Genomic DNA, 60,948 nt, shown 5'->3' on the forward strand with positions numbered 1-60,948 from the left:
CAGCTTAAGTAGAAAACAAACCGTGGCTTACTATATGAACCCAGGTCTGACTGTCTCTGACCGCGGTCCTCCCCTTTTCAGACATCAACGAGTGTACCACGGTGCCCGACGCCTGCAAGGGTGGCATGAGGTGCATCAACCATTTCGGAGGCTACTTCTGCCTGCCCCAGAATGCCCAGATCATCATCAGTAACGGTGACGACGAGCCCACCGTGGCCCCTCGGGTGGAGGCACAGCCTCCTCTGGTACCCGCCCCTGCTCTGCCTGTCCGACGGGTCATCCAGAGCTCCTTCCAAAGCCCGGGCACCATGCAGTGTGCCGCGGGGTTCGTGGTGGACGAGCTCAACTACTGCCGAGGTAAGAGTAAGCCCACGCAACTTGCTGGGGCATGTTTATTAGGATTAGGGCTCACTGTAGTCAAATGTTTAAAAAAACATTTTGAAACTGAAAATGGGTGTTTCTTATTGGACAAATATCCTGATTCGTTATGGAAGTGTCCAGCATCATTTTAATCCTACGTACAAAGATCCCATCAGTCCCTGACTAATGTAATTTGAAGTAAATAGGAATGGATCTGCCAAACAGTTTTTGACCAGAGGTTGATTCTTATAAGCGGACTGTGGTGCAGTGCAGTGCAGTTATACAAACTCAGCATTGCAGGGGCCCTAGTTTGAATGAGCAATCCCAGCAGGCAGATTTCCCTCTGGAATACTACCGATGCTAGCTTAGGAACAACTATTGAGGAAAAAGATAGCCATCTCAGATTGTCATTCAGTCACATTCAGGAATCATTCCAATTGGAATTCATTCAAATTGATTGCAGTCCCTTTAGAACATTTTGTATGAAAACAGTTCAAGTGAAATTCCTTACTGGCACTGAATATCTTACACTACACCTAGTCCTATTTTGTTAAGCCAATAACACAGTATATAAACGATGCAATTAACTGGACCGTTTGAACAGTTGATGCGCTGTCTGCAGGTTATGAAGATGCATTGTATTTGATCTGTAAAGTGGGGAACCACTTAACTTCCATTTACCCCTTTGCTCTCTTTCTTTGGATGATGCATTTGCAGCCGTCATTAAAGAATGTCCTCATTTGTCTCTGTGTATGTATGCATGCGTGTGCATGCATGTGTGTGTAGTGTGTGTGTGTGTGTGTGTGTGTGTGTGTGTGTGTGTGTGTGTGTGTGTGTGTGTATGTGTGTGTACGTGCGTGTGGGTGCGTCCTCCAATCTCCTGTTGGCAAACGGCGCAAGATTTTAGTCAAGTTGCAACATGCCAAATCCTGGCGGTAGAGGCAAACAATTGCTGTTACATAAACCATTCAATCAACATGGGGCGACGGCCAAGCTGAGCTCAGGGAAGGAAGGAGATGGTAGCCAACAACACATTCCTGAAACATATTTTTTTCTCATTTAATCATATTGTTTCTTTCATCAGAGGGACTGTCCTTAAGTTGGAGTGATGCACAAACTAAAGGCAGACAGATTTGTGGTATTATGATATGTACTGTATAGTATTATACAGTGTCAGATACATGATCAAAATGGTGCTACATCTCCGAAAGAAATGGCATTAGTGATCTGCATTAATACTTTTCCAGTTTGTCATCACAGTCAAAACCTACACTGTTACCAAGGAAGATTATTGCAGTGTCTGTCCAATCCATTATAGTATTTTTGTTTTCTGTAGTTTGAGCTATTTAACATGTTCCTGAACTGTTGAATGGTCCTCTCTTGCTGTCTAGCAGCTTCTTGTTCTTACAACTGGTAAACATTTGCCACATGCTGATTGCGAGTCTGGTAACTAATGCTAATAAGACCATGGTACTTGGCCATTAATAAAAGTTCACAGGGTGGGATTCAAGTGCAACACTCCAGCCGTAATTCTTCAATGTTTACAGATCTGGAAAGGTTTACGCAGTGTAGTGGTATAGCTTCATCATATTGCTTCCACCTTCCAGATCGGCAAACATTGAAGTGTTAGGGCCAAGAGGAAGGGATAGGGAGGGAATTGGGACCAGAGGCCGTGCTATTATTATGTTGAACTGCTGACCAAAGCAGGGCTGTGTTCATTAGGACATACAGTAGCAAAAACGTTTTGCAATGGAAAACGATAACAAGTGTTTCTTATTGGATAAGTTCAGATAGTATCTCTCCGTTTCACTCTGTTTCTGAACGTTTTTTTCCACTACTTGCCTACTGAACACAGCCTAGGGATTCCTTTTCCGGGAAATGTGGGCGTAAATAAACACTTTTGAATTGATCTCGGCATATTATCTGTGGTAGCAACAAACACATGAGTCATCTAAAAATGAGTGGCTGCTTCCAGTAAAATTGCTTTAGGTAACATTATCCCTAAGTCAATTGTGACAATGTTAGATGCATGTTTGTTTTTGACAAGTTAGCTCTTCTTCGTCTTCATTTTCGGCTCAAAAGCCTGGAGAGGTTTGAGCCCCCTTTGTGTTAGAAGTGGACTAGGTAAACCCTTAGGAACTGTGATCACTCATTTGTAACTAAAAAGAGTGAAGGCAAGGTTTCCACACTATTGCTTTCACCAATCCAACCTGGTCAGATTAGTGATTTGAACATTTCTCCCCAAGGAAGGAAGGACATATTTCTAAAGTATTGGAACAGAGCCGGAGTATTCTACTACAATACATTGACTGTAAGGTTCAATAGCAACTGGTTATTGAAGCACTACAAAGAGACAACCAGCAGACACTGATTATAGCTAGAGAGGACTTTGGTGGTGGTGCATCCTTTCATCGCACATCTCATCCACCTCAGACATGGACAGATAGATAGGTCCACCAAAACAGTAGTCACGACATCACTGCATGTGCTTACCTATGGGCTTTAGTCTTCAGCATTTGATTTGGTCTGCGGCATATTCTTTCAGAAGCTTAGTTCCCTTGTTTACCCTCTTTCATCCTTCTGAGAGTCCACTGAACACAAAGCAAGAGCAGTTGCCCTTCTCAAAACAGTAGTTTCTCATCCTGGATGTTGACATATTTGAAGGGGGGGGCGGGGGGGGGGGCTTCTCACAGTAGTCCCCTTGCGATGAAACAGTTTTAACCTGACACCTTGATGGAATCAGAATATATAGGGGTGCTTGGCACACCATTCTTGCTAAGACACAGGGATCTTTGTAAACCAAGTTTGTATTTAATGTGCTCGTTTTGGAAGCTGGGGGTGGGTGGTGGATAATGTGTATATACACTCTGGAGTGTGGTAGTATTTCAACGTTGTAATTCTGGCAAATCCTGGCAAGAAGTACTATATTTGAAGGTGTCCTGTTCTTTGCATTCTTATTTTTGGCACAGTGTGTTAATTACACTCTATTATGCTACATAAAACTAAAGTTTGATTGCAGGATTGGTTCACCTCTGTCAGCATGTCACCTTGTCACTGGTCTTAATTCATCTCTAGGAAAAAAAGGTTGTAGGGCGACAGTATCGTCACTTTTTCCCCGCATACATGCTGAGTGGAGGCCAGCTTTGATCATTAGGGCAATTCACCTCCCAATCCCGCTGCCACCAGCCAAAAGCAGGGTCAGCTGGGCTTTGTTAACTGGAAGTGTGTATGAGTGTGTGCCTGTGTGTGTGTATAGTTGAAAGGGGAACTTGTTTACACAGACTTCCAGCCTCCAGGATGACATAATTCTCACATTGTGTCCATCACTGTCGTCACCAAATGAATTACATCAGCAGGGTAGCCTGGTCCCAGATCTGTTTGTGCTGTCAATGACCATAGCATTTGGTAATACAGCACAAACATATCTGGGACCAGGCTAGGGTATGAGGGGATTGGATGCTTTGTGCCTTTGAGCTTTCTGAACAGACTTGGTGTTCTCTCCCACACGTGTAACACCTCCGACTCCCTGTATATGAATCCCCTATTTTTAGCAAGTTGTATATAGAGACCACCCAGGAGTGGGGTTGCAAGGGAACGTTGTCTGTGTTCCATTCAGAAAATTGCTTTTGTTGAACCAGGAAATTGAATATCAGAATGTGTGGATAGGCATATTAGGGGTCCAGACTGCAGAGTGTGTTTTGGAGCAACTTGTCCCATGAAATTTGGCCCATGCTCTTTTTTAGATAACAAAAATAAATGGTAAAACATGTAACTAGCAGTTGGATATTTTTATAGGAGTTGGTTTGAATTAGGTGTGCCCAGGGGTGAATAATGAATAATAGTACCAAGGAAACAGAAAGTGCAACCAAATCAGGTGAATTCAGTTGAAGTCTGTTTTTGTTGCATGAAGGACTTTATATCCAGCCTGTTATTATGTCAAATCAAATCCAATCAAGCTTTATTTATACAGCACATTTTAGACATGGAAGCAACACAATGTTCTTTACAGGAAAACAAAACAAGAAAACAATGGAAAAAAAAAATATTTACTACATAACAAACATAAGAGGATAATAATAATAATAATATGCCATTTAGCAGACGCTTTTATCCAAAGCGACTTACAGTCATTTGTGCATACATTTTTTTTTTTGTGTATGGGTGGTCCCGGGGATCGAACCCACTACCTTAGCGTTACAAGCGCCGTGCTCTACCAGCTGAGCTACAGAGGACCACAAAAATAAAAAATAATAACAATAAAAACTGAATGACTGAAAAGCACCCTAAGGAAATGCAAAGCTAAAAAGGTGTGTTTGAAGTAATTTTTTTAAATGGCCAGTTTCAGCCCCCCACAGGTTCTCTTGCAGGCTATTCCAGAGGCTGGGGGCATAGTAACTAAAGGCTGCCTCTCCATGCCTCTTGGTCCTAGGCTTTGGGATAGTTAAAAGGCCAGTGCCAGAGGACCTGAGGGACCTACTAGGTACATAACTTGTGTTGTGTTGGGGTGCACAATCGTGGATTGATATAAAAACCAATAGAATAATCTTTAAATGTATTCTAAAACTCACAGGCAACCAGTGCAGACCTTAAAACCGGGGTAGAAGCTGTTTAGAAGACTCTTGGACCTAGACTTGGCGCTCCAGTACCGCTTGCCGGTAGCAGAGAGAACAGTCTATGACTAGGGTGGCTGGAGTCTTTGACCATTTTTAGGGCCTTCCTCTGACACTGCCTGGTATAGAGGTCCTGGATGGCAGGAAGCTTGGCCCCAGTGATGTACTGGGCCATACGCACTACCCACTGTAGTGCCTTGCGGTCGGAAGCCGAGCAGTTGCCATACCAGGCAGTGATGCAACCAGTCAGGATGCTCTCGATGGTGCAGCTGTAGAACCTTTTGATGCAGCATTCTGTATGTTTTGCAGTTGACCAATGGCTTTCTTGGGTAGACCAGACAGGAGAGCATTACAGTAGTCAAGCCTGCTTGTAATAAAAGCATGGATATCTCTCTGTATCAGCCTGAGAGAGAAACGGACGCACCTTAGCAATGTTCCTCAGGTGGTAAAAAGCTATTTTGGTCACATTACTAATGTGTGATTCGAAATTGAGTTCAGAATCTAAAATGACACCTAGGTTTTTTATTTGGTGTTTTATCTTTATTGCCCATGAATTAAAATGTTTGGCCAGATTCTCTCTCTGTGCTTTGGCTCCAACAATAAGTACCTCTGTCTTTTCTTGATTTAGCTGGAGGAAGTTGTGAGCCATCCAAGTATTTAAATCACTAATACAGTCTAATAATTTATCTGTGGATCTAAAATCCTCTGGTGACACAGAAATGTAGTTGTGTATCGTCTGCAAAGCAGTGAAAATCAATGCTGTGCTTTCTGATAACGCTGCCAAAGGGTAACATATATAAACTGAACAGTACCGGACCCAAAATGTAACCTTGTGGAACGCCACATGTGAAATGTATTTTCTCTGAGTTATGTTCACCAAGGGTGACAAAAAACTCTCAACCAGTTAAATAGGTCCTAAACCAATTTAGAACTGGACCGGAGAGGCCAACCCACCTCTCCAGTCTGTCCAGAAGGACTTCATGGTCAACAATGTCGAATGAGGCACTTACATTTAAGAGTACAAGGACAGAGAGCTGTTTGGCATCAGTGTTGGCTCTAAGATAATTTACCACTTTAACTAAGGCTGTCTCTGTGCTGTGGTGGGCCCGAAAACCAGATTGGAATTTTTCAAAAATACAATTTTTCAAAAACCAATTTCTCCAGAATTTTACTTAAGAATGGAAGGTTGGAGATTGGCCGTAAATTGCTAAGAGCTGAAGAATCTAGATTACTTTTCTTCAGAAGGGGTTTCACCATAGCAGTTTTTAGTGCAGTGGGAAAAGTGCCAGTGAACAGGGAGTGATTAACAATAGCTTGCACTTCTTCAGATTTGGAATAAAACATTTTTTGAAGAAGGTGGTGGAGGGATAGGATCGAGAAGGCAGGTAGAAGACTTAAGTTGTGATATCACTTTCCTGAGCATGTCTGTGTCAACCAGGGAAAATAACTCCATAGTGCCTTTGCGTGGTAGGCTAGGGCACATATCATCAAACTTCTCATCAGGTATTGCTTGACTGATACCCAGCCTAATGTTTGTCATCTTATCTCTGAAATATGCCGCAAACTCATCACATTTAGATGTGGAGGAAAGTTCATATAGGTTGTGGGGGTAGGATTTATCAGGCCATCAATGGATGAGAAGAGCACTCTCTAATTATTCTGATTATTAGTGATGAAGTTAGAAAAATGAGCCCGTCTGGCATTTCTAATTGCCTTGTTAAATATGCCAAGTTACTCTCTTAGAATATAATAATGGACCTGCAACTTTGACTTCCTTCACTTCCGCTCTGCCTTTCTGCAATTTCTCTTTAATATATTAGCCCGACCTTGTTTTGCAGATGTGAACGAGTGTGAGGGGAGCAACCCCTGTCAGCACCAGTGCTACAACATCATGGGCTCCTTCATCTGCCAGTGTGAGCAGGGTTATGAGCTAGCCTCCAACCAAGCCTCCTGCCAAGGTACTGCACACACTGTTTGAGTGAGTGAGTGTGTGTGTGTGTGTGTGTGTGTGTGTGTGTGTGTGTGTGTGTGTGTGTGTGTGTGTGTGTGTGTGTGTGTGTGTGTGTGTGTGTGTGTGTGTGTGTGTGTGTGTGTGGGGATGGAGGGCTGGTTGTGCATCCCCTCATCGAACAAAGCTAACACTGACATGCATCTTGCTATCTTAATGGGAACATGCATTTACTATCCAATGAATTTTTGCCAATATACACTGAGTATACAAAACATTAAGAACACCTGGACTGGCCAAGTGAATCCAGGTGAAAGTTATGATCCCTTATTGATGTCACTTGTTAACTCCACTTCAATCAGTGTAGATGAAGGGGCGGAGACAGGTTAAAGAAGGATTTTGAAGCCTTCAGACATGGATTGTGTATGTGTTCCATTCAGAGGGTGAATGGGCAAGACAAAGGATTTAACAGCCTTTGAACGGGGTATGGTAGTAGGTGCCAGGCGTACAGGTTTATGTCAAGAACTGCAACGCTGCTGGGTTTTTTCCGCATGTATCAAGAATGGTCCATCACCCAAAGGACATCCAGCCAACTTGACACAACTGTAGGAAGCATTGGCGTCAACATGGGCCAGCATCCCTGTGGAACGCTTTCGACACCTTTCGACACCATGATGAAATTAACTCCAGAGTGGCGCAGTGGTCTAGCTGTGCCACTAGAGATCCTGGTTCGAATCCAGGCTCTGTCGTAGCCGGCCGCGACCGGGAGACCCATGGGGCGGCACACAATTGGCCCAGGGTAGGGGAGGGAATGGCCGGCAGGGATGTAGCTCAGTTGATAGAGCATGGCGTTTGCAACGCCAGGGTTGTGGGTTCGATTCCCACGGGGGGCCAGTATGAAAAAAAAAAAACATGTATTCACTCTGGATAAGAGCATCTGCTAAATGACAACAAAAAAAAAAGACAAAAAAAATAGAAGTGAAGCTGTTCTGAGGAGGGGGTGTGTGCAACTCAATATTAGGAAGGTGTTCCTAATGTTTGGTATACTCAGTGTATATTTATCAGTACCTTAATGTATACTGATACAATTTCACAATCCCTCCCACTCACACCTAATATTTTATTTCCTGAGAAGTTTCTGTCAGCCTCCTCCCCTTTAAGGGTTGACTGTATAATATTTATCTATTTGTAGATATCGACGAATGCGCCTTCTCGAGTTACATGTGCCAGTGGCAGTGCGTGAATCAGCCCGGAGGGTATGTCTGTGCCTGTCCCGAGGGGTACCAGCTCCAAGACAACCGAATGTGCCAAGGTAAATAGGCCTGTTTCTACTAGTAGAATATCTCTCTTACACCAGCAGCAAGTCGTACGTCATAACGCTGAATCTCAATACCTTTTACCTGAATTCCCAATGATAACTCATTGGCTTTAGGCCTAGATTTTTACTTGGTATAAAGTCAGTATTGACACTTGATTGATTAACTAACAGTCCACGAGATAGACAATTATAGTTTTAAATTTAGTTTTAAGCTACGCATTGTTTGTTTACAAAGACTACAAGACAGTTGTACTAAGCTCATAAGCTATTTTAAGTTATTTTCTTATTGAAATGACCATTGACTACATTTTCTCTCAGTAACTACATTTCCTCTCCATGAACAGACATAGATGAGTGTGAAACAGGAAACAACTGCCGCGAGGACGAGATGTGTTGGAACTACTTTGGCGGTTTCCGCTGCTACCCCAGGAACCCTTGCCACGAGCCCTACGTGAAGACAGGAGAGGGGTGAGTATGGTCCAGTGAAATGCATGATGATAATCACATGATGAGTAACCTTGACTGGGACCTGAAGTCTTAGCGGGCTAACACAGTCTTGTGGGGTGCAGGAGACCCAGGTTCAAATCCAGTTGGTTACATAGTATACATAGTATGGGTCCTTAAATGACCACGTAGACAGAACGGAGTGGCTGCATGACCTTTGTTTGCTGACGGCACGGCGATGGTAGGCCCATGGGAAGATGTTTTGGGGTGGGGGTGCTGTCAACGGAGGGGGAGGGTGGGGTGTTTTTCTCCACTCTGCTGACAGGTATTTTTCCACGCTCATACAGGAGTAATAAAGGCCTAGTGCACTAATTTGGTGGCTAAAATGTTATTATTAGGCCCTCATATCCTCAAAATGTTCTACAGCTGCACCATTGAGAGCATCTTGAAGGGTTTCATCGCTGCTTGATATAGCAACTGCTTGGCATCCGACCGCATGGCGCTATAGAGGGTAGTGCATACGGCTCAGTACATCACTGGGGCCGAGCTCCCTGCCATCCAGGACCTCTATACCAGGCGGTGTCAGAGGAAGGCCCTAAAAATGGTCAAAGAATCCAGCCACCCAAGTCATAGAATGTTCTCTCTGCTACCGCACGGCATGCGGTACGGATGCACAAAGTCTGGAACCAACAGGACCCTGAACAGCTTCTACCCGAAGCTATAAGACTGCTAAATAGTTAGTTAAATAGTTAACCAAATAGCTACCTGGATTATCTGCATTGACCCTTTTTGCACTAACTCTTTTGACTCATCACATACAGTGTCTTCAGAAAGTATTCACACCGCTTGACTTTTTCCACATTTTCTTGTGTATCAACCTGAATTTAAAATGGATTCAATTGAGATTTTTTGGTCAATGGCCTACACACAATACCCCATAATATCAAAGTGGAATTATGTTTTTCTAAATTTTTGCAAATTAATTACTAATAAAAAACTGAAATGTCTTGAGTCAATAATTATTCAATGCCTTTGTTATGGCAAGCCTAAATACTGAATGTTCAGGAGTAAAAATGTGCAGGCCACATAATACATTGCATGGACTCACTCTGTATGCAATAATAGTGTTTAGCATGATTTTTGAATGTCTACCTCATCTCTGTATACCACACATACAATTATCTGTAATGTCCCTCAGTCGAGCAGTGAATTTGAAACACAGATTCAACCACAAAGACCAGGGAGGTTTTCCTATTTGTAGATGGGTAACATTTTTAAAAAGCAGACATTGAATGTCCCTTTGAGCATGGTGAAGTTATTAATTACACTTTGGATGGTGTATCAATACACCCAGTCACTACAAAGATACAGGCGTCCTTCCTAACTTAGTTGCCGTAGAGGAAGGAAACCGCTCAGGGATTTCACCATGAGGCCAATAGTGACTTTAAAACAGTTAGTTTAATGGCTGTGATAGGAGAAAACGGAGGATGGATCAACAACATTGTAGTTACTCCATAATAATAACCTAATTGACAGAGTGAAAAGAAGGAAACCTGTACACAATAAAAATATTACAAAACATGAATACAAAGTGTAATGTTTGGGGCAAATCCAATACAACACATTACTGAGTACCTCTGTCCATATTTTCAAGCATAGTGGTGGCTGCATCATGTTATGGGTATGTTTGTAATCGTTAAGGACTGGAGAGTTTCAAGGTAAAAAAATTAATGGATTGGAGCTAAGCACAGGCAAAATCTTAGAGGAAAACCTGGTTCAGTCTGCTTTCCACCAGACACTGGGAGATTAATTCACCTTCCAGCAGGAAAATAACCTAAACAAAAGGCCAAATCTACACTGAAGTTGCTTACCAAGAAGACAGTGAATGTTCCTGAGTGGCCGAGTTACAGTTTTGACTATGGCAAGACCTGAAAATGGTTGTCTAGCAACGATAAACAACCAATTTGACAGAGCTTCAAGAATTTTGAAAATAATAATGGGAAAAGGGTGCAGAATCCGGGTGTGGAAAGCTCTTGGAGACTTACCCAGAAAGACTCACAGCTGTAATTGCTGCCAAAGGTGCTTTTACAAAGCATTGACTCTGGGGTGTGAATAGTTGTGTAAATGAGATATTTCTGTATTTCATTTTCAATACATTTGCAAACATTTCTAAAAACATGTTTTCACTGTCATTATGGGGTATTGGGTGTCGATTGGTGAGAAAAAAAATCAATTTAATCCATTTTGAATTCAGGCTGTAAAACAACAAAATGTGGAATAAGTCAATGTGTATGAATACTTTCTGAAGGCACTGTACGCTGCTGCTAATGTTTATTATTTATCCTGATGCCTTGTCACATTATTCCTAGTTATATGTACATATCTACCTCAGATACCTCGTACCCCAGCACATCGACTCGGTACTGGTACCCCGTGTATATAGCCAAGTTATCCTTAGTCATTGTGTATTTATTATAACTTTTATTATGACTTGTTATTACTTTTCTATTATTTCTCTATTTTCTTTCTCTCTGCATTGTTGGGACGTAAGCATTTCACTGTTAGTCTACACCTGTTGTTTACGAAGCATGTGACGAATAACATTTGATTTGATTTTGAGGATACTTTTGCCCGTGCACTAAACAACCTTACGCATGTGTTACTTTACGCAAAAAAAAACTTTACGCAGCTGCTGCTCCTCCGCTGCTCCCTCACTCAACCTTCCAGTTCATTCTCACTTAGCCTATACCTCCGAGGGATGAAACATCCCCCAAAAATAGGAGGACATGATCGACATGATGTATAAACTCATTTGTCTGTTGTAACTGTAAGGTTAAGATTACATCATTGCAAACGTAAGCAGGAGGCAGCCAGGCAGTGTACGTAGTGTTATTTTTTTCTGCTTTTCAGTCAGTATCTAGGCAACAACATTAGTGGGGGGTTACAGACAGCATGGACCACATGGATAAAAGTGTCAGCTAAAATGACCTCATAGCTAAAATGTATTAAAGTGCTAAAATGACCATTTACACAAAACCACATGGACCACATCAATAAAAGTGCTAGCTAAAAAAAAACACATACTGTAGACAAAACCACAAGTGTCTGCTAAAATGACCACATAGCTAAAACCACATAGGCCACATATATAAAAATATCTGCTAACATGACCACATCCAATGGTTTTCTCTATCTCTGCATGTCCGTAGGCGTTGCAGCTGCCAGTCGCCCACAACGTGCCGAGGCCTGCCGCCGTCCATTGTCTACAAGTACATGAGCATCTCGTCGGAGCGATCCGTCCCAGCCGACATCTTCCAGATCCAGGCCACGAGCGTCTACCCTAACATGCACAACACCTTCAGGGTCAAGTCTGGCAACGAGGGAGGGGAGTTCTTCCTCAGGGTGAGCCCGGAGATGTTTCAGTCACTCACCAGGCATTAATATTACTGTCATGTCAGATGGTGTCAGCATTTGTCCCTTGCTTTTCTACCTACGTGGTAGCATAATTGAATAAGCTCTCATCTACCGTGTCATTTAAACACTTATTTGAGGTAGGGGTTGGTTTCAGATGTTTTGGCTGCCATTTTCTATTTAGGGAATATTGTGTGTGATTGCATTTTGAGTGGACCGTCCCTTTAATGAAATAATATTTTGACTTCCACTCATTGCTATCCCTTCCCCTTAAATGGATAGCTCACACACATTTCCCACTTACATCATTATTATTGGATACCTAAAAAGTAGTTTATAGGTAGGTTTGAAGCTAATATTCTAATATTCGCACCAGAAATCATGGACATTTTACTGGCAGTGGTGTGTTTTCATCAAACTGACTTCTTGCGACTAAAAAGCTGTGCGTAATGACGTAGTACACGTAAAAGGGTACTTTGTCGTGTAACTTTTAATTTACCAAAAGAAAAATAGTTATATGCGTTTCCATCCCACTTTTAACTAGTTTTGGCACAAAAAGTCTGCGATAAACAGCAAATGTGGTGTTCTTGTTCCAGCCAACAGCTCGTAGATACTGTACATAATGCAGAGGATACATGATGAGATTATAGCTAAGCGTGAGATCATTTTTATTTGACAATTGGCAGCCAAGCACCGATCATCATGTCACCAGCATACAAATTAAGACCCTCGATATTTATTGGAAAGGAGCATCAAGCTCATCACTGTGAACTTTCACCACTCTGTAAAATGTATCATTTCTTATTTAATATGTAGCCTCATAAACAGTGCATGTTTTTCCAAGTTGTAGTCGAAGGACCATACAACATAGCATCTTGTGACTGTTAGTTTACTGCGACAAATGCGCAAAAAAAAAAGTGTTTTCACTGCAATTTGTTGCATTATCTATTTCACCGACAAAATAAGGGTAGTGGGTTCGATCCCCGGGACCACCGGGGAATGTATGCACGCATGACTGTAAGTCGCTTTGGATAAAAGCGTCTGCTAAATGGCATATTATATTATATTATTATATAATTATCCACCCCAGTCTAGCGTATTTTGTTCTATCAACATTTTAGGAATGTTTATCGACAATTGCTGTTTCCATCAGTGCATTGTTTTATCCAACAGGTACTTTACTCGCATAAAGATGGTTGGATGGAGACATGGTTTGTGGACCCGGAGGGTCAGCGACCCCAGATTTGGACATTAGCATTAACATCAATGAGTGTAAAATAATGGTAGTGGTAGGACCCTTGTTAGCATCCTCAGAACATGCTAACCTAAATAATCCCTTTAACCTACCAGCGCTCCAGTAACGTCAGTGCCATGCTGGTGATGACCAAGCCGCTGACCGGACCGCGGGAGCACGTGATCGACCTGGAGATGGTCACCCACAACAATGTCCTCAACTACCGCTCCAGCTCTCTGCTCCGACTCACCATCATCGTGGGACCCTATGCCTTTTAAGTTCCATTTACAAATTGCTCTTAGGCACAGATCTTAGATCAGTTTACCCATCCCCATATCTCATATTATCCATTAGAAGATAAAATGCAAAACTGGCCTTAGATCAGTGCCTAGGGGCACTTTCATCCTACTCAGCCCTCTTACTCCCTGCCAGACACTCACAAGGCCTAACACTCTGTACTGCTTAGATCTAATAGAGATATCCACATACTCCCTGCAAGGGTTTCCCATTCCTGGTCCTTGTCCTGTGTTGGCTAGTTTCCATTCAAATTGATGGCTGTATAAATTGGGATTGAATGTATATTGTCTGATCTGCTGGTTGAGCACTGGACTGGGCGAAATTGTTTTGTTTTAGCTCAAAGTGTGTAGTCCTTTCTTGGAAAAGGAAGATTGGATAATTTGCAGTGAAAACCAACACACACACACAGAGCACATACTGGAAGAGCAGGAGTGTGAAATAGCCAGGCCACAATATAGTCACTTTATGCATCACTGGCTAATGATAACATTCTAAGAGCATAACGTGACTTAAATTGAACACAACTCCTTCTTATTCATCCCTTGCTAAACATACGTATTGCACTATAGTAGGAGAATGAGTTCTCGTTACATTGAAATCTTTGTGAAATCTCTCAACCTTAGTCTAGTCAAGATGTGTTTTCCTGCAGAGAAATGACCAGTGTTTGAAATCACACTTGCCCTTTTTATCTTTTACCATAGTTGCCAAGTGAGGTTGTTCACAATCACATCATATCCCCTTTAGGATCACAGATTTATTTTCAGTTTGGAGAGCTTTTCATTTATGTAGTTGAAAAGAAACGTGCAGTAATGCAATGTGATGTTGAAAAGAGACATATGTTTCAGTTTTCTTGAAGAGAGATCATCTCTGTTGGATGGACTACGAGCTTCTGACCAAATTACGTGAGATTTTAGTTCTTGGTTAACTGAGATTAGAATAGAGACAAATGCACCTAAAACAGTCAAGTTTATAGGTAAAGTGTGATTTATTGGGTTACAAGAGTAATGATTTGGCGAGGGCTGTGATGGAACAGTTTGCAATGTGTTGTAATCTAATGGCATCCTTAACGAATGGAAATGTATGATCACGTCAACCCCCATCGGAGAGTTGCTCAGCAACCTCTGTCCAATGGGAATAAAGCAATAACGCTTTTGGACACAAAAGTGATATTTTCAGGAAATCATTGGCAGTGTTGTTTGGTCATATAGGCAGGGGAATTGTTGCTTAACGTGTCTTTATGTGTGCCAGAGTGCCTTTTGATCCTGCACAGAATTTCCAGTCAACAATCTGCAACAAACAGTTAGTCAGGTCATTTCGACACAGTGTGCCTTTCATAAGGAGTCATTGTATCACAATTTGAGATAACTCTGGTCTTTAAGTACATGATTTGACTCCTTGAGACTTTTTGAAATAAATGTCATGCTTGATAATAAGGGAAGCTCAATTGAATCAAAAGGTTCCCACTTCGAATAACATGCCATTTCAACTGTGTATGTACTGTATATAGGTAGGTACAGTGTAATTACAGTATTGCATATCTATATGGTTTTAACAGTCAACTTGAGCAAATGTCTGTTCAAAAATACGTTTGAGAGGTAACAGTTGTAACAGTTGTAGACCATAAATAACAATGTGTACCTACACTGTGGTTGCAATGTACCTGCCTATATAATATAGCTATATAATTACCATGTAGATACATAGTTCTGGCATAGTTCTACATTCCAATATGAAAATGATTTTTTGGGGTGATAATAAAATGTAATTAAAGACTGAAAATTGCCAATATAAATGTATGTCTTATTTGATAGGAAGGAAGTCCATGTGTAGCTCTAATATATAAAACATTCATGCGATTTAACATTTTTCTATATATTTCCACCAAGCACAAGTTTGTCACAGCTTTTGAGAATATTTACTTCTTTTTTTTTATAAATAAAAGATACATTTTACTTTGTCTTCGTCATGTACTGTTATTTATTAAAATCTAGATCTAGTAAGCATACTTGAAGAAATTAGATTAGATTTCTTTTTTTTTTATTGAAATGTTTTTGGGTACATCTTCCCAGTCTAAATCAAATGATATGGTAGCTTAAGAACTTTAAATGATTGTTACCATTATAATAACATTGTGCCACCAGTAGGAGTAGGTAACATGAATGAAATGGAGGCCACAAATGCTCAAATCTAAGGACCTCAATCCTTTACAAAAATAATTTACTAAGGTGATATGATTAATCATTTTGCTCACAATGTTATTTCCATTCATTTAAATTGAGTAACACTAAGTGACACTTTGGATTTAGACACAAGTTGCTGGATATTGATGGGAATTGGAACACGCTGTCGTACATGTCGATCCAGAGCATCCCAAACATGCTCAATGGGTGACATGTCTGGTGAGTGTGCAGGCCATGGAAGAACTGGGACATTTTCAGATTCCAGGAAATGTGTACAGATCCTTGCAACATTGGGCCGTGCATTATCATGCTGAAACATGAGGTGATGGCGGCGGATGAATGGCATGACAATGGGCCTCAGGATTTGCCATTGATAAAATGTAATTGTGTTCATTGTCCGTAGCTTATGCCTGCCCATACCATAACCCCACCATGGGTCACTCTGTTCACAACGTTTACATCAGCAAACCGCTCGCCCACATGACGCCATACTGCCTAGTACAGTTGAAACCGGGATTCATCCGTGAAGAGCACACTTCTCCAGCATGCCAGTGGTCATCGAAGGTGAGCATTTACCCACTGAAGTCGGTTACGACACCAAACTGCAGTCAGATCAAGACCCTGGTGAGGATGACGAGCACGCAGATTAACTATTTTTACGTTGTAATTTTTACCCCCTTTTTCTCCCCAATTTCGTGATTACGATCTTGTCTCAACTCCCCAATGGGCTCGGGAGAGGTGAAGGTCGAGTAATGCGGCCTCCGAAACATGATCCGCCAAAACTGCGCTTCTTAACACCTGCTCGCTTAACCCGGAAGCCAGCTGCACCAATGTGTCGGAGGAAACACCGTTCAATGGACGACCGAAGTCAGCCTACAGGCGCCCGGCCCGCCACAAGGATTTGCTGGAGCGCGATGAGCCAAGTAAAGCCCCCCCTGGCCAAACCCATAAATGATATGGACTCACTCTGTGTGAAATAATAGGGGTTGACATGATTTTTGAATGACTACCCCTTCCTCTGTCCCGCATACATACAACATCTGTAAGGTCCCTCAGTCAAGTATTGCATTTCAAGCATAGATTCAACCACAAAGACTATGGAGCTTTTTTGAAAGCCTCATAAAGAAGGGCAGTGATTGGTAGATGGGTAACAATAACAAATCAGACAATTAATATATCTTTAAGCATGGTCAAGTTAATAATTATTCTGTGGTTGATGTATTAAACCACCCAGACGCATCAAAGATGCAGTCGTCCTTCTGAACTGAGCTGCAGGACAGGAAGGAAACTGCTTAAGGATGTCAGCATGAGGCCATTGGTGATTTTAAAACAGAGTTCAATGCCTGTGATGGGAGAAAACTGAGGATGGTTCAACAACATTGTAGTGACTTTACAATAATTACCTAAATGACAGAGTCATTTAGCTCAGCTGGTAGAGCATGGCGCTTGCAACGCCAGGGTTGTGGGTTCAATTCCCACGTGGGGCCAGTATGAAAAATGTATGCACTCACTAACTGTAAGTCGCTCTGGATAAGAGTGTCTGCTAAAATGTAAAAAAGAAGAATACAAATATTCCAAAACTTGCAACAAGGCACTAAAGTACTGCTGCAAACAAAACGTCAAAGTAATACACTTTTTGGCCTAAATGCAAAGCCTTATGTTTGGGGCAAATACAACACAACACGTCACTGAGTAACTGTCTCCTTATTTTCAAGCATGGTGGTGGCTGCATCATGGTATGGGTATGCTTGACATCGGCAAAGACTGGGGAGTTTTTCAGGATGAAAAGAAATGGGATGGAGCTAAGCACAGTGTTGTGAAATCTGTGAATGTATTTTGATGTATTTAAAATTGTATAACTGCTTTAATTTTGCTGGACCCCAGGAAGGGTAGGTGCTGCCTTGGCAGCAGCTAATTGGGATTCATAATAAATACAAATACAAGTACAGGCAAAATCCTAGAGGAAAACCCGCTTCAGTCTGCTTTACACCAGACACTGGGAGAGGAATTCACTTGTCAACAAGACAATAACCTACAACACAAAGCCAGAGCTACACTGGACTTGCTTACCAAGAAGACTTAAATCTGCTTGTAAATCTATGGAAAGACTTGAAAATTGCTGTCTAGCCATGATCCCCAACACCTTGACAGAGCTTGAATAATTTTGAAAAGAATAATGGGCAAATATTGCACAATACATATGTGCAAAGCCCTTATGAGATTTACCCAAGAAGACTCACAGCTGTAATCGCTGCCAAAGGTGTTTCTAACATGTATTCACTGAGGGGGGTGAATACTTATCTAATCAATGTCACGCCCTGGCTCTGGGGACACTTGTATGTTGAGCCAGGGTGTGAGTTTCCTTTGTCGATTCTAGTTGTTGTGTTTCTAGGTTGGCCAAAGTGGTTCTCAATCAGAGGCAACTAGTGTCAGCTGTTGCTGGTTGTCTCTGATTGGGAACCATATTTATTCAGTCTGTTTGCCACAGTGGGGTGTGGGATCTTGTTCCAATTAGGTTTGTGTTTAAACCGAGGACGTCACGTTATCGTTTGTTGTTTTGTTCGTGTGAGTAATCATTAAATAAAAAATATGTTCACCTTCCACGCTGCGCCTTGGTCCTCTGTTCCCGACGATCGTGACAATCAAGGTACACTACCAGTCAAAAGTTTGGATACACCTATTCATTCAAGGGTTTTTCTTTATTTTTACAATGTTTTACATTGTAGAATAATAGTGAAGACATCAACACTTTTAAATAACACATATGGAATCATGTAGTAACCAAAAAAGTGTTCAACAAATCAAAATATATTTTATATTTGAGATTCTTCAAATAGCCACCCTTTGCCTTGATGACAGCTTTGCACACTTTTGGCATTCTCTCAACCAGCTTCATGATGTAGTCACCTGGAAAGCATTTCAATTAACAGGTGTGCCTTAAATGTTAATTTGTGTAATTTTTTTTTTTCTTAATGCTCAAACTCCAATCAGTTGTGTTGTGACAAGGTAGGGTGGTATACAGAAGATAGCCCTATTTGGTAAAAGACCAAGTCCATATTATGGCAAGAACAGCTCAAATAAGCAAACAGAAACGACAGTCCATCATTACTTTAAGACATGAAGGTCAGTCAATACGGAAAATGTCAAGAACTTTGAACGTTTCTTCAAGCGTTTCTTCCACTTTGACATTAGAGTATTTTGTGTAGATCGTTGACAAAAAATGACAATTAAATCAATTTTAATCCCACTTTGTAATGCAACAAAATGTAAAAAGAAGTTCAAGGCAGTGTAGACTTTCTATAGGCACTGTCCGTCCAATGATGTGTATAAACCCTTGATTTCCGATGCTATGTATTGACCAATAAGAGGCTTTGAAGCCACCGGCCGCCATATTGGTACTCCCCAGAAGGAGCAGTCCTCCATAGGAATTAATGGAATTCTACAGTGTTTCAATAAAAAATGTCAAGGACAAAATCACATGTATTTAAGTATTTCTTTGTTGTAGTGGGGACAGTAATATTAGTATTCTCAAAATATATATTTTAAGGAATATGTTTTAATAAAAATTAAATAGAAAATCATGTTCAGTTCAATTAATATAATTTAAAAGTATGCATCAAGGAGTTTGTAATAGAATATACTTGTCAAAAACGAATGTAGACAATTAATGCATGTCTCATCAGTGTGAGAAATGTGTCAGTGTGAGTAGTTTGTTCACTTGAAAGGAGGCCTAAACCTCCCTATGCACACTGCAATAACACAAATCCAATTGCCATAACACAACTACCAAGTTTTCTATTTGACCAAATCATAATTTAAGCATTGCCAGCAACCTGTGAGAGGCAGCTATAACTCTGAGGTAGATGCGGACGTCTCCCTCGTTCAACATCCACTCGAGGGCTCCCCCTGGCGGGGCCGTCCAGGTGCACTATACAGTCCGTCTTGGAGGGTCATGGCTAGAAGGGATGTGGAAGTGTAACCAGATATGGACGGATTCTGTCGTGATTTGCATTGGCAAAATCGCGAAGTATCCCTTTAAATTGAACAAGCTGCAGTATGGCTGTGATGGTGACCCCTATCGCTCGTCTGCCCCTCTTCAGGACGGCATGTGAAGGTTGCGCAGCTGCTATTGGACAGCGGGGCGCAGGTCAACATGCCTGCTGACTCGTTTGAGTCTCCGCTGGCGGTCTCTCTCTCTCTCTCACCATGTCCAAGCTCAGTGTTGAGGCAAAATACAAAACTCCTATTTTGGAAACAAAATTCTCAAGTGACATGATTATATTCAGATACAGTTTTAAGCTCATTATCTTATTTAGTTGATGCAGAAGAGATAAGCTGGCTTTTCCAAAACAAATTGAAATCATTTTTCTGGGGTCAACAGTGGGAATAGATTAGTACTTCTTTAAAAGTGTGTTCCCAGCAAAACCATCTTGAATCCTCCCTCTGTCGTCTCTGTTTTCTGCAGATGCCAACATCAACTGATGGGGCCGACGCCAAGCTGGCTGCAGGTGGGCAGAACTTCTCCTAACTGGACTGCCTCTCTGTTTGTCTCTCTCAAACCAAACTACCAATCTCGATTTGAGATTCTCTCATCCTCGATTCATCCATTATCGAAATTCACTTGACTATCACCAAAACCAAAATGTCCTCTGAAGTTTTGCTTTGTTATCCTGATCACACACACAACCCTCTGTGTGTAATTTGACACCTGTGCTCTTGTCCTCAGGAGCCAATGTCCATGCCACAACGGCAACAGGATATACGCCGCTGACGTACGCCTGTGAGAACGGATGTGGCTGAGGTGCTGCTGCAGATGGGGGCTGACCTGGTGAGACCTCACCCTCTGGCCTCATCGCTAGGAAAAACAGTTAATCTCAAATACACAGCCTTTTTGCATGAGTTGTTCACAAGTGTGGGTGTGCTTCCCGAATGGCACCATATTCCCTTCATAGTCCACTTATTTTTGCCAGGGCACTTAGGGCTCTGGTCAAAAGTAGTGCACTTTATAGGGCACATGTGTCAAACACAAGGGCCGCGGGCCGAATCCGCCCGTGACACATTTCTATCCGGCCCGCGCAATGATTTGGGTTGTCAATTCATTTTGGCCCGCTTCCATACCACCCGTGATGCGCTGCACTACAAGTCACAGCAAGCACTGCCAACGTGCTGCATGCCAACGTGCTGCATGCCAACGTGCTGCATGCCAAACAGCAGTGCATTGCCACACACCCCTGCTCCCAGACCCACACACCCACACAAGAGCCAGCACTGTATCACATCATCACTAATGGCACTGAGCAAATTTTCTACCGGACCGAAAGTTTAAAGTGTTGTAGGCTTAATGTCCATGCCAAGTTTTGCTTCTAAAGGGTCATTGCTGTAGCCTACAGAAAATGTCATCTTGCTTGTCAAAAAGTTATAAGATAAAGGATTCACACATGGGTATAAATTACTACTAAAGGACAATAGGACACACAAGCGAGTATAAATGAGTCAACAGTTGATTCATCTACTTTATGAAATTACAGCTTGATACGCTTGCATCTGTGAATTCAACGCTGCTTTCGTGTGTCCCGTTTACAGCACGCAGCAGAGGGAAAGTGTACAGATACATGCCACACTCCTAGCTAGGCTACTAAAATGTTGCAGTCTGGCTTCAGTTTTTAAAGCTTGACAATGAATAACCAAAAAACGGTATGTATTAATTTGTGAATGTCCATCACCCATTTCGTATGATATAATCCAAATTGTAATTTGTAACATATGTTACGGATTTGAAAACGTATAATATGTTACGAATTTGCGAAATGTATGATATGTTATGAATTCTAGCTAAGTGCAAAAGGCTAGGCTAGGGGTTAGGGTTAGGGTTAAGGTTAAGTTTAAGAGTTAGGTTACAGGGTTAGGGGAAGGGATAGCTAAAAGGGTTATGGTTAGGGTTAGGTGAAGGGTTAGCTAAAAGGGTTTGTAGTGGCAAAGTAGCTAAAAAGTAGGAAGTAGTGGAAAAGTTGCTAATTAGCTAAAACACTAAAGTTGTCCGTGATGAGACTTGAACTCGCAACCTTTGGGTTCCTAGATGTTAGCATTGTACGCCCACACATCTACCACGACCAACCACCCTACTTTAATTTTTTGGCTTAAGTAAACATCTGTCTTATGTAACCATACGAAACGTAACATATCATACTAAGTTAAGTGTTCCGGAATTACGTACAGAATAATACGAAAAGCTCTGAGACCAAGTTGGTGATCCATCCATGCGAGCAAAAAAATTATAAACGTTTTATGTTTAAATGTTTCAACAACCTAGCTACGTTTTTGTTATTTGGCGTTATTAAAAGCATATTATCTAGCAGCAAAGGCTGGACACATTATTTATCTCTTCTTTTGTTTTAATAATAATAATATGCCATTTAGCAGACGCTTTTATCCAAAGCGACTTACAGTCATGCGTGCATCCATTTTTACGTATGGGTGGTCCCGGGGATCGAACCAACTACCCTGGTGTTACAAGCGCCATGCTCTACTAATTGAGCTACAGAGGACCACGTTTTAATATGTTAAATTGCTATATACAGCATCCTATGTACAGTTGAAGTCGGAAGTTTACATACACCTTAGCCAAATAAATTTTAACTCAGTTTTTCACAATTCCTGACATTTAATCCTAGTAAAAATTCCCTGTTTTAGGTCAGTTAGGATCACCACTTTATTTTAAGAATGTGAAATGTCAGAATAATAGTAGAGATAATTATTTATTTAAGCTTTTATTTCTTTCATCACATTCACAGTGGGTCAGAAGTTTACATACACTCAATTAGTACTTGGTAGCATTGCCTTTAAATTGTTTAACTTGGGTCAAATGTTTCGGGTAGCCTTCCACAAGCTTCCCACAATAAGTTGAGTGAATTTTGGCCCATTCCTCCTGACAGAGCTGGTGAAACTGAGTCAGGTTTGTAGGCCTCCTTGCTCGCGCACGCTTTTTCAGTTCTGCCCACAAATGTACTATAGAATTGAGGTCAGGGCTTTGTGATGGCCACTCCAATACCTTGACTTTGTTGTCCTTAAGCCATTTTGCCAGAAGTTTGGAAGTATGCTTGGGGTCGTTGTCCATTTGGAAGACCCATTTGCGACCAGCTTTAACTTCCTGACTGATGTCTTGAGATGTTGCTTCAATATATTCACATAATTTTCCTTCCTCATGATGCCATCTATTTTGTGAAGTGCACCAGTCCCTCCTGCAGCAAAGCACCCCCACAGCATGATGCTGCCACCCCCGTGCTTCACGGTTGGGATGGTGTTCTTCGGCTTGCAAGCATTCCCCTTTTTCCTCCAAACATAATGATGGTCATTATGGCAGTTCTGTGGAGGTCTACCATTATTTTCTGAGGTCTTGGCTGATTTCTTTTGATTTTCCCATGATGTCAATCTAAGTTTGAAGGTAGGCCTTGAAATACATCCACAGGTACACCTCCAATTGGCTCAAATGATGTCAATTAGCCTATCAGAAGCTTCTAAAGCCATGACATTATTTTCTGCAATTTTCCAAGCTGTTTAAAGGCACAGTCAACTTAGTGTATGTAAACTTCCAAAGCCAGCGGCTGCGGTGTTAAATTATGAAATTAGATACAAACCCATAACAGCTTGACTGATATAAAAAAGGTTACACGGTTGGGGAAAGCCTGTTTGGTTCGTAAAAATCCTGTCCATTTCAAATCAGTTCAATTCAGATTTCAGTCCCACGTCCAGACCAGTACATATTTCATCACAACCACAGCAGCCTTAAAACACTGATGAATATATAGCCCAGAACTCAGTTGCACAAGGCTATGTCCCAAATGGCACCCTGTTCCCTATATACTGCATTACTTTTGACCAGAGCCCTATGGGCCTTGGTAAAAAGTAGTGCACTAAATAGGAAAAAGGGGGCCATTTGGACACAACCCACGTCTCTTTAATTAAGTGGAGCCTATGATTTAACAAGCAACAGACTGATAAAAATCATATTTTATGTGCCAGAGACGAGTCATTAAAATGTGTGCATGTGAAACATGAAATTCCTGTGACAGAGTTCTGAGATCCAGAGTTGGTCATTAGAAATTGAGAGAGAAGGAGAGAGAAAGAGAGAGAGAGAGAGAGAGAGAGAGAGAGAGAGAGAGAGAGAGAGAGAGAGAGAGAGAGAGAGAGAGAGAGAGAGAGAGAGAGAGAGAGAGAGAGAGAGAGAGAGAGAGAGAGAGAGAGAGAGAGAGAGAGAGAGAGAGAGAGAGAGAGAGAGAGAGAGAGAGAGAGAGAGAGAGAGAGAGAGAGAGAGAGAGAGAGAGAGAGAGAGAGAGAGAGAGAGAGAGAGAGAGAATAAAACACTTGATTAGATAAGTATTCAACCCCCTGAGTTAATACATGTTAAAATCATCTTTGGCAGCATTTACAGCTGTGAGTCTTTCTGGGTAAGTCTCTAAGAGCTTTGCACACCTGGATTGTACAATATTTGCCCATTATTCTTTTTAAAATTCTTCAACCTCTGTCAAGTTGGTTGTTGATCATTGCTAGATAGCCATTTTCATGTCTTGCCATAGATTTTCAAGCTGATTTAAGTCAAAACTGTAACTAGGCCACTCAGGAGGAACATTCAATGTCGTCTTGGTAAGCAACTCCAGTGTATATTTGGCCTTGTTTTTTAGGCAATTGTCCTGCTGAAAGGTGAATTTGTCTTCCAGTGTCTGTTGGAAAGCAGACTGAACCAGGTTTTCCTCTAAGATTTTGCCTATGCTTAGCTCTATTCTGTTTATTTTTATCCGATGACAAGCATACCCATAAAATGATACAGCCACCACTATGCTTGAAAATATGAAGAGTGGTACTTAGTGATGTGTTGTGTTGAATTTGCCCCAATCATAACGCTTTGTATTCAGGACAAAAAGTGAATTTCTTTGCCACATGTTTTGTTTTTTGCAGTATTACTTTAGTGCCTTATTGCAAACAGGATGCATGTTTTGGAATATTTGTATTATGTACAGGCTTCCTTCTTTTCACTCTGTCATTTAGGTTAGTATTGTGGAGTAACTACAATGTTGTTGATCCATCCTCAGTATTCTCCTATCACAGCCATTAAACTTTGCAGCTGCTTTAAAGTCACTGTTGGCCTCATGGTTAAATCCCTGAGCGGTGTCCTTTCTCTCTGGGAACAGAGTTAGGAAGGGCGCCTGTATCTTTGTAGTGACTCTGTGTATTGATACACCATCCAAAGTGTAATTAATAACTGTACCATGCTCAAAGGGATATTCAATGTCTGCTTCTTTTTTTTACCCATCTACCAATAGGTGCCCTTCTTTGCGAACCATTGGAAAACTTCCTTGGTCTTTCTGGTTGAATCTGTGCTCGGAATTCACCGCTCGACTGAGAAAATACACTGCTCGACTTTACAGATACAGTGGAATCGGAAAGTATTCAGACCCCTTGACTTTTTCAAAATTTTGTTACGTTACAGCCTTATTCTAAAAAGGATTAAATCGTTTTTTCCCCATATCAATCTACACACAATGTCCTATAATGACAAAGCAAAAACAGGTTTTTAGAAATGTTTGCAAATGTATTTAAAATACAAAACTGAAATATGACATTTACATATGTATTCAGACCCTTTACTCAGTACTTTGTTGAAGGACCTTTGGGAGCGATTACAGCCTCGAGTCTTCTTGGGTATGACGCTACAAGCTTGGCACACCTGTATTTGGGGAGTTTCTCCCATTCTTCTCTGCAGATCCTCTCAAGCTCTGTCAGGTTGGATGGGGAGCATTGCTGCACAGCTATTTTCAGGTCACCTCCCTGACCAAGGCCCTTCTGCCCCGATTGCTCAGTTTGCACGGGGGGGCAGCTCTAGGAAGAGTCTTGGTGTTTTCAAACTTCTTCCATTTAAGAATGATGGAGGCCACTGTGTTCTTGGGGACCTTCAATGATGCAGAATGTTTTGGCACCCTTCCCCAGATACAGTGGGGAGAACAAGTATTTGATACACTGCCGATTTTGCAGGTTTTCCTACTTACAAAGCATGTAGAGGTCTGTAATTTTTATCATAGGTACACTTCAACTGTGAGAGACGGAATCTAAAACAAAAATCCAGAAAATCACATTGTATGTTTTTTAAGTAATTAATTTGCATTTTATTGCATGACATAAGTATTTGATCACCTACCAACCAGTAAGAATTCCGGCTCTCACAGACCTGTTAGTTTTTCTTTAAGAAGCCCTCCTGTTCTCCACTCATTACCTGTATTAACTGCACCTGTTTGAACTCGTTACCTGTATAAAAGACACCTGTCCACACACTCAATCAAACAGACTCCAACCTCTCCACAATGGCCAAGACCAGTGAGCTGTGTAAGGACATCAGGGATAAAATTGTAGACCTGCACAAGGCTGGGATGGGCTACAGGACAATAGGCAAGCAGCTTGGTGAGAAGGCAACAACTGTTGGCGCAATTATTAGAAAATGGAAGAAGTTCAAGATGACGGTCAATCACCCTCGGTCTGGGGCTCCATGCAAGATCTCACCTCGTGGGGCATCAATGATCATGAGGAAGGTGAGGGATCAGCCCAGAACTACACGGCAGGACCTGGTCAATGACCTGAAGAGAGCTGGGACCACAGTCTCAAAGAAAACCATTAGAAACACACTACGCCGTCATGGATTAAAATCCTGCAGCGCACGCAAGGTCCCCCTGCTCAAGCCAGCGCATGTCCAGGCCCTTCTGAAGTTTGCCAATGACCATCTGGATGATCCAGAGGAGGAATGGGAGAAGGTCATGTGGTCTGATGAGACAAAAATATAGCTTTTTGGTCTAAACTCCACTCGCCGTGTTTGGAGGAAGAAGAAGGATGAGTACCACCCCAAGAACACCATCCCAACCATGAAACATGGAGGTGGAAACATCACTCTTTGGGGATGCTTTTCTACAATGGGGACAGGACGACTGCACCGTATTGAGGGGAGGATAGATGGGGCCATGTATCGCGAGATCTTGGCCAACAACCTCCTTCCCTCAGTAAGAGCATTGAAGATGGGTCATGGCTGGGTCTTCCAGCATGACAACGACCCGAAACACACAGCCAGGGCAACTAAGGAGTGGCTCCGTAAGAAGCATCTCAAGGTCCTGGAGTGGCCTAGCCAGTCTCCAGACCTGAACCCAATAGAAAATCTTTGGAGGGAGCTGAAAGTTCGTATTGCCCAGCGACAGCCCCGAAACCTGAAAGATCTGGAGAAGGTCTGTATGGAGGAGTGGGCCAAAATCCCTGCTGCAGTGTGTGCAAACCTGGTCAAGACCTACAGGAAACGTATGATCTCTGTAATTGCAAACAAAGGTTTCTGTACCAAATATTAAGTTATGCTTTTCTGATGTATCAAATACTTATGTCATGCAATAAAATGCAAATGAATTACTTAAAAATCATACAATGTAATTTTCTGGATTTTTGTTTTAGATTCCGTCTCTCACAGTTGAAGTGTACCTATGATAAAAATTACAGACCTCTACATGCTTTGTAAGTAGGAAAACCTGCAAAATCGGCAGTGTATCAAATACTTGTTCTCCCCACTGTATGTGCCTCGACACAATTCTGTGTCGGAGCTCTACAGACATTTCCTTTGACCTCATGGCTTGGTTTTTGCTCTGACATGCACTGTCAACTGTGGGACCTTATATAGACAGGTGTGTGCCTTTCCAAATCATGTCCAATCAATTGAATTTACCACAGGTGGACTCCAATCAAGTTGTAGAAACATCTCAAGGATGATCATTGGAAACAGGATGCACTTTCCCCATCACCATCACCATTCCCACACTACCGGAGCACCACGAGGAGCTGTCCTTCCACATTGTCATGTCACCCCTTCACCGGATCATCTTGGGATTGCCCTGGCTCAGACTACACAACCCCACCATCAATTGGATCACCAAGAGGATCACAGCCTAGTCCCCCTCATGCCGGAGGACTTGCCTGCCGGTGGTTTGTTGTTCCACGTCAGTGGAGAGTCCGGAGTCCGCCCTCCAGCCCAACATTCCACGTGAGTATGCAGATCTCTCCGATGTCTTTACCAAGTTGGACCTGAAGAGTGCTTACAACCTGATCCGAATCCGGGAAGGAGACAAGTGGAAGACGGCATTCAGCACTACCTCAGGCCACTTTGAATACTGCGTCATGCCCTACGGCCTTGCCAACGGACCTTCCGTGTTCCAGTCCTTCGTCAATGACGTGTTCCGAGACATACTGAGTAGACAGGTGGTGGTGTACATCGACGATATCCTGATCTACTTGGCTATGTTCGAGGAGCACGTCAGGGACGTCAGAGCGGTCCTACTCCGCCTTCGGGAACACAGCCTGTTGGTGAAGGGGGAGAAATGCAAATTCCACCAACAGGCCATCACCTTCCTGGGATACAGGATCAGTCCTCAGGGGGTGTTCATGGAAATAGCGAAGACGGACGCCGTCAGGTCATGGCCAGTCCCCACTACCATCAAGGGCCTACAGAGCTTCCTAGGCTTCACAAATTTCTACCACCGTTTCATCAGGTCCTTCAGCTCCATAGCCGCCCCGCTCACCTCTCTTCTTAAGGGGGGACCTCAGAAGCTGGCCTGGAACTCTGAGGCTGACGCTACCTTCAAGAGGCTGAAGGAGAGGTTCACCACAGTGCCCCTCCTAAAACACCCAGAACCAGCTCATCCTTTCATCCTGGAGGTGGACGCATCTGAGGAGGGCGTGGGTGTGGTCCTCTCCCAGTGGCAAGGTAAGCCAGAGAAAATGTATTTCTGTGCCTTTTTCTCTAAAAAACGTACCCCTGCAGAGAGGAACTATGGAGTTGGAGACAGGGAGCTGTTGATGGTGGTCCTCGCTCTGGAGGAATGGAGACACTGGCTGGAGGGCGCAGTCCATCCATTCCGGATTCTCACTGACCTCCGGAATTTGGAGCACATACGGGCAGCGAAACGGATGAACTCTCGTCAAGCCAGGTGGGCCCAATTTCTTACTTGCTTTCAGTTTATTCTGTCCTACCGCCCAGGATCCCAGAATGTGAAAGCTGACGCACTCTCCAGGATGCACCATACCGGAGAAAGGAAGGATTTGGGGGGTTCTATCCTGCCACCGTCTCTCATTGTGGCACCTGTCGTTTGGAATGTGGACGAAGACATCCGCCTGGCGGCTCAGGAGGATCCAGCGCCTGCCAACGCCCCTCCGGGGCGCGTGTATGTACCCACCAGGGTCCGTGACCGCCTGCTGATCTGGGCGCACACCACCCTTACGGCAGGACACTGCGGTATGACGCGCACCCTACATTCTCTCTCACAAAAATACTGGTGGCCGACCTTGGCTACTGATGTCTCCCGCTATATCAACTCCTTTTCCGTATGTGCCCAAACGAAGACACCTCGGAATGCCCCGGCAGGCAAACTAGTTCCTCTCCCAGTTCCTCAGCGCCCTTGGTCACACCTGGCCATAGACTTTGTCACCGACCTCCCACGTTCTGACGGCTTCACCACAATCCTGGTGGTCGTAGATCGGTTCTCCAAATCATGCCGTTTTTTCCCACTAACTGGTCTTCCTCCAGGTCACTGAAGTCCTGTTCCAACAGGTCTTCCGGCATTATGGACTTCCGGAGGACTTCGTCTCAGACCGTGGCCCCCAATTCACCTCCAGAGTGTGGAAGGCTTTCCTGGAGAAGATCGGGGCCACGGCCAGCCTCCCTTCCGTGTATAGGCCTCAGTCTAATGGGCAGGTGGAGTGCATGAACCAGGAGCTGGGGAGGTTTCTTCGTTGCCACTGTCAGGACCGGCAGGGTGAGTGGGCGAGGTTTCTACCCTGGGCAGAATATACCCAGAACTCCCTCGTTCACTCCTCCGCGGGGGCTCACTCCCTTCCAGTGCGTCCTGGGGTACCCTGGCCCCTTGGACACCCAGCCAGACCGATGTGCCCGCTGTCGACGAGTGGTTCTGCAGGGTCGGACAGGCCATTCGTCGGCAGAAGGACCAAGCCAACCGCCACCGTAATGAGGCCCCCGTATTCCAGCCTGGTGATCGTGTCTGGCTGTCCACAAAAAAACCTCCCTCTCCGCCTGCCCTGCAAGAAACTGAGCCCCCGGTTTGTGGGGCCGTTTAAGGTCCTTTGGCGGATAAATGAGGTATCGTACCGGCTGCTCCTTCCCCCTCACTACCGTGTCTCACCCACTTTTCATGTGTCTCTCCTCAGGCCGGTGGTTCCTGGTCCTCTGGCGGATGCCGTCCCTGTGAAACGCAGAGTAGGTGAACGGATGATCTCCGCATGTGTGGTTCCCACTGTAAAGTATGGAGGACGAGGTGTGATGGTGTGGGGATGCTTTGCTGGTGACACTGTCAGTGATTTATTTAGAATTCAAGGCATACTTAACCAGCATGGCTACCACAGCATTCTGCAGTGATACACCATTCCATCTGGTTTGCACTTAGTGGGACTATCATTTGTTTTTCAACAGGACAATGACCCAACACACCTTCAGGCTGTGTAAGGGCTATTTGACCAAGAAGGAGAGTGATGGAGTGCTGCATCAGATGAACAGGCCTCCACAATCACCCGACCTCAACCCAATTGAGATGGTTTGGGATGAATTGGACCGCAGAGTGAAGGAAAAGCAGCCAACAAGTGTTCAGCATATGTGGGAAGTCCTTCAAGACTGTTGGAACAGCATTCCTCATTAAGCTGGTTGAGAGAATGCCAAGAGTGTGCAAAGCTGTCATCAAGGCAAAGGGTGGCTATTTGAAGAATCTCAAATATAAAATATATTTTGATTTGTTTAACACTTTTTTGGTTACTACATGATTCCATATGTGTTATTTCATAGTTTTGATGTCTTCACTATTATTCTACAATGTAGAAAATAGTTTAAAAAATAAAGAAAAACCCTTGAATGAGTAGGTGTGTCCAATCTTTTGACTGGTACTGTATATACAAAAGTATGTGGACACCCCTTCAAATTAGTGGAAACGTTGCTGACAGGTGTAAAACATTGAGTACACAGCCATGCAATCTCCATAGACAAAAACTGGCAGCAGAATGGCCCGTACTGAAGAGCTCAGTGACTTTCAATGTGGCCCCATCATAGGATGCCACCTTTCCAACAAGTAAGTTCATAAAATGTCTGCCCTGCTAGAACTGCCCCGGTCAACTGTAAGTGTTGTTATTGTGAAATGGAAACGTCTAGGAGCAACAATGGCTCAGCTGCGAAGTGGTTCCAAACTGCCTCTGGAAGTAACGTCAGAAGAAGAACTTCGTTGGGAGCTTCATGAAATTAGTTTCCATGGCCGAGCAACTGCACACAAGCCTCACCATGCGCAATGCCAAGCGTCGGCTGGAGTGGTGTAAAGCTCGCCTCCATTGGACTCTGGAGCAGTGGAAACACGTTCTCTGGAGTGATGAATCACGCTACACCATCTGGCAGTTTGGCGGATGCCAGGAGAATGCTACCTGCCCCAATGCATAGTGCCAACTGTAAAGTTTGGTGGATGAGGAACAACGTTCTGGGGCGGTTTTTCATGGTTCGGGCTAGGCCCCTTAGTTCCAGTGAAGGGAAATCTTAACGCTACAGCATACAATGACATTCTAGACGATTCTGTGCTTCCAACTTTGTGGCAACAGTTTGGGGAAGGCCCTTTCCTGTTTCAGAATGACAATGCCTCCGTGCACAAAGCAAGGTCCATATGTAACAGTATTGCTTCCGTCCCTCTCCTCGCCCCTACCTGGGCTTGAACCAGGGACCCTCTGCACACATCGACAACAGTCACCCTCGAAGCACTGTTACCCGTCGCTCCACAAAAGCCGCGGCCCTTGCAGAGCAAGGGAAACAACTACTTCAAGGTCTCAGAGCGAGTGACGTCACCGATTGAAACGCTACTAGCGCGCACCGCTAACTAGCTAGCCATTTCACACCGGTTACACATAGAGAAATGGTTTGTCGAGATCAGTGTGGAAGAACTTGACTGGCCTGCACAGAGCCCTGACCTCAACCCCATCAAACACCTTTGGGATGAATTGGAACGCCAACTGCGAGCCAGGCGTAATCGCCCAACATCAGTACCCGACCTCACTAATGCTCTTGTGGCTGAATGGAAGCAAGTCCCCGCAGCAATGTTCCAACATCTGGTGGAAAGCCATCCCAGAAGAGTAGAGGCTATTATAGCAGCAAAGGGAGGACCAACTCATTTTTACATTTTAGTCATTTAGCAGACGCTCTTATCCAGAGTGACTTACAGTTAGTGAATGCATACATGTATTCTTTTATTTTATTTTTCATACTGGCCCCCCGTGGGAAACGAACCCACATCCCTGCCGGCCAAACCCTCCCCTACCTTGGACGACGCTGGACCAATTGTGCGCCGCCCATGGGTCTCCCGGTTGCGGCCGGCTGCGACAGAGCCTGGACTCGAACCAGGATCTCCAGTGGCACAGCTAGCCTTAGCCTTAGACCACTGTGCCACTCGGGAGTCTGCAACTCCATATAAATGGACATAATTTTGGAATGAGATATTTGACGAGCAGGTATCCACATACTTTTGGTCATGTAGTGTATGATTGTCTGTCAGGTAGAATAGTTTTGAATTTAATACGAGACAAAGTGTTTTTCTAAACTTGAGGTTGTAGGTCACACCATGTTCTTTAGGCAGCAAGTCTTGTGGCAGAATGACAATGCACAAGTGGAGGCTGCTGAGGGGAGGACAGCTCATAATAATAGATGGAACCAAGCAAATGGAATGGCATTAAACACATGGAAACCATGTGTTTGATGTATTTGATACCATTCCACTCATTCAGCTCCAGCCACTAAAACGAGCCTGTCCTCCCCAATTAAGGTGCCACCAACCTCCTGGGATGCACACCTCGTTTGGAAGCAGTGCTGGAGAAAGTGTTTGCAAGTTGCATCAAAATGCAGCATGAGTGCTAGAACAGTTGGTGTATGTATGGTTACATGCAAAGTTTGCCTTGCATAAACCTGAACAAAAAGGAAACGTGGCTTGCTTTACAACTTCCCTGACTGTGGAAATAATAGACTTATACCGCCACCTTGTGGCTACAGCAAAGCCTACAGTCTTTCGTGAACCTGAATTTGTTTGATGAATCACTTGAAGACAACTCGTATAAAGAGACATTTGTAATACATGCATTTAAATGTCTCTTATCCCCCAGAATAAGTTGGTTGTTTTTCCTTTTAATTCACAGGGTCTGCAGGGTTAATTCTGCAGGGTCCCAAATATGGAATAAGAATCGATATGGGTCCAACACTGTTGACACACATTTACACTGGGGTATTTGACTTGACGTCCTACTTTCAGAACACAGGAAAAGTTGGTAGTTTACGGGCAACACTATTCAAACATCACAGGGAAAAAATTACATTACATGGTGTGAAATTTTAAAATAACTTTTATCCAATGAAAACACATTTGGCTCCTTTCAATGACGAAACTATGCCTTTTCGTCCAATCACAACCAGGTTAAGGGCAAAGATGATCTATTATATTTACAAGATAGCCGAGTGGCCGCTCTAACAATGGAAATACACGTCCTCAATTATTGAAGGCAGGCGAGATCAGTTGGGACCATTCTAGCCAATGAGAGGGCAGATACTCGTGATAACAACACGCACAACTAGGTAGTTTTTCTCAAAGTTGCCGGAATGAAATATGCATCCACTTGTATCAGTACATGTGTAACAGCCTAAACATTACGAAACTTCTATTCGATCAAATAAGCCTCACGTAATTCGACACTCTGTCATAGACCTTTATACAAAAAAGGGCTTATCTCATGCAGACTGATTTTGGGCGGCGTAAATGCTCTCGCTTCGCCTCTTCCTCTCTGCCTAGGGTTCGGAGCTATGACTCACCAAATAAGGAGCGACAACACCATAAAAGGAAATGTATGTCTGTATATGGTGGAAAGTAGATCTCGAAAGAACGTTTCCCCGGATAGAATTCATGCGCGCTAAATTGGTTACTCTTGTACATTTAAAATGTATTTTCAAAGAGAGACATTCTTTAGATGTTAATAACATAAATTATCTACATTGGAAGAGAGACTGGGAATGGTCAAGCGTTTTCGTTGTGAACTATATGTGATCGCGGATTAATACCAATGGGTGTAAATCGAAATGTCCTTATGTGGAGAAGAGTAGGGGGTTGGGCTTGATTGATTAGTTGTAGGCGGAAACATAACTTCTAACTACAACTTTGCACAGTGATCGTAAATTATATGTCATGGACAATTTATTTCGTTTACAGTCATCTGTGGTAATTCATTTGATCGTGTTTTCCTAAAGCTCACAGAGAACACGCAGCACTATATAGCTAGCTAGGCTTTACTTGTTTATTAAGTCGCTAGCTAAATGCCATTTAACTAACTAGCTATCTCTCGGTTAGTTGGATTTCAAGGCAATTTGCACCAACAAGCTGAGGAATGGACAGATTTTGAATAATTTCCGTTCGATCACAACATCGCACATTTACGCATAGACCAGTGGGACCATCGATCGCGGCGGCGCGAGAGGTTTGAAGGCCTGGGGGACAGATTCGGAATGTTGGGTGGAAACGGGGCAGGAATAGGTACAAGAGCAGGGGGCGCGCGATCTGGAAATGGGACTGGGTTGAATGCTCTTCAAGTTAATAACCCAGGAACGAACATGAGTGGTGCTGAAGGTGGAAGGTTTGACGACCGAATCAGAGAATACTCAGCCGAGGTGGTGTACAGCGGCTCTGAACCAGAGTCCGACTCCGGGGATGATGACGAGACCATGGGTTCAGCCGGGGACAGAAGAGGGGTGAAACGGGAGAGAGCTGAGATGGATGTCGCTGCATCGGCGACGTCGGTGGGGCTACCCCCGGGAGGTTATGGCGGTGTCACGGGAGGTGCAACTGGGGCAAAACCAGGCAAGAAAACCCGCGGACGAGTCAAGATCAAAATGGAATTTATAGACAACAAACTTCGGCGGTACACAACTTTTAGCAAGAGGAAGACTGGCATTATGAAGAAGGTTAGTTGACAGTAGTCTGTCTCTCTGTTTTCATTGCATACATGCTGCCAACCTGTGCTCGTGCTCTCACACCTGCGCAGACGTTCCATTTCACAGCCACAAGTGTTGGCTCTTTGGTAAAAACTCATGAAAACAAATATTTGTAGAAGGCGGGGGCTGTGGTAACTAGTTATGACCTGTTTCATGTGATGTAACTTACAGCTAACTAATTGATTTAACCTTTCTTTTCTCAGGAAGTCATACTGAGACCAAGGTCTATTTTACAGATGAGCCCTAAATTACAGGAAATACACACATCCAAGTATAAATACAAAAATGCAAGCACAAAGAAAAACACGGTCATACAAAACAAACGCATTCATCAGTAATTAGGTCCTCAATCAGCTTTCTGAATTGCCCTAGAGGCACGAGAACATCACATTTCCAGAGTTAGCCATTCCTGAGACCGGTGTGGTAACTTGTATGTCTCAAGTTTAGTAATGATGTTAGGTATATTGGGGCTTTTTGTAAAAGGGCTTTATGAATGAAAACATAGCAATGTATCAAACTACGTGATATCGGAGGGCCAACCAACTTTCTGGTAGAGAATGCAGTGATGAGTACTAAAATTGTCGCCCGTAATAAAGCGCAATGCGCTATGATAAACAGCATTTAATGGCTTTAATGAAGTGGCAGCTGCGTTCATATAGATGATGTCGCCATAGTCTAGGACCGACGTCGACTGAATAATCAGCTTTCTACTATTTAGCGAGAGGCAGGACCTATTTCGATAGAATAAGGCCATTTTTCTCAGCTTCTTAAGTAACTCATCGATATGCTTTTTAAAAGCAAGCTTTTCATCTATCCAGATGCCCAGATATTTGTAAGCACGGACACGATCAATATGGACAGCATCCAAAGTACATATGCTTAAATCATCAGACTTATTTTGATGCGCTCTAGAAAACAACATATACTTAGTTTTAGCTGCATTCAGTTCTAATTTGAGGTCAACGTTTTTCTGTAATACAATGAGGGCAGACTGTAGTTCAGATAGAGCCTGGTCAACCGTGGGGGCAATAGCATACACAACATTATCATCTGCATACAAGTGCAGGTGACACTTTTTTTTTTTTTTTTTACAGACAAGATGATATTGTTAATGTAAACATTAAAAAGTACAGGACCCAGAATCGACCCCTGCAGGACACCTTTCATAATGTCCAGGAAACCTGATTTAACACCATCAGTAGAGTATTTTTTATTTTATGTGGTAACTTACAGCTAACTCATTTGAGTTCAATGGTCTGAGGCCCTATTATAGATCATATTCATAACACAATGTTTTCATGAGGAGTTCTTGATTAGGCTGTCCAGAGTATCTACTTTTCATGGGCTGCTACATAGTTGCAGGACTGATTAGATTTGTAGAGCAATTCAGCTTCTACAGAGAGACTGGTGAGAAGAACATTTGAATGCATTCCTGCAATCACCTCCAAGTTATAGCCCAATAAAAACCGGAGTGTGCAATTACTTGCTGCCAAAGCCACTTTCTTTTCAAGGCAGCTCAATATTGTTTGATCTGGCCTGTTTGGTTAGGCATAACACTATTTGCATTTAGGTTGGGTCATCATGTGTAGGCCGATAACCTCATCCTAGATACGTCTAGGAGCATGCATGTGTTCCTCAGGCCTGTGGTTTTAATGTCACATGCACAAGTACAGTGAAATGCCTTTCTTGCAAGCTCCACAAAATAACATAAGGTAGAACAAAAACACAAGAAAGTAATACGTTTTTCCTTTCGCTTTTATGTACAGGGTCAGTTCCAATACCATATTTACAATGTGCAGGGATACTGGAGTGATTAGAGGTAGATATGTATAGGGGTAAGGTGACAAGGCATCAGGATATATGATAAACAGAGTAGCAGCAGCGTATGTGATGATTGTATGCGAGTGTGTGTAGAGTCAGTATAAATGTGTGCGCTTGTTATGCGTGAGTGTGTAGGGTCAACTCGGTCTGTGTAGCCATTCTGTTAGCTATTTAGCAGTCTTATGGCATGGGGATAGGAGCTGTTCAGGAGCCTGTTGGTGTCAGACTTGATGCACCTGTACCGCTTGCCCTGCGGAAGTGGAGACAAGTCTATGGCTTGGGTGGCTGGAGTCTTTAACGATTTTCCGGGCCTTTCACACCACCTGATATAGAGGTCCTGGATGGCAGTGAGCTCTGCCCCAGTGATGTACTGGGCTGTCCGCACCACCCTCTGTAGTGCCATGTGATCGAGGATGGTGCTGTTGCCATACCAGGCAGTGATGCAGCCAGTAAAGATGCTCTCAATGGTGCAGCTGTATAACTTTTTGAGGATTTGAAGGCACATGCCAAACGAGATTAGCAGTAAGGAGATAATTTGGGTTGAGAAGCAGGGAGGTATTTAGGTTGGGAATGAATGATTCCTCCTCAATGGGGCTTTAAGCTCAGGGAGCTAGGCAAGTTCTGTTAGGATACCTAAACTGTACTATGAGTAGCTTACCTTAAGGCCTTTGCAGACTGTACGATTTTAGCCGTCTTTTGCCACGATTTTGCCATCCCAGACAAAATGTCTATGACGTGGGCAAATTCTTAGGTTGTAAACGATTGTCAGACGTCTTGGCTCGTTCAGTGTGACCGGGTCTAGGTCTTCTGATTTGAAGTACCACAACGTGCGGTCGTAGACAATTCTTTTAGCTTTTATCGTGTAGTGTGGCTGGTGTTAGGAGCTGATCCCAGTGACTGACCAATAGGAACATGGAACCAGCACTGGGTATGCACACAATAATATGATTATTGTGAATAGGCAGATTAATATAATAGTTTGATTTAAATGTTTAGCCTACATGCTGTGCAAGAACGATTTCCCTAATAATCTTGTTTACATGACACATCTGCATGATAAATGTGCAATGTTCTACCACAGCGACCATGTTATTTTGGGGAAGCCTATTTGATTCAGAGTTCGGACATATAAAGGTAGTATGTGAACGTTTTCTAAGATGCATACTTTCAGTTTTTCCAAACTCACTTCACTCGCGCATAAGCATAGAGTGAGGCTTGCGCTACTGACACAAAATCCGAGATCAAATACACCGCTGCAGTTGACGTAGCCTCGCAAGCCAATCGCCGAATGTGACGACAGATCTGAAGCAAATCGTAAAATCCAGCCAGGTTGATATCAAGATTTTAATTAGGTAACAGCGCACAGTGACCTGATAATCGTAAAACTGAATCCGACGTAGAGTCTGCAAAGGCCTTTAGGAGTTAAACAATCCCGCTCAGGGCAGGGGTACTTCACGGATTTTTGTAGCCAGGTGTGCTGTATGCAGCAGGGAGGGGCAAGAACAAGTTGGCTACCACTGTTACAAAATATAGGCAAGGAAAGGGGCTACCTAGTCAGTTGCACAACTGAATGCATTCAACCGAAATGTGTCTTAGGCATTTAACCCAACCCCTCTGATTCAGAGAGGTGCGGGTGGCTTCCTTAATCAACATCCACGGCGCCCGGGGAGCAGTTGTCTTTTTCCACCTTGCTGACTCTGGGATTCGAACCAGCGACCTTTCGGTTACTGGCCCAATGCTCTTAACCACTAGGCTACCTGCCGCCCCAGGAGGCCCTGGTTCACTTGGAAAAGCAGACTGCAACGTAGAGTAAGGCACTGATTTGATGTGCGACAAAATCTGAGCTTTGAGCTATCACTGCTCCTCCATGGTGCACTGCCAACACACACCCCCTCTTGCAGAGCAATACTGTGTGGGTGCCTAGGCAACCACAAGGTTCCTTCCACTCTGCAATGAGGAGGCAATGCCGCTTCTGCATGGGAAAGGGTATACCTAGTCAGTTGCACAACTGAAAGTCTTCCACATTTCACCCAACCCCTCTGAATCAGAGAGGTGCAGGGAGCTGCCTTAAACGACGTAATCGGCGCCCAGGTAGCAGTTGTTGGGGGTTAACTGCCTTGCTCAAAGGCGAACGGCAGATTTCCCCACCATGCTGGCTCAGGGATTCGAACCAGCGTCCTTTCAGTTACTGGCCCAATGCGCTTAACCACTAGGTTACCTGACGGCCCAGGGTTGGTGTGTGTGGGTGGGTGTCTGCACAAATGACAACCTACAGAAAGTGTTGCTGCAAAGTGGAGGACACAGGAGCGCTAGGCCTACTCTCTTCAACTCTATATTCTCCTTCCTATCGTTTGCCCCTTCCTGTTTTTGTAGCCTTGTTTTCTAATCAACACTGGTTGCTTTCTGATGTCGTCCCAGTTTTAGGAGCACCATAAAGTGCTTGAATACACTGAATAGCATACACAGCCAACTGGCCAATGGCTTCTGCCAAAAAGATCCCCTCCCCTCCTACTACTATCCCATAGTGCCTGGGAGCCCTGGGCTTGTTCCAGCCATGCTCCCTGCTGCCTACACAGGCACAATGTTATGCTTGGCTGTGGGGTTCCCCTTGGAAACAACAGCTTGTGCTCACCGAGATCCTGTTAAAAGCTTTTAAGAAATGGCTATGCATGGTGGAAGGAAGCTTGGTCTGGGCTGCGTTAAGAAGGGCACTGTGTTGTGGTACTAATAGCCTGTGTAGAACAAACATGACCCTCTGACATGCTGAGTAAGTAATCATGTTAGTTCTATTCATGACATTTCTATTTGCAATGTTCCACAACGTTTTGCCTTCTGAACGTGGCCCTGCACTGCTCTAAGCAACTAATGCGCTTGTTCAGAAACATTTAACTCTTACTCTCCCAATAACCTCTAGCCTAACTCTCTCTCCACTCTTGGCCTTTTGTAGGACTACAGCCCAGAGACCACGTTGCTTGTTCTCTCCAATATCAATAAATACTTGTTAGTTAGAAGATGTGCTTGCTGCCACACCATGTTGCATCAGTGCTAAGGAATTCTGTGTGTTTTGGCAGAGCACATTTCTAGAATGTTTGCATTGAATATCCATGTACTGTCATTTTGATTTAGGGATTAAGCTCGTGAGAAAAAGTAATAATTTATTATAAATTAGGCAAATTATTTGGGCTGTGTAGAGCTCCAATAGCAGCTCAATGAAGCCATATATGAGTGATTGTCTACAGGGGGAGAGAACAGTAATTGTTGCTCATGAGTTGTATGACGTTTTGCATGAAATTTGTATGAATGGTTTTGCATTTATATACCGCTTTTCATGAGGTCTCAAATGACTGCATTGAGACCCTGTGAAAACCCCCACTATAGGCCTATATCCTAAATCCATTTTGTCATTCACTGCAACTGTAGGCCATACTGCAACAATATATTGATACATTTAATTCATTTTAATTACTAATAAAGATGCATGCAAAGGCCTGTTGATATCCATCGACACTCCCAACTGATGACCTCCCTATATCCATATATCAGTGTGCAAGTGCTGTTCGCCATCAATGAAAGAAGTCTACTCAGACAATTGTCTGTCCGATGGGATTTTTCTTGATTTAAGCAGTTATTTTAGTTATTTATTAGAATCTCCCTACTATTTCTAACATGTATCATAGCATTAAAATGGATCAATGGATGATTAATTTGTACAGTGACAATCACGTTCTCTCTTTTTATTGTTACTGTAAAGTGTTGCGATTTCAAATGCACTTCAGCTCCTTACACTCCTGGAAATTGGCCTATATGGATAGGGCCAACTTGAAATGTTTCTAACAGAAGAGTTATTAAAAAGCATATGCATGACCAGAACACTGGCGGCTATGGGGAAATTATTACATTTTGGTTATTTCAGACCAAAGTTGAGGACACAAGACTGAATCCAAACATTACACTGTTGATTTTTGTGCATTTTACATTTACTGTACTTTTCACAGCATTTGTCAATAACGAAATCTGAAAATACTCTGTGGATACTGTACATTCAGTAACATAATAAGAATATTCATTTACATTTTGGAGTAGGTGCAAGATAAGTAAAAAACGATTACAAGGGTTTGAGTGAGAGGTCTAACTGGCGTCTCCAAGTGGCCACACACCTCTCCAAACTGTGCACAGTTCCTAAGTAATTTCAATGCACTTTTATGACTCGAGGAAAGAGCTTTCACCTATAAGGTGCTTTTTTATTTTGAGCTCTCCTAGCTTTACCATTGAGGAACTGAGGCAAGCACACTTGTAGTTTTTTGTTTTGAACAAAGCTCTGCGTCCCCACCATCATACAATTGCTGTTGTTGTTTACGCAATCCCAAAACATTCCATTTATATATCGCAATCTTATTATATTGGCAACTAGCTAGCTGTGTTATAAAATACGATCTTAGTGTTTAGGCTTTCAAAAGGCACTTCAGACAAAGATTGTAATTTTGATGCACATAGAATGAGTGCATTCAAGTGCGTGTTCCGCGTCTAATCTTCTTCACAATACGACAACATAAGCTCATTCTGTTCAGGACAATCCAGGGTATAACGCATGTCATCCTTGTAACTGTGTATCAAACTTCGCTATCGTAAACCTTGATACTGTAAATGACATGTCTTCAAATAGGGAAATGTGAAGTGCACATTTGGACTCACGGGTTTGCTTGTATGACATCACAGCGGTATTATAACCCTCAACGTCTCATCTTTCAGAACACATTGACTCCTTTCAATTTACAGCATTTCCTTCACTCCGGCAACAACAAATGTGCAAAAGGGATGGGGGCATCTTGTTGTCGCGCACATGCTCAAGTTTAAAACGGCTATCGGTCAAAACCGATACAGCGTTGTAAGGCGGCAAACCTGAGCTCTGACCTCATGTATAGCATGTTACTCTACAGCCACTGCGTTCCAATTTAGGCACTTATCAATGACAAACTCTGCCATTTTCAACCCGTATACAGGAGGACGGGCTGTGAGTGGAAAGGGCTACATGAAGCTTGATTTGAAGCCTGACGCTCTTTCATCCCTCTTCCCACTCCCCAAGGCCTACGAGCTCTCCACTCTAACGGGCACCCAGGTCCTCCTCCTGGTGGCCAGCGAGACAGGCCACGTCTACACCTTTGCCACGCGCAAGCTCCAGCCCATGATCACCAGCGAGACGGGCAAGGCGCTCATCCAGACGTGCCTCAACTCGCCCGACTCGCCACCCCGCAACGACCCGTCCACCGACCAGCGCATGAGCGCCACAGGCTTCGAGGAGACGGACCTCACCTACCAGGTGTCGGAGGGTGACGGCTGCACGGAGGCCACCAAGGTGAGGTGGTTAGACAGTGGGATTAACGCAACCGATAGCTGCTTCAGAGAACCTGGGTTACCACGCATCGAGTTGCCTAATGCTGTCTTAGATTATGATTTTAGCATAGCAGTTGCATGGAGGTGTTTTTCGAACTCCTAGTTCAACAAACATGTTGATATCACACTTTATTTGGCCTACTGTGCATAATAGTAGTAGTAGTAGTAGTATTTCAGAATGTGGAAGAGGTATATTGTTGCTCTGTTCATTCTTTCTTCTGTTGGGAAATTGGCACAGACCTCGGTACCGAAGAGGTTTGCTAGATTACTATGCAGTGCTGGAAAGAAAAGTCGTGTAGAATGTCTTAACCTGTTGTAGCATTCATCATCCCTTGAAAAGCAAAGGTGTTGGCTGTCATAATCTCAGACAGTGTTAGAATCATTGTCTGAGATTATGACAGCCAACACCTTTACTTTTCACCTCCTTATTCTGGTAAAAAGTCTGGGAGAAAAAAAACTGTAGCCACAAAAAAAAAAAAAAAAAAGATTTGTTTCTGGACCAAAGTCATAGTACAGCATCACAGGACATAATTCTGCTTAAAAGGTTGACATCGCTCGCTACAGGGGTCCTTTAACCAAAGCTGACCAATGGGTTAACTGTTAAGTCTCCTTAGACTTCACTATTATTTGTGAGCATATGATCCACAAACACATCTGAAATGCTTCACAGTAGATTGATAAAAATAAGATTCGGCCTCTTTGTCCATATATGGGATGGTTTCCTCTAGTTTCCCTCTTGGCAGAGGGCTGATTGCATTCCATATAAGCTGCAGCTGTTTTCAGCGTTGGTTGGAGACTGTGATTTTCAAGGAAACGTGGTGAGCTCTATGTGAGGAGGTTCAGCGACGTACGCCTACCCGAGGCTAAATCTTATGCTTGAGTAAATAAAAAGGTCCTCGTTGGGTTAGTCTTGAGCTTTATTGTCAACCACTTGAGGTCAAAGTTTCATCTCTCACCTGGCTTAATGCAGAGGGGAATAAATGGTAGCTTCCTCGTATTGGTCATGTAGTTGGCTCATTCACCAGGCACAGGCCTACACTTTCACTTTGGAATTATAGCGTGAGCTACACAAGTTCACGTTAATATTTGGTTGTTGGTGATGAACCACGGTACTACTTCGGCTCACAGCTGACGTGGTGGGAGGAATCCTCACTGCTCACTCTGTGGAGAGGAAGTTGCTATTTAAAGGTGGTTAAAGGGGTGTCTGTCTGACTAGTCACCTCTCAGTTGTGGTGTTGTGCAAAGCACTGATAGAAAGACAGAGTACAGACGAGGAGGTAGAGCCGCACGCTGGTGCAAGGATGCTGTTGTCAGGAACAATAATACAGATGGACAGGGACGCTATTCAGGAGCAAAAGTGGGCTGGGCTGGGGTTCTAGACTCAATCAGACTACAGCCAGACAGACGCCCACAGTCAGTGTCATAACAAGGAACAAGGCCATCCAAATCAAACTTAGTAGGGCATAACCCCCGTAACCTCGTTTTTCATTGTTTGCTTTACTCTCAGTAAAGAGACAGGCTGTGAGCTCGTTGCATGGAGGTGAGCCACGGGGCCCCCGAGGTGTTTGTTCACTCATTTTGTCCCCTCTCTTTTGAAAGAGACTCGTTCAGCAAATGTTTATGGAGGAGGAAATGGACTTATGCTGAGAGGGAGAACTTGTTCAAATAGGCTAATGTAGATGTCCTCTAGAAAGAAAAAAGGAAACCAAGTGCCCTAGACTAGAATGCATGATGATGAATACAAGACACTGAATGCGGTTAGTTGAGTCGGTTTCTTTTCGGCAATTACACTACCAGTCAAAGTTTGGACACACCTACTCATTCAAGGGTTTTTCTTTATTTTTTTACTATTTTCTACATTGTAGAATAATAGTGAAGACATCAAAACTATGAAATAACACATATTGAATCATGTAGTAACCAAAAAGGTGTTAAACAAATCAAAATATATTTGAGATTCTTCAAATAGCCACCCTTTGCCTTGATGACAGCTTTGCACACTCTTGGCATTCTATAAGCGCTTCAAACGTTCATTTTTAGCGCTCCAGGAACAAACGTGCAGCTGAATGCAGCATTGCTGTCGGCACACTTGACATTTCCTGCAGTTGAGTAGTAGCCAACCTACTGCCCAAATGTCGCTGTACAAGTTTCCCCTTTAAATGATCTTTTGTTGCCGTTTTTGTTTATTGGATATTCATTGACAAGCTTTAAACTAAGCCAAACTGCCACATCCTAGTAGAACTGCGGCACACATCTGTGCATTTTCTATCCGCTGCGCTATAAACAGGACACACGTAAACAACGTAGTTGACGGTGAATATACCAATGCGAGCTCAGAAAGTACATGGCAACTATTAAAGTGGCACTCCAGTCTCCTTTTCATCTCATTTAGCACCTGATTTACTTCAAGCTGCAATATGTCACTTTTGGGCGAGCCGGCCAAATTCACATAGAAATGTGTGTTTTATAGATCTGTCATTCTCATTGAAAGCAAGTCTAAGAAGTGGTAGATCTGTTTTATATGTGCTATTTCTATGCTTGCTGTACTCAGTTTCGTTTTTGCGTCTTTTACTTTCAGTTTTGTACACCAGCTGAAAAATACAATATTTTTGGGTATGGAAAATATATTTCACAGCGGTTTAGATGGTACAATGATTCTCTACACCACAGGTGTCAAACTCATTCCACAGAGGGCTGCGGGATTTCGCTCCTCCCTTCTACTTGATTGATTAATTAAGGTAACTAATTAGTAAGGAACTTCCCACCTGGTTGTCTAGGGCTTAATTTAAAGGAAAAAAACAAAAACCTGCAGACAGTAGGCCCTCCATGGAGTGAGTTTGACACACCTGCTCTACACTATACTTGCTTGTTTTGTCACAGAAACTGAAATTAGGCTAACTTAAAATTGTATCTACCAGGAAATGCCGGTGCGATTTCTGCATAGTGCATCTTTAACAAAAGGCTTAATAGGTGGTCCAGGTAAGTTATGACATAGCACAAGTGGGGGGGGGAGAGGGGTCTTTCCTCTTTTGTTCTCTGTTGATCCTCAAGCAAGGGGAGGCTGATGACGTCACAGATTCCCATCAGACCAACTCCTTGAATGCTCTACTCCTTTAAGTTTGCAGTTGTCTAAAAATAAATGTAATCTTGGTTGTCAAATATATCATTATGGGCTACATGCGAGTATAATGACTAAATGATTAATATGCAAGTTTAAATGACTTAAGGATTAACTAGTATAAACGAGTTAAAGACGTCCTCCGGCAATTTATTTTTACATTTACTGTTGAAAAGCGTAATCCCTAGTATAAATAATGTAAAGTACACACACTAGGGTAAAAAATAAGAGCGTGCAAAGCTGTCAAAGGCAAAGGGTGGTTACTTTGAAGAATCTAAAATCTTAAATATATTTTGATTTGTTTAACACTTTTTTGGTTACTACATGATTCCATATGTGTTATTTCATTGTTTTGATGTCTTCACTATTATTCTACAATGTAGAAAATAGTAAAAATAAAGAAAAACCCTTGAATGAGTAGGTGTGTCCAAACTTTTGACTGGTACTGTACATTTTACGGACAGTATATTTGTTACTTGACAATTGCCACCAAAGCAAGCAAGCCAACCGTGTAGGCTATTTGGCTTTGCTCTTGGCGAGCTACATGAACATATTGAACTATATTTTCTTTGGTAGTTTGCCAATTCAAGCGAGGAGTCCTACGCCTCATTAGTTATTTCCCAGCATTGTTAGTTCAAAATGGAAAATGGAATCATCTCGTCATCGCTGTCTCTCCCCTCCCATCCCCAGACTCATCTGCTTTGCTTGATTTTCATGAAGATAGTTAGCACACCAGATTGCTCACAAACTACTTGTGTCCAGGAGTTGAAGCTTAGCCCTTCGATGGAATCCTCGATGTGTATCAGCAACTTGTCGAATCTAAAAAACACTCCAACTGAGTGTACTGACTGAGATGGACAGAGTGCATTATTTTTCTGAAAGTTTCTCGGCATGAGAGAACTTAAATACATTTGGTTGGTACATCCCCTTATCTACATATCATAACACAGCCATACAGACATACATATATAGATTCTCTCCAAATGCACTGATAACAGATCAATATCATAAATATATCTCTCCTGCTTTCTCCATTTCTCTGGACATGATGAAGCCGACGTTCACCATGGCCAATCTGCCTGCCAGTGTCAACACCCAACCCACGTCGACGTCCTCGTCCTCCACTTCCTCCTCCTCCTCCTCCGTGGCCATGCACTTGCAGAACAGCATCCCTGCCACCTGCTGGCAGGTCTCGGCGGGCGTCAATACTCACAGTGCCACCAGCAGTGCCAACGGCACGGTGCTGAAGACCTCGGCCACGTCAACGAGTGTCATGCTACCCGGAGGGTTCACCCTCATGTCCGGTGAGTGAGGGGGTCTCCTGTTTTTTATTTATTTAGATATCTCACTTTCTTTGCCTCATCATTTACCCCCTTTATTACACACCTTATTGGCTTGATTTTCATCCGTGTCACACACAATTTTATTTACTTCTATTCACCCCCCTGAATTTTTCCCTTGCTTCAGAATTGTCATTACAAAAAAATTGGTTTTGAGAATATTGCACCCCAATAAAAATGTTTTTTGTGTGTTTCTGCATGTGGTTTGTCTGTTTTGTCTGTATGGCTGTGTTTTGCCTGAGTGTGTTTTGTCTGTGACTTTGTGTTTGTGAGTCTCTTTTGTCTGTGGCTGTATTATTTTCTGTGAAGCTGTATTTTTTTAAAATGTGAAGCTGTCTGTATTTTGTCTGAGGCTATGTTTTGTCTGACTGTGTTTGAGGATGTTTTGTCAGTGATGCTGTGTTTAATCTGTGGCTGTTTTTGTTTGTGTGGCTGTGTCCGTTTTCCCTCCATCTTATCTTTTGTCTTTCTCGCTGTGTTGTCTTTGTGTTTTCTTGGTCTATGCGCCGGTTCCGCTGCGTGAGACCTGTGCACCGCTAATCTTCTCTGCGTGCCCTCTAGGCACAACGCTTCCCCCTGGCATGCACACCATTCCGCTCAGTCAGCTGCAGGCCCTCCAGGGCACCTTGGCCCAGACCAGCATCACCACCGCTACCGCAGGGCACACACAGCAGGGCCAGCAGACCACCCTGCTCCGCCTACCCGCAACTGTCTCGCTCACAGGTCAGGGGCTTCTTCACCCCACCGCGTCATGTTTTTGTTTCCTTGCCACGATACTTCCGAGCATCAACTCTCCCTGAATTGCAAATCAACCCCTAGATCCTACACTCTTGGCAGGCAATATGCCTTAATGAAAGAAATGGTCTGCACAACAGAAATCATCTTCAATTATGAATTTATTCTCTGTACGGCCGCAGCCTTCTTTCGTGTACAGAATAACCAATTGTGTTACTTTTTATACGATTCTGCCTTACATATTAGAGGGCATGATGGCGCTACCACTATTTTGCTTACACACATCCAATCCTCTCCGATCTACACCAAGGGGTTGATTTAGGGTCTGTCTCCCTCTGTCTGCATGCATCTCTCACTGTCTAAGTTTGTGTTGTCGGTCTCCAAATTGAGCCCAGTTTGTTTGCATCTAGGATCCCAGTAATTTCTCTGTAGCTACCTCTTGTCGCTGTTCAAAACTGTATCTCCCAATATCTCTATGCCTGTCTGTTAGCGTCCTTTTCTAGGTTTACCTCACTGTCTCTCTATGCATCTCGGTCTCTCTCTCTGCGCATTAAGGCTGTTACTGATTGTGTGTAGCAGAGCTCTAACTGCTGTTATCACAAGAAAAGGGAAAGATGGCTTTGTCCACATATGCAAGCCGACGCCCCAAGTAATTTTTGAGCAGGGTTAAAAATAACCCCCAGAGTTTTATCAGTTGTCTTAGCGGATGGGAAAAAAAGTGGGAGTTGAAAAAGTACCACACTTGTGTCCAATGTATCCTTACATATTTTTCGGTACTTGCATTTTGTGAGAATTCTGTGCAACTTCCAGTGCGCGTTTACTGTGAACACTGAGGCTGTAGTCGCTTTAAGTTAGTTTTAACAGTGGCCAAGTAGGCGACTGTGGCTATTTGATCATAATGTAGGCCTACCAGAGGGCCTACCATCAAAAACAATGGAGAAAATGCATCCTATAAAATTCAAGCCAGTCTCAAAATACAACACTACCCCTTTTTAAGAAGATGTCTAGAAATGTACATGTTTTGTGCTCTTGTAGGAAGCAATCACTACCATATTGCTGACTACAAATTATCTATAACTGGGCTAGTAACTCACTAACTAGCAAAGGATATGAACGAAATGTGCACACGTGGCTACATACAGCTCTCGCTTTGATCTCAAAACAAGCGCATCTACTCACGACCGCTCATGCTGTAAACACAGTCCAGTTTAAAGTAAATGGCACAGATTAATATTTCGAATGGCAATGGTCTATTTGCGCATAGGCATACTGCAGCTCTGATTGGTTATGCCACACCGGTCTGTGTAGAGTATGGGCTGAGTCATGTGTGTCAGTGCAATAGAATCCTACTCTGATGCGTTCTGCTTACAACAAAATCTCTTGCATAGTTAGTTTTGCATACTAAGACTTGCATAGTTTTTGTTTCGGTATGTTTCATTGAAGGTGGCTAATATTGCGTTGATTCGATCCCAATTGCCACAGTAAAGGGAAACATTGATAGTGTTAACGGGGAAAACTCTAGAAAGTTGAGTGAAGTTTAATCTCGTGCTTCTCTCAGTGGGCTGATATTTCTTCTGCGCAGCAGTCCTGGGGCTACTGCACGGATGCGCGCTGCTTAGAGGGAACATTGCTTGTGTCACTTTTATATCTCACTTGGTGTTCATCTTCATGAACTGTAGTGAAAGTAGGCTAACAGCTGTGCACGTTCTTTTAAAATTGTCAGTAGTAATATCCAAAAGTACTTCATTTGTAAAATCACAACGGCTGAAAATGGAACACCTTTTTGTGTTAAATAGCATATCTGACAGCTGTATAGAGGTGGATTCTGTGTTGCTTTTCTGTAGGTCAGTTAACCCACCACTTAACCGGTACACACTCATAACTAACCCGTTCATATTTACCACCGAACTGTAGTTATGTACCTAGCAGAGGTAACATGCAAACTTGGACTCTATAATGAGTGTGCGAAAATAGCAGAATAGTTGAATGGCAAATGAATATTCTCACTCTAGGTGTGTGTGCATGTGCGTCTTTCTCAGGTGGAGGGATGGGCCAGCAGCTGCAGGCCATTCAGGTTCACCCCAGCAGCCAGCAGAGCTCTGTGAGCCACAGTGACCTCTCCCACATCACAAGCAGCTCCACAGGTAAACAACAACAACCATACACTCTCACTGCAGCCTGTCAGTGCTTATGAGCCCATTTTACTATAATGCCAATGTGATTTGAGGGGAAGGGGGGGGTTGTAAACAGCACTGCGATAATATTATTAGTATTATGAGAAAAAAAAAAGTGTAATGTTAATTGTTAAATTGCTATATGATGACTAGTAGGCTATTTACCCCACTCTCAAACGCGACAAGCAGCGGTCTGTTTACAAGTTGATGTAATAATGAAACGGGCTCATTGATGGATCCAATCCGAAGGAGGAGGGTCTGGAATGACTGGTGTAGAAGAGCAGTAGCCCCATCTAGAGGGCAAATAGAGAGACTGACATGAGTGCTACTTCTTAGTGGCAAGTGAATCCGAAATCGACCTCTAGGCTCTAGCTCTTCCTCTAGGCATTCCTGTAGATCTGAAAGGACTGGACAGGTATTAACAATATGGTAATTGCTTCTCCTTGCCTTCTCATAGGCAGAGATACTGTATATAATGACGAGATGGTCTTGTCTCCGCCCTAACAAAGGGAGTCGTCCCAAAGGCAGGAAGGCAGGCGGTCTGCTTATCTTTGACGGGAGTAAACCCTCTCGCTTCACCTCTTCCTCTCTGTCATAGGTTAGATGGAGTTTCCTCCATTTTTCTTACCTTTCTAATCCTTGCAGATTTATTGGGCCCAGTTTTTCAAAACCTTTCTGATTTGGATTTCGGCAATCGGATTGGATTAAATGTTAGATTTTGGTATTTCAAAACAGAAAAACTCGAATTATTCTGATCATTTGGATTGGGATTTGGTAATCCAATCTGACCTTTAATCAAGATTAACCAATGATGTGTATATATAAACCCTGGATTGCTGATGCTATGTATTGACCAATAAGAGGCTTTGAAGCCACCGGCCACCATATTGGTACTCCTCAGAAGGTGCAGTCCTCCATAGGAATGAATGGAATTCTACAGTATTTCAATTAAATGTTTCAAGGTCAGAATTACGTATATTTGAGTATTTATTTGTTGTAGTGGGGACTGTAACATTAGTACTCTTTAAAAAATTATGTTAAGGAATAGGTTTTAATATTTTTTTAATGTTCAGTTCACATAATATAATTTTTAAGTATGCATTAAGGTGTCTGTAATAGAATATAGTTGTCAAAAACGAATGTAGACATTTAATTAATGCATCTCTAAAGGATCCACTTTTTTTTCTTTTTTTTAAACAAACAAAGAGTACCAAAATGGCTGCTTGGTGGCTTCAAACAGAGCTCCCTGTCAGTCAACCAGGGCTTATACATACCTTTAAAATCATTAAAGGAGAAGTTTCATTTTTTTACAACCAAATCTCTATTTTTGATGTAAATGGCATGTTATAGAAGGGTCCAGACACCTTTTTTGTGATTTCACATGTTTTTGAGAAATGTGCCCCAAACAACAGCAAATCACTTCTTCGTGCTCATTGTGTAGTATGGAGGCCCTGAAAAAACATGAACAAATGCTCCAAAAACACCCAAATACATTTTAGAAAAGGGAAAAGCTCTCAGTATAGTGATACAGGTCTTTAGATGTTGTACAAATGAAATTGTCATTCCAAACTTTATCCGCAATGTTATATTCCCTTTTGTGTGTTTCTCAAACTTGAAATCACAAAAAAGGTGTCTGGACCTCCTTCTATAATAGAGATTTGGTTGTAAAAAAGGAAACTTCTCCTTTGACATTTTTTCCAAACTCAAAGGTGTGATTTAGGATAGTTTTGATACCAAAAATGTGGATAATGTTGATCCCACTGGAAGGGTGGATATAGAAATGTGAAAGGGACTACAACTGAGAAATGTCAATGTCACTAAGGTGGGGAGATCAAACCGCAGTATTCCATCTGAAAACCAAAGGTTACTAATTGTATTAAATGCTTGACTGCAGTATAGGTATGTGGTCATTTGTTACATTGAGAAGTGTCAAATTATATGCATGTACTTGCAGTACAAGTGATATGCAAGCTCTATTTTTTTATCTTAGTTGCCTTTATTAACATAGTTCTGTAGCTCAGCTGGTAGAGCACGGCGCTTGTAACACCAGGGTAGTGGGTTCGATCCCCGGGACCACCCATACACAAACATTTATGCACGAATGACAGTAAGTCGCTTTGGATAAAAGCGTCTGCTAAATGGCATATTATATATATATATATTTTTTTTCTGTTTAACTATGACTGTGTAGAAGTAGTAACATGACCTGTTCAACATGTTGAAGTCACGATTCATAATTGTACGAATGAACCTTGCAGAATATTGATATGCACCCCTTGTTGTCCTGTCTCCCTACTCCAGTGAGCCTCCCCACCACCATCGTCACGTCCTCGGTGCCCTCGACGATGGGTGGTCACATGATGTACCCTGGCGCCCACACTGTTATGTACGCCACACCTACGACCTCGTTGGGCGACGGCAGTCTGACCGTGCTCAACACCTTCCCACAGACAGCCCATACTCAGTCCCATGACCCCGGTGAGCCAATTAGAGTCCAGACGCCACAACTGGCCTAACAGGGCGCTGATATACACTGAGCTCAAAGTATTGGTACAGTGACAACTTTTTTGTTGTTTTGGCTGTACTCCAGCATTTGGATTTGAAATGATACAATGAGGTTAAAATGCAGACTGTCAGTAATAATTTGAGGGTATTTTCATCCATATCGGGTGAACCGTTTAGAAATTACAGCACTGTTTGTACATACCCCCCCCCCCATTTTGGGGGACCAAAAGTATTGGGACAATTTCACTTATGTGTATTAAAGTAGTAAAAATGTAAGTATTTGGTCCCATATTCAACCCAATTTACATTTACATTTTAGTCATTTAGCAGACGCTCTTATCCAGAGCGACTTACAGTTAGTGAGTACATACATTATTTTTGTATTTTTCATACTGGCCCCCCGTGGGAATCGAACCCACAACCCTGACATTGCAAACACCATGCTCTACCAACTGAGCTACATCCCTGCTGGCCATTCCCTCCCCTACCCTGGACGACGCTGGGCCAATTATGCGCCGCCCCATGGGTCTCCCGGTCGCGGCCGGCTACGACAGAGCCTGGATTCGAACCAGGATCTCTAGTGGCACAGCCTTAGACCACTGCGCCACTCGGGAGTCTCTACAAGGTGGACAATTCCCACGGGGGGGCAGTATAAAAAAAATATGTATTCACTAACTGTAAGTCGCTCTGGATAAGAGCGTCTGCTAAATGACTAAAATGTAAAATGTAGAGTCCATGCCCCGCAAATTGAGGCTGTTCTGAGGGCAAAAGGGGGGGCTGCAACTCAATATTAGGAAGGTGTTCCTAATGTTTGGTATACTCAATCTATGTCAGCTGTAGAGAGACGAGAGGGCATAAGAAAACAACTCGTTTTGATCAGTCAGCTATAGGATGACAAATACCAGAGTTTAGGTGCAGGTACAGCCGACTAGCGCTAGCTAGTTGGAGTCAAATATCTATACTATCGTCCAATAGTATAGATATTTTTTCTCCCCATTTGTTTTTAGGTTATTCAAAAACAACTAGCACGGCGGGAGAAATCAGCATGCATTAAACTGAAAGAGTGGTTAATAGGCCAAGTCCTATTCCTATCAAATGGAAAGAAAATATATAATTGGGCCATTAAAAGTGTGTGTGTCCAATCCTATAAAAATAGACTTCGGATTTTGGTCCAGATCATCTGACATTTGAGAGTTTGAGAGAGAAAAAACTCTTAGCTCTGTCTACATTATTCTCTTACATTCTGTAAATATAACATTTATTGAAATAGGCTATAGCAAATAGGAATATAGGCCATTTTCTCAATATCACCCATGCACTACCCTGCTGTGTGCTGCCTGACTGCTCTTTACTGCAGAGCGGCATGCAGTCAAGTTGAAATAGCTTAGTCTCGTCTGTCATATCATGATGTTGTCACTATCGACGATGGCTGTCAATCATCCTCGATAGACGATACTATCGTAATATCGGCCAAACCTACTGGCTCGTTTTATGTGTGCGATTCATTTATTGGACTTTTTTTTCTACCCCTCCCAACTAGGTGCTGTATCGCAGGTGTTCCTCACAGGACATCCTGGGACAGTTCAGATCCCTGTGTCAGCAGTGCAGATCCACCCGGTAATGATACCCATGTCCCTTTGTCACCATAACTCTACTGTCATTACTGTCACCTAAACACTACTGTCACCTCAACATTACTGTCACCTAATCCCCTCTCCTTTTGACCTGTAGATGGTGATTGGTCAGCAGTCAAGCAGCAGCAGCAATCTCACAGAGCTTCAAGTGGTCAACCTGGACGCCCATCATCACTCAAAGGACGATTGACCCGCCCACATATCAATAGACTGCTTTACCGAGACACACATTTAAATGCACACACGCCAGGGGATCACTGACGCCTTGCCAACAGACTGCCATCCCTATTTATTACTGCCATTTCACAGCAATTATACATTTTTTTTTTTTATAAACCTTGTAAGAATATGCACACACACTTACAATGGTGTTACAGAGGATTGACGTGTGGTACCGCCATTTTACTTTGTATCCATTTTTGTATATTTGTATTTTATTTTCTTTCTCTGCAAGAGTTGCTTGGCTTGACATATCCACACATTGCTGGGGCTACAGCTTCACATTTCAATCAGACACTTGTAATGTGTGCACATAACGGTTGTATGTATGTGAACTGAAAAGAGGTTTTGATATTTTGTTTTTCTTATGAATGTATTCTCTTTTTAAGCCCTCTGCATCCTAATGTTGATATTTTTATTATGTTGGCTAATGAATGATAACTCTACAATACCAGTTGCTGTCATTAGGGTAATCATATATTTTTATTTCATTTCTGGGGGGAAATGTGCCAAATGATAACAGTATCTATTTACTGATAATGCTACAGTTAAATAAATATATACTCAATTACGCACAGATACACACAAACAAAGCATTACCCTCAAAATCAAGCATCTGTCAGAATCACATACGTGTACATCATGACTCTGGGCTGACTCTGCCATGTAGCTTGAGTGTGCTACGCTTCTGTGCTGTGCTACAATGGGCTGATACACTGACTTGTCCTTGTACTCTGACAGGGTACCACCACTGGTCTAGGTACAGTACTGCCCTATCATTCTGTAGGTTAAGGAATTACTTTTGAACATCACAAGGTTAATCTGGAAGGCTGACGCCGGCACTTTTTCCTCTTCTCTGTGTGAATCTACAGCACTTACTTGCTGCAAAGAATAGTACTGTATTTCCCATCAAAACAACTGAACTATTACCCCAATTGTAAGGGTGTGTTTTCAGGATGCTGGTTACGATTTCAATATTGAAGGACATTGTCTTAGTACCTAATACCCAAGATTTTATATATTTTTTTTACACTTACAATATCATACCCTATGCCAGTCTAGGTTGTCATAGTTAAATCTTCAAGAAAAAAAATCTGGAATATGTCTATCTGGGTTGTGTTCATTAGGCACCAAACGGAAGAAAAACGATCATATCAAAGCCTGTTTAGCCCATATTTTAGAAATAGGCTCTGCAATGTTGGGTATTAGTATAACTGCACAAGTGTGGTTTTTAAAGAGGAAATCATCAAGACAGTATTTATCGGTGTGGTTCTCTTGTGCTCAACCATTGCCATCGTGAGGGAAAAGCAACAACATCAAAATGTTTAATGGGTAATAATATTAATTTACTTTTGTGGGAATCCTTGAATAGCAAGCACCACATTTCTATCACTTGGCTTGCCTGAAAAAAGACACACACAGCTTCATGCCCACATTCTCTACCACTTGAACATCTTCTGAGATGGTTTTTGACTGTTAACCATTGTCACCTATGTCAAATATCTATTCTTCAATTTAAATGTATGAATAAAAAGAATGTTTGTAGTTGGTCACCAATATTTCCCCGCTTCCTGTATGAAACAAACTGAAAAAGAATGGCCACAATACTCCCTGAAATTGTTGTGTAAATAGCACTACATGAGTAGCCTTAGCTGATATGTCAATAGCTAGGTTTCCATCCAATTGGGGTCAGATTTTCATGTGAATATTCTAAAATAGGCATAAAAAAAGATGCGCAATTTGCCACCAGAGGTGTGTTTCCATCAAACGTACTTGTTGCGGCTACAATGCTGTGCGTGATGACATAGTGCACATAAAAAAAACATGCGTTATGAACACCCCTCCTCTCCAACTAGTAATTACTAATAAGTCGCTCTGGATAAGAGCGTCTGCTAAATGACGTAAATGTAATGTACTGTAATGGAAAGTACGTGAATGCATCCAACTGGTATTTCAACTTCACCACTGGTCATTTCCACCTTCCCACTTGGCTATGAATGCAGCATTAATAAGCCTTTGTCAGAAATCAGGACTAATAAAGCCAATGCAACTGCCAGTTTTACAAATGCTAGGCTACCACTGGATGGGCATTCATAACATTATACAACAGTTTGCTGATAAAGTGAATGAAGTTACAGTGGAGACTCCTCAGCGGAGGAAGGGGAGGACCATCCTCAGTGAATTTCATAAAAATATATATTTTAAAACATTTAAAAAGTTATCCTTTTTAGATAAAACTATACTAAATATAATCACGTCACCAAATAATTGATTAAAACACACTATTTTGCAATGAAGGTCTACAGTAGCCTCAACATCATTCTGTAGGGTAGCACCATGTTGTAGCCGGAGGACAGCTAGCTTCCGTCCTCCTCTGGGTACATTGACTTCAATACAAAACCTAGGAGGCTCATGGTTCTCACCCCCTTTCATAGACTTACACAGTCATTATTACAACTTCCGAAGGACGTCCTCCAACCTATCAGAGCTCTTACAGCATGAACTGACATGTTGTCCACCCAATCAAAGGATCAGAGAATGAATCTAGTACTGAAAGCATAAGCTACAGTTAGCTAGCACTGCAGTGCATAAAATGTGGTGAGTAGTTGACTCAAATAGAGAGAAAGATAATAGTTGAACATTTTAAAACAAATTAATTTCTTCCTAAATGAAGGAGAAGCGAGAGAGCTTCTGTCATTTTTTTTCTCTCACTTACTTAGCTAGCAAATGCAGCTAGCTGGTTTAGCCTACTCAAACACCCTGCTCAAACAGGGGGATGTTATGTTAGCTAGCTGGCTATGACTATCCAACACAACACTGGAACTCTTCCAAGTTAAGTTCAGGTAAGTTTGGTTTGACTAATTTATTGACACCGGAGCCCGCCGGTGTAGGTGCTAAACTGCTTACTGATTGTAGCGGGTTTACTAACGCGTTAGTTATATTAGTTATGTTGACTATGTCTTTACCATAGCTAATATGGTGACAACGATGTAGGCTGTGTGTAGAAGTTATGATATGGTTGGGCTTAGAAAGGTTTTTTCGCCTGGTCACATACAGCTGATGTGTTGTGCATTGAAGTCCACAAGTGAAGGGAAAAGGTGAGAGGAGGAGAGCGCATAGATGCGAGAAGGAATAAAACGTGACTGTTATGAAAGTGAACTGTCTTTACGTGTGATCAGGGGTGTATTCATTCCGCCGATTCTGTTGAAAAACTTTTTTTTTAAAGCCAACGGAACAAAACGCCGATAAACATACCTGAATGTATCCAATAGAAACTATTGTTTGCAACTGTTGGACTAATGATTACACCCTATATCAGCTAGATGCAGGCAAGAGTGTCTGTCACTGTCTGTCCCTCAAATTTTTCTCTACACCTCTGTGCACCTACATTGTAAACTTTTATTCATAGGTTAAGTTGTAGCAACCTCATAATGGGTATAGGGAACATTCGAGTATCATGTAGTAGCCTAAACCTATCACTGTTACATTGAACTGGGTGAATGGAATATGGTGTAATAGAAATAAGGCCATGCTCATGAAAAATAATATCGTCCTCCCTCATCTTAAACAGCACTAACCGCCACTGGTAGGTTATATGATGAGATATGGATCAGAGCAATACTCCGTCTTTTCCTGGAGATCCAGTCCACCCACTTCTCACATCCAAAGTGGAAAGACTGGGTCCTCATTTTCCTTAAATTCTGTACCGGAAGAATTCCGGACCATGATGTGGAGCTCTTCCCTACTGCGTCAATGCGCAAAATGGTAGCAATATCGTCTGGATCTAAATTGATGTGCAACAACATTTCTACATTCACCTTCTGCTACCCTTCTGTCAAGCTGTCTACGCATACAATTTGATGCATACATCGATTTATCCAGCCTATGCACCACACAGAACGCACTGCAACTGCCTCTGCAAGGCAATGCTGCAAGGCAAACACAGCATTCCATTGGAAATTATGCCTCGATCACACCGACAGTGTTATGCATTTTGGTACACCACAAGTACATTCATTTCCAATGGAACGCTGCGTTTGCCTTACGGCATTGCCTTGCAGAGTCAGTTGCAGTGCGTCCTAGGTTGGATTTATTGATCCAACATATGCGTCAAACAGTATGCGTAGACCACTTGAAAGAAATGGTTGAACATTTGTTGCACACATATCCAGATGATGCTGCATACCATTCTACGCAATAACACTGTTGGTGTGATCGAAGCGTTATTCTACTTCTGGTGTACCAAAACGCAAAATCATTGTAGGTATGATCGAGGCATAAACCAGTACTGTGAAATCCTACAGCCTGTCTCCAAGCCACTAGACAAGTTCGGGATCTGGTACAGGGTCAGAAGGTACAAAGTATGTCTAAGTAAGATCAACGGACCTCCAGTACAGATCCCTAACTCCATCTTGCTGGGTCCCTACAATGGAAAAATCAGTTATCATGGTCAGACCCTGCGCTGTTACAGCTATCACGGTCTGGGCCATCAAGGTCAGAGATTGTCATAAAGTTGGAAGTGCGCTGGCCTGGGCCACATTAAACAACCTATGTGTTGTGATAATTGCTTTGTTTGCTTGATAACCTGTTAGTTCATATGCCTTGCCACCGTGATATATAGGCCTAAGGCCGAGACAATAAGAAGACACAGTGGCAGAATAAATTGAACACCACCTTAGTTTCATCACAAAACCGGAGAACAACATCTATTTGGAGGAGTATATTGCATGTAACAAAGAGTAATATGACCTACAGCATGGTCAATCAAGTTAATGTTTCCAACATTTTCGGACTACTAACAACTATTGATTTAGAACACTTGAGAGTTACCGCAACTCTCAAAGAAAACAGGAGCTGCCTCCACTATTCCAGCACCATTTCAACATGATCAAATCACCTATGCTTAGTCTAATACAGCGACAACTAAAAGATACCAAAAACAATTTAGTCCAATCAACGTAAGCTAAATATCATGTGGCTGTCCATTGTACTGATTTGTGTGTGTGTGTGTGTGTGTGTGTGTGTGTGTGTGTGTGTGCGTGCGTGCATGCGCGCGCCTAAGTAGAAAAAAACATGTTGACTCACACTACTTGTAGAGAATCGCCAATGCTATCATCTCTCTGTCATGTTGCTGAAACGGTCTATGACTCTATCATACAGTACACGCTTTTAGTTTTTGTTGTCCTAGGCTACCTGGCTAAAAAGCTTGCTCGTTAGTCTAATTTTCGTTCATGTGCAACGATGAGCCAGCTAGTTAACATTAGCCTACTACATATAGCTACAGTACCAGTCAAAAGTTTGGACACACCTACTCATTCAAGGGTTTTTCTTTATTTTATACGATTTTCTACATTGTAGAATAATATATTTTGATTCGTTTAACACTTTTTTGGTTACTACATGATTCCATATGTGTTATTTCATAGTTTTGATGTCTTCACTATTATTCTACAATGTAGAAAATAGTAAAAATAAAGAAACCCTGGAATGAGTAGGTGTGTCCAAACTTTTGACTGGTACTGTACATATTGAACTTCCATGCTCTCAGGCCAGGGGAACAATGTATTAACTTATGGTTGGATCAGAATCACCATTATAATCATTGGCCAGTACAGAGAATCAAATCAATCAAATCAAATGTTATTGGTCGCATTACACATGTTTAGCAGATGTTATCGCGGGTCTAGTGAAATACTTGTGTTCCTAGCTCCAACAGTGCAGTAATATCTAACAATACACACAAATCTAAAAGTAAAATAATGGAATTAGGAAAGAAAAGTTGCTAGCTAGCTACCCACCAGAGGACAACACAGAGATGCAACAATTCAAGTTTTTTTCTGTCAATGATGTTTGGCTTTTCATGTGATGTGATTAGTGTGAAGCCAAATCCAAACTGGCTTACCTTCACACTTTTTTTTGGTGAACCAGGACCATTCACAGTTGAGCTCACTGTTTCCCTCAACGATGCTCGCTGGCTTCACTTGCATTCAATGCTACGGGCGGCAACAATGTCACACTCTTTTTTACCAGACAGCATCAGATAGATGGGCTACACAGACAGAGACAAGAGGGTCGCTGTTTTGCTCGCTCTGATACTTTCCCCGGTGAGATACATTCAGCCTCTTGCGAACTGAAGGAAAATGATGAAACACAGAGAAACGAAGGATACATTGATTTATTATTTTTTGGCACATCCCTTGGCATCCATGAATATACGCCATTGACTGTCATTAATAAATGTAGACTATAAGATCTTAGCTAAAATAATCATGAACAGACTAAATGGGGTTCTTGATACCATAATAGAAAAAGAGCAAACATTTGCCATCAAAGGGCGTTTCATGTGGGACAACCTCTGTACGCTGAAAGATATTACTACATCCACATCTGAATTGTATTTCTACATTTTGTTGAGAAAAGGGCTTTTAATTATGTTTCACGTGAATATTGATGGTCTGTAATGAAATGTTATGGGTTCCCAAGTCCATTAATTGATATGATTAATTTACTGTGTGCCGATCTACTGTCCAATTAATGTAAATGTTCCTGACCGAACCTTTTGAAATTGAAAGGGGGGTGAAACAGGGTTGCCCACTTAGCACAGCCTTGTATGTAATAGCTATTAGCCCTATCCTAAAGCGAATTAAAGAAGATCCAAGTTTTCAAGGTACTATCACCAGCTCTAGATAGCCCGTTGTCGCACTTACTTATGCCGATGATGTGTCTGTTATAAACAGAAATCAAGATGAGTTGAATAGATTAAACAATCATTTGAATTTATACAAAGAAGTCGCTGGAGCTAAATTGAACCAAGATAAAATGGAGGGTGTTTGGATTGGAACTCCAATAAACATACAAGTAAGGGATTAAATTAGAATTTGGGGTGTATAAATACGTAACTAAAGCGCATATCGATTGGTCTGCTCTGCCCATAACAGTCAAACCAAGCATAGGGTTTGCTATAAGATTGAAATTGGAAATGTAACCGTGAAAAAACTATGAAATAGCTCCCCAATACCGTCTGATGTATATATTTAATGTATTACATGAATGGTGATGACAGACCTTCCAAACATTTTAACAGTGTTTTAATGCGATTTTTTCCAACCTGCTCCATGGATTCAATGTATTCCA

The 60,948-nt window shown here is 42.6% G+C and overlaps 2 protein-coding genes across 4 annotated transcripts in view; both read left to right on the plus strand.

The window, feature by feature from the left end:
* Positions 1-15,574, plus strand: part of LOC121572660 (EGF-containing fibulin-like extracellular matrix protein 1) — a 16,534-nt gene extending 960 nt beyond the window's left edge. Inside the window, exons 2-7 of the mRNA XM_045214953.1 lie at positions 82-357; positions 6,809-6,928; positions 8,111-8,230; positions 8,581-8,704; positions 11,890-12,082; positions 13,442-15,574. Coding sequence (XP_045070888.1) covers positions 82-357; positions 6,809-6,928; positions 8,111-8,230; positions 8,581-8,704; positions 11,890-12,082; positions 13,442-13,603 — 995 coding nt within the window. The 3' untranslated portion in view covers positions 13,604-15,574. The remainder of the gene's footprint in view (positions 1-81; positions 358-6,808; positions 6,929-8,110; positions 8,231-8,580; positions 8,705-11,889; positions 12,083-13,441) is intronic.
* Positions 15,575-33,989: 18,415 nt separating this feature from the next.
* Positions 33,990-55,367, plus strand: LOC121572348 (serum response factor-like). 3 transcript variants are annotated; one of them, XM_045214963.1, is made up of 8 exons: positions 33,990-34,847; positions 41,782-42,051; positions 46,262-46,511; positions 47,109-47,270; positions 49,322-49,426; positions 51,758-51,934; positions 53,502-53,578; positions 53,693-55,367. In XM_045214963.1, the coding sequence occupies exons 1-8, from the start codon at positions 34,392-34,394 to the stop codon at positions 53,783-53,785; spliced, it is 1,590 nt and encodes a 529-aa protein (XP_045070898.1). In that variant the 5' UTR covers positions 33,990-34,391; the 3' UTR covers positions 53,786-55,367. The 3 variants fall into 3 exon arrangements, with proteins under 3 accessions (XP_045070898.1, XP_045070899.1, XP_045070900.1); XM_045214964.1 differs by lacking the exon at positions 47,109-47,270; XM_045214965.1 differs by lacking the exon at positions 41,782-42,051.
* Positions 55,368-60,948: the final 5,581 nt, after the last annotated feature.

Source organism: Coregonus clupeaformis, unplaced genomic scaffold, assembly GCF_020615455.1.
Source record: "Coregonus clupeaformis isolate EN_2021a unplaced genomic scaffold, ASM2061545v1 scaf0345, whole genome shotgun sequence".
Lineage (NCBI taxonomy): Eukaryota > Metazoa > Chordata > Actinopteri > Salmoniformes > Salmonidae > Coregonus > Coregonus clupeaformis.

Excerpts from the sequence above, each read along its gene's own strand:
- LOC121572348 (XM_045214963.1), top strand. The coding sequence starts at position 34,392 with ATGTTGGGTGGAAACGGGGCAGGAATAGGTACAAGAGCAGGGGGCGCG. Across the intron at positions 47,271-49,321 it reads CGCAACTGTCTCGCTCACAG|GTGGAGGGATGGGCCAGCAG; the intron begins GTCAGGGGCTTC and ends CGTCTTTCTCAG. Across the intron at positions 51,935-53,501 it reads TACTCAGTCCCATGACCCCG|GTGCTGTATCGCAGGTGTTC; the intron begins GTGAGCCAATTA and ends CCTCCCAACTAG.